General features: G+C 34.6%; 2 protein-coding genes and 2 pseudogenes across 2 annotated transcripts; 3 read left to right on the forward strand and 1 right to left on the reverse strand.

The window, feature by feature from the left end:
* The first annotated feature begins 12,080 nt into the window (after positions 1–12,080).
* On the forward strand, positions 12,081–28,660 carry LOC133196123 (uncharacterized; annotated as a pseudogene).
* Positions 28,661–30,441: 1,781 nt separating this feature from the next.
* On the forward strand, positions 30,442–37,588 carry LOC133196124 (uncharacterized; annotated as a pseudogene).
* Positions 37,589–42,432: 4,844 nt separating this feature from the next.
* On the forward strand, positions 42,433–43,202 carry LOC133196125 (von Willebrand factor C domain-containing protein 2-like). The gene is made up of 2 exons (XM_061332060.1): positions 42,433–42,727; positions 43,069–43,202. Exons 1-2 carry the CDS (start codon positions 42,433–42,435, stop codon positions 43,200–43,202), a joined length of 429 nt encoding a protein of 142 aa, XP_061188044.1.
* Positions 43,203–45,720: 2,518 nt separating this feature from the next.
* LOC133196229 (low-density lipoprotein receptor-like) lies at positions 45,721–54,284 on the reverse strand. Its single transcript, XM_061332140.1, has 5 exons — positions 54,225–54,284; positions 46,655–46,792; positions 46,412–46,540; positions 46,216–46,316; positions 45,721–46,128 (listed from the first exon to the last, which is right to left on the reverse strand). The coding sequence occupies exons 1-5, from the start codon at positions 54,274–54,276 to the stop codon at positions 45,721–45,723; spliced, it is 828 nt and encodes a 275-aa protein (XP_061188124.1). The 5' UTR covers positions 54,277–54,284.
* Positions 54,285–60,948: the final 6,664 nt, after the last annotated feature.

The raw sequence follows: 60,948 nt of genomic DNA on the forward strand, positions 1-60,948 counted from the left end.
TGATGAGTGAAGCCAATTTTTACACACAATTCATCCAAAGCTGTGCTGTGTAAATAAAAAAAAAAGAATTTGATAAAATATTAATTTATATTATGTTTTGGGGGGGGGGGGGATGTGTTTAGCAGAACTAAAACAAATATGTAAGTGAGAGTATATAGAAAAAGTAAATTCTACCTTTTTAAAACGCATTTCTTTTTTTTTTGTTTGTTTGTTTGTTTTATATTATTATTTTGGTAACAAGCCCCCACTTTCAACTTCGTGGCTATGCCTTTGTCTTATATTCAAATACCAGAATCTTACATATGGAGAAATGGCGTGCAGTTTATTCATGAGATTGTTGCCACGTGATTCAATTCTCATTAATATTTATAAGATCCTACATAAACTCAGAATTCCATTTATTTTGAATTTTTATATTAAAACCTGCAAGCCCGTTTCGTTTTTGTTTTTTTCTTCAAGCCTCCACAATAGTTATATGGGTAGAATTTTGTATGATTAACGGCTGACGACTCATGATAACGTTTTTCTGATAATAAGTAGGTCACAAAGATGCAAGAAAATTGCCGTTTACAAATTAAAAAGGCGGTCGTAACACTTCATTAAATGGTAAATCATCTGTATTTTATTAAAATAGGCTCTCTTCTGCTCCTATAAATCGGCGGAAGAACTCTGTCAACTTGCAATAAACACTTACATTTCATCATCAAAAATGATAAAAACACCAATTCTGTACTCTTTCTTTCAATAAAGCAGTATACTCTCGCTTCGAATTTTCAAATCAAAAAGGCGGTCGCAACTTTCACTTTGGTATCAACAACCTTGTCATTTCCGGTAGAAGATATTAAGAAGAATAAAATCATCGGCGGAAGAACTTTATCCGAAATAGTTAGTATATAAAAATTTGCGATTTATTGTATTTTCTCTATATAAACCTTTAAGGAATCTGCCGCCATTATATCTCTAATATGGCCGATATGCAAATGAGCAGAATGAACACCATTTCTCCATATGAAGTCCAAGTCAAGTTTTTACTTGTTATTTATACAGGCGACTGGATATTTATGTCTAAAACTTCACAATTTTGTAACATTGATTGTTTATCAAAGAAATATCTACAAAGGTCTAAGAATAAAGACCTTGCTGGTAATGGAGAGAATGAATTAAGGGCAAGTAGCCTTTCTGCTGGTTATATGGTAAGTAATGTCTAAGCCTCCTAGCTATGGGTATTTAAGTGAATTAGCAGTTTGTCTTCCATTGAAAAACTTATAACGGTCCTTATAAATTTATTCAAATTTTCATCTCTTAAAATGTCATACAAATATTATACAGGACTAAATATCTTTGAAAGGAAATTGATTTTGTCTTTTTCAGCTACATTGAAATACCATATCATCTGTAGCAGACTTGTTCCTTTGCTTTGAGAGAAGAAAAAAAAAGGGAGGGGGGGTATCCAGACTTGTGATCATCACCCTGCATACAGATGAATGCCAACAGTGTCATTTTATTGACAATAGTATACATTGTGTTTATATCTGAGAAAGCAGAAGAAAGACACTGGGATAACCCTGAGGCGATTTTATTTAAGGTTAAGATTACTACAGATATTTTGAATTGGGGAAACTAAGTTTTAGGGATTAATTTTTAAAATTTATCGATTGATTGATAATCTACCGTATCACTAGTTATACTGATTTTCTGTCACCATTGTGTTATTTTTTTAAAATTATTTTGTAGGTAGTAAAAGAAATTGAAAGTGTATGTGAATGGTAGTCATCTTCTTCGCTCAGAAAATCAGGAAATGCATTATCAATTCCATGGGAGAAATAGAGGCATTCATTGTAGCAGATTGGGCAATTCTTACCAAGAAAATACAGGGAGGGCCAAACAGATTGGTTTGAAAAGAGGGGCATAAATTGGCACATAATGCATACTAATATGATAATGTCATCTCTTAAATTATTTCATAATTGTAAATATTTGAAATAATAAATAGTCACAATAATGTAAGGCACAATTTGACTTTTCTTCTTCAGACAATAGATTCTCAACAATCATCATTTCGCAAGTTCTATGGTCGATACAATGACCTTATCAGCAAATACAATCTATCATTAGGTTAAATGCTGACTGTGTCCTGTCGACAGGAATGCTTACTCCTCAATGGCACCTGATTCCGCCTCTGATGTTTTGGAGGGTCGTGTTTGCTCTACTCCCAATTTGTATTGTTTAAATGAACTATGACATTGAATACTGTTCGCTATTTCCGTATTACACTATGTAAGGGACCAGGGACCGGGCAATATTTATCACTAGGCTGGGACCGGTACAAAATTAATTCTCAATTAAAAAAAACTCTTAGTCCCGTACCTTACAGAATGAGAAAAAGTGTATGTCCCATCCTCATTTTATATGAAAAAAGTCAATGTCCCATACAAATATAATAATCTTTCCCAATAATTAAGCTTTAGTAAATTATTGTATGCAAAACAATAATTCTTGAAGTTTATGAAGATTTATGTGATTATAATATACTAAGTATACCCTCATTTCATTATAATACATTCACATTGTTAGCTCTACTGGTCAGAGATACTAAGGTGTCCGTCGTCCGTCCATCCGTCTGTCTGTCCGTCTGTAAACAATTTTTCAAAACGCTACTCCTCCTCCAGTTTTAGTCCGATTTCAATATTACTTGGCACACAAGCAGTCTACGAAAGATGCATAATTCTGTGTATCGGTTTTAGATTTCTATGAACGGTGTTGCCATGGTTACTAAAAATAGAGATTTCTGGGAAGTATATTCAAAACGCTACTCCCCCTACAGTTTTGGTCCGATTTCAATATAACTTCGCACACAAGTAGACTACACTAAGATACATAATTCTGTGTATCGGTTTTTGATTTCAATGAACGAAGTTGCCATGGTTACTAAAAATAGAAATTTCTGTGAAAAACTTTCAAAATGCTACTCTTTCAACAGTTTTGATCTGATTTCAATATAATTTGGCACACTAGTAGACTACACTAAGATACATAATTCTATATTTTAATTTTTGATTTCGATGAACGGTGTTGCCATAGTTACTAAACATAGAAATTTCTGTGAAATACTTTCAAAACACGACTACTCCTACAGTTTTGGTCTGATTTCAGTATAACTTGGCACACAAGTAGAAGACACTAAGATACATAATTCTGTTTATCGGTTTTTGATTTCGATGAACGGTGTTGCAATGGTTACTAAAAATAGAAATTTCCTTGAAATACTTTCAAAATGTTACTCCTCCTACAGTTTTGATCTGATTTCAGTATAACTTAGATCACAAGTAGACTACACTTAGATACATAATTGTCTTTTTTTTTTCTTCTTCTTCTTTTTTTTTTTGGATATTGTTGACTGATGTTGCCATGGTTACTAAAATCAAAATTTCTGTAAAATTCTTTTAAAAGGCTATTCCTCCTACAGTTTTGATGATTGCAGTAAATCTTGCCACAAAAAGAGATCAAGTCCAAGTGCTACTTTAATCTTCCTTTGTTATAAGTACAAACCAGTAGAGCTACAGTCTCATCAGACTTTTTTTTCAACAGTTTGGTATATTGTACAATATCTTATGTCCATTTTCAAACAAGTATACAGAGACTTTGTGAACTTAAAGTAAAAGACTAAACAAGTATTAGCTTTCTTAAAAAGCTAGTGTGACGTAAGCAAATTTATTATTATACGAAAAGTCAAGAAAAATTAAATCCAGCGTAATTAACATAACTCTGAGACGAGGAATAAATTATTTTTCTAAGAAACAAGACGGATCAATCCAATGGCATTGTGATGAATGTACCCCCCCCCCCCCCTTATTGCTTTTTACTTATACAATAATGTTATATGACACAGTGTAGCTTATTGTTTCATTCATAACAGTAGTTACTAAACCATGCTGCATCAATGACTGTAATATTTTGCTATTTTTGTACGTACTTGGAGCGGGTTGATTTTTCTATCCAATAGAATCAATGACTGTAATATTTATTGTACATTATGGTGATTTGGAGCGGGTTGATGTAGTCTTCATACACCCAGTGCTTATAATTAAAATAATAAGATGTAAACAGCTTGACATGATGTAGAAGTCTAGAATACGAGTTATAGTGTATTAGTATACGTAAACAATGTCGAGGAAATTCGGACTGTGCATGAAATCGTTTTTATCTTTTGTTTCGTCTTGATTGTTGATATCAATGATATTATTTTGTTGTACCTAATGCGTTGTTACGTTTAATCTAAGTTAATTAATGTTACCTTTGCTATTTGACCTGAATGTAAAGAGAATGTGCAGACACATGTTTTTCTGTCTGCTCGTTTCCGGTTAGCTAACTGTTCATGTAGTCGATAAATTTACGCTTGAATATTGATTATTGGATGTAGTCAATAGTTGGGTTCACATTGTGTATTATTGAAATTATTGATTGAAAGTTGTTTAATATATATAGTACTCGATGATTTAATTGTTATCTTGTTTTATGTTGCATTATTTACTGAGAATTGGAAGATCTTGAATTGATAAATTTATCAGTTATTTACAATGATTTCTTGTATCACACGTTAGGTGGCGCTTGTCCAAAAGCGATTTTTTTTTTGTGTGTTATCCTATCACGTGTCACAATTTTGATCACATGATCGATTATCGATGTTGCCGCGATATTTGACTATCGTTTGGTATTTGGTATAAATACAGAGGTTTGACGTCTGGCAGTCACTTTTTTTCCATTGGTTTTAGGAGAATAGTTGGTACGTTTTGACGTTCCAATTCATTTTTTTTTTTAATTTTATTTTTATTTTATTTTATTTTTTTTTTTTTTAATTTTTTTTTTTTAATTATTTTTGTTTTTCTTTTATTTATTTGTTTAGGATTAGGTTTTTATTTATTTAAATCGCAGGGATAATGACTGATGCAGTGATTTAACTGTAAGTTATTATTTCCGTGATTATTTATTGAGTTAGGATATTTTTCGGAAATTTATTGATTTTTAATTTGATTGATATTCATTGAAATTTTATTTATTTTTGATTGAGAAATCTTTTAAAATTGATTTAGAGTAAATTTAATTATTTTAAGTAAACTTTTGATTATTTTTTTTTAGTCATATTTTTCTCTTTAGAATTTTTGACAAATAACTTAGTAATTATTAACCATACACTGTACGTATATCAAGGCAGTAAATAAACTGTGATATACACTTGTGGTTTAGCTGTTTATTTATACTTCAAGTAGGGATAACCATGTGAATGAAACAGTAATTTAACTGTAGGTTCACTTTGGTAATTATTAGAATCAGTAAATGTATTCATTAGTCACAGATAGGTAACCATAGTGAACAATTGAGTAATTTAACTCAGTTCACAAATGGTATTTATTAAATCCTGTTTACATTAAATAAAATGTTTCGTTACGGGATTATTCAACTAGAGTTATTCCCCTTGATTCAGCCCCTTTATTTTGGGAGGTTTTAAAGTAGTTCTGGCGATACATAATTTTAATTATATTTAAATTGATTCTAACTATGAATGAATGAGTTCTGTGAGAGAATATTTGATCTATTGTTGATTTTTATATATTATAATGTTATATAAATTGAATTATATATTTGAAACCTTGATTAATCTTGATTATATATTGAGTTCGTGGATTCTGCACAGGTCTGATGAAATTGACTTTGATTAAATTGCGCATCATTTTTATAGCTTACAAATTTAAAATGCTGCTGCGCTACTCAAGTGCTAATTATGTTAGCGATAAATTACTGCTATCCCTGGGCATTACATTTTTGGCATCCACGGCGGGATATCCTGTTCATTTTTATGGATATCCTGTGATACGATTTTTTCCCCTTAAAATTGTAAGATAAATTTTTAAGAAGTGTTGTGTGTAGTAACATGTGTTTACATATTTTTTTTATTAGTTCTTATTGATACTGAAGCCTACTGAAATTTGTACTAAGAAGTGTTCTACATAAACATGGGGAAAAATAGAAAGCGAGAGTGTGTTGAGGGGACCATGTCTGAAAAATCTGTTTCAAAACAGTCTTTAAGTGTAAGTCAGGATAGGACTACAACTACCCCCAGTACTTTAACTGAACATGGTAGTACACAACTCTTAAATAACAGTCAGAAGGATGGTCAATTAACCGACTTCGAAACTGTCACTTTCACTTCTAACAACAGTATGAGAAACGGTCAGATAACCGATCTTGAAACTGTAAATCTCTCTTATAACAGTAAAGGAAATAGTATGTTAACTATACTTAACACTGTCAACAGTACAACTGGTCAAATAACCGGTTTTGAAACTGTAAACAAATGTTTATCCGATAATGAAGCGGACAACTCAACTTTTCAGAGACGTAGCCCATTGAAGATAAATGGACATCAGCGACACGATAGGGGCGATGTTACTCCAGCTAGACAGAATCCCATGTTTATACAACATACAGAACCAGTATGTCACTCAGACGTAGAATATTCAGAAAGGAGATTTCCTTTACCAGCATCCCTGCCTTCCAGGAGATCTTTAAATGATTCATCCTCTCGAGACTTTATACCAGTATATGATAGCATTGCAACCCAGGTAGACAGAAATCGAAATGATATAAATGAGATGGCAAACGTCAAGGATGTTCTTCAGACCATGAGTCAAATCCTGGAATCCATGAATGATAAAATAAGCAATGGAAGCCAAGTCAAACTCAAATCTCGGAGAAAACAGAAAACTAAATCTGTAAAGAGGTTCCATAAAAGATCCAAACTTGATTAACTTAACTCTGATGATGCCTCTAGTTCTTCTGATGACAGTTCAGACAACATTTCCAATAGTAATGATGATAGCATGTCAACTAGAGTGGTGACGGACAAAAGAACAAAACGTCCTACATGCAAGTTACCTCCCTTTACAGGAGAAGGAAAAGAGAAATGGCCAGTTTGGAAAAGTCGTTTTGAGACTGTAGCAAGTAGATCTAGATGGTCAGATGGGGAAAAATTAGATGAACTCTTACCAAAATTAGACGGAGAAGCTGGTGAATTTGTTTTTGATCAATTGAAACATAAAACTAGAAGCAATTACCGGAAACTTGTTGATGAGCTTGACAGCAGATACAGAACTGTGGAAACAAAAAAATCCTTAGAGGCGAAGTTCAACAACCGAAAACAGAAGGACAATGAAAGTATAGAAATGTATGCCACCGAACTCAAGAAACTATATGCAAAGGCATATCCAGATAGAGATGATGAGATCAAACGAGAGGATCTCCTTAGAAAATTTTTCGATGGTTTAATTGATGAAAGAGTACAGTCACAAGTAGAATTTGTTAAGGACCCTGACAATATGGATGATGCAATCTTCAAAGTGGTAAATTTTCAAGATATGAACAAAAGGAACAGCAATAAACAGGAGAAAAGAATGACTAGGGCTGTAATTGAATAATCAGAGGAATAAAGAAATCGTTACACAACAGAAATCCAAGACTAACAACAAGTCGACAAGTTGCTCCTCCACAGAGAATCAGCTTGAAGAAGAGATGAATAAGCTTAGACAACAAATGTCAGAGATTCAGAAGTCTTTAGAACAACTGAACCAAAGAAACTCTCGTTTTAAGACTACAAAACAATCCTTTTTATGTTTTCATTGTGAAAAACCTGGCCATTTCAAACAAGATTGTCCCATGTTGCGTTTTCAACAGTATGCAGCTCCATCAACAAATCAATGTTACAATGGAAGTTCTAGACCCAATTGCAACTCATATTCTGCTGCTCCTTTAAACCACCAAGGATCGTAACTGATGGTCGAGGAACGGTCCACGGCTCCGAGAGGAATGATCTACAAAAGACCAAAATTGAAAATGTTATTAACCGTAATTATGAAAGAAGTCCTGGAATTTATGTTAAAGGACAAATCAATGATTCTTGTATTATATTTACTTTAGATACTGGAGCTTCTAGAACCATATTATCAAAATCAGTATTTGAAACTTTAGCGAGGAAACCTAAATTACATAAGACCACTGGAATTTTGAATGCTTGTGGCAGAGAAATAGGAGTACTTGGTGAAGGAGAATTTACATTGAAATTGGGAGATTTCCTTACTGATCAGCACATTATAGTTGCAGAAATAGATGACGATTGTCTTTTGGGAGTCGATGTTCTATATGCAGAGCAGAATATGCCTGCAGAAATATTACTGAGTATGGGGATACTTAAACTTCAGAATAAGGAAATTCCTTGTTTCCAGACAACTACAGAGAGCAGATGTCGTAGAGTAACTGCTGCAGATAATTATGAAATTCCACCGTTCAGTGAAAAGATCATACAGGCATTTATTGAGAGATCTGAAGACCCCAAAGAACAAAAGGAGTTATTAATTGAACCTTCAGAACTTTTCACTGAACGATATGAACTCCTAATGGCCAATACTCTGGTTGATATAGAAAACAACACAACTGTACCTGTCAGATTACTTAATCTTACAAATGTTGAACAATACATTCACCAAGATGTTGTTATTGGCATGGCTGATGAATTTTCTTTTTGTGTCCCATTTACTGAAGGTACTAGTACTACAAGGAAGTTCAACTATACTCCTTTGAAAGTCAGAGATGTTGCTGAAATGGATTTAAAAGCACATAGAGATTTACCTGAACATATGAAAGAACTGTATAATAATGCAGTTGACAACAATAATTTTGACGACTTATCCAAAAAGTAAATTTATGATCTACTTTCTGAATACAGCAATGCTTTTTCAAAGAATGATCTAGATCTAGGATATACTACTGTAACGGAACATGAAATAGATACTGGCGATGCCAAGCCCATAAAATTACCGCCTAGAAGAGTCCCTCTTGCTTATGCTGACACAGAATTACAGTTAATAAAAGATATGGAAAAACAGGGTATTATCCGGAAATCTAATTCCCCATGGGCATCTCCCTTGAATTTAGTTATGAAGAAAAATGGAAAGGTTAGACCATGTATTGACTACCGGAAGGTAAATGATGTTACCAAAAATGATGCTTTCCCATTGCCAAGAATCAGGATTGTCTAGATGCTATATCCGGAGCTTCCATTTTCTCGACTTTCGATTTAACGTCCGGGTATCACCAAGTACCTGTAAAAGAATAAGATATTCCGAAAACGGCATTTGTCACAAAATATGGCCTTTGGGAATTTTTAACCATGCCAATTGGATTAAAAGGAAGTGCACAGACATTTCAAAGAACTCTACAAATTATTTTAAGTGGTCTCCAGTGGCAGACTTGCTTAATTTATTTAGATGACATTATTGTGTTTGGATCCACTTTTGATGAACATTTGAAAAGAGTTAAAGAGGTTTTAGAATGCATACATCAAGCCGGACTAAAGTTAAAACCCAAAAAGTGCCAATTATTTCAACAAGAGGTTACCTTTCTAGGTCATGTTGTAAACAAAGATGGTGTAAAACCAAATCCCGAAAATATATCCAAAATTTTGGAATGGCCTGTACCGAAAAATGTCACTGAAATACGTCAAATATTAGGAATGGCTTCATACTATAGAAAATTTGTCAAGGACTTTTCTGCCATTGCTAGACCCTTAATACAACTGACGAAAAAAGATGTTCCTTTCAAATGGACTGAAGATTGCAATATAGCTTTTACAAAGATTAAAGAATGTCTTACTGGACCAGATATTATGGCCTTTCCTATGACAAATGAAGAATTTATTCTCGATACCGATGCCAGTAATTACAGCATTGGGGCTGTTCTTAGCAAAATACAAAATGGTCAAGAAAGAGTTATTTCATATGCTAGTAGAACTTTGAACAAGGCCGAGACAAATTATTGTGTCACTGACAAAGAATTATTAGCAGTAAAATACTTCATTGAATATTTTAAATAATATTTACTAGGTAAGAAATTCCGAGTTAGAACAGATCATCAAGCCTTATTCTGGCTGTTCAAAATTAAAGAACCAAAAGGACGTATTGCCCGATGGATAGAAATACTATCAGGATATATGACTTCTCCATAGAATACAGACCTGTGGCCCTTTTCACAAAAAATCTTACGACTAAGATTAAAATTTCACAACCCTTTAAGTTTTTGTTTAATTAAGATTTTTATTTTTTTCCCTAAAATATTAATTACAATATTCTCTAATGTAAAAGAAAAACAAGAGTTTTTTGTGATCTACTACAGCATAGGTACTTGTTGGAGAATGGAAAAAAAAATTCTTAGTCGTAAGATTTTTTGTGAAAAGGGCCACTGGACATAAACATGGCAATGCTGATGCATTATCTAGATGTCCTGATCCTCATAGTTGCCAATGTTCTGATGAAATCAAGTTGAAGTGTGGTCCCTGTAAAAAGTGTGTAAAAAGAAATGAAGAAACCCCTCAAAAGAAGAGATGGTGTATTACACGTATCAGTGCTGAGAATAATATTCATGCTGTTACTCGTAATCAGGAAAATACTGAATTTACCACTTGGCATGATGTTTGTAAACCTGTAAATATGACACAGTTACAGCAGAATGACCCAGATTTAAAATTACTCTATAATGCAAAGAAAGAGTCATCAACCAGAAGAAGTCTTACTGATAGATGCCAGTCCTGCTTGCAGATATTATTGTAACATGTGGGATTCCATTGTATTTAAAGACAATGTTTTATATAGAGAATACATCTCGAAAGATGGAAATTATATTTACCTTCAACTATTATTACCCCGTTCTTTGCGTGACGAAGTCTTACAGCAGATGCATGACTCTGTAGTGTCTGGGCATTTAGGGGTTAAAAAGACAACTGCAAAATTCAAGAAATTGTTCCATTGGTATGAAATGAGAACTGATGTACATGTCTGGATTGAAAAATGTCATATTTGTCAGATGAATAAAATGTCAAATAAACCTGCAAAAGCACCTATGGGTGACATGAGAGTAGGAGCACCTTTAGATCGTTTATGTATAGATACATGGACCTTTACCTAGGACTCCTCGAGGCAACAAATACATTTTAGTTACAATGGATTACTTTAGTAAATGGGTTGAAATATTACCTATCCATGACCAAACTTCAGAAACTTGTGCTGACAAAATATTTAATGAATTTATAGCAAGATATGGCTGTCAGCAAAGTATACACAGCGACCAAGGTCGAAATTTTGAAAGTGGATTATTTCAAGAATTTTGTAAGATTTTAGAAATTAAGAAGACTAGAACAACTCCTAGAAACCCAAGAGCCAATGGCCTGGTTGAACGATTTAACAGAACTTTAATTAGTATGATAAAATCATACATAAAAGGCAAACAGACAGATTGGGATAAGAATTTAGGATGTTTAGCCATGGCATACAGAAGTACACCCCAGGAATCGACAAAATTTTCTCCGAATATGATTATGATGGGAAAAGAAGTTAAACTTCCATTACAAGTCTTCTATTCCGACCCAGAATGTTCAGAAGAATGTGTTTCATATGGTGATTACCTGTATACTCTAAGAGAGAATCTGTATCAGTCACATCAGATAGTCAGGAAGAACCTAAAACAAGCAATGGAGATACAAAAGGATAAATATGACAAGAAATCTAACTTGAATCAATATCGAATTGGTGATTTAGTCTCAATATTAATGGTGAGTCCAGATACTGACCTTGAGAGTCACAAGTTACAACCAAAGTATATTGGTCCCTGTCTCGTTCTACGAAAGATCAATGATTTGTTATACAAAGTTAAAACCAGTGAACAAGCCAATGTTAAACTTATTCATCATAACAAGATGAAACCATATATAGGAGAAATGCTTCCCTGGATGAAGAAGTTTGTAAAGAAGAATTAAAATATATTATGAATCAATTGTATTATTCATAAAAATGATATGTGCTGTTATTGTTGTGGAGAAAGATATTCTGTTGTAATATAACAACATAACCAGTCGAATACATAATTAATGTATCACAGAACTTGGTCCTGGCCTGGGGTTGGAAATATAATAATTTTTTTTAAATTACAAAAAATTATACTCACCTCTTCTTCTTCCTGTTCTTGTTGTTATCAACGTAATGGATCCATCCATGTTGAAGTTGGCGAAGAGGAAAGGGGCGATATTCCAGTGCACATATGAGCAATGTAGAGAACACGGAGACAAATTATCAATAGAAAGACACGTCTTGCTTAGACATGTGGAAAAGAGACAAGTGCCGTATAGTTGTTCTGTTTGCGATTTTGTTGCCATGAAAGAGAATGATGTGAAGAAACACCATAAATGGTATGTCCCACACAAGAACAAAAAGTTGGAACAATTTGAGATCATAAGAGGAGAGGGCGAAGTTGACTTGAAATTAAAGAAGTGGGAGGGACCTGCCTCATTAAGTTATTGGATGATGAAATTACAAAAGAAAAAGAAGACCATGGACTCTTGTGATGTTGCGAAGAAGGTAGAAGATATAAAAGATCAACAGCTCGACGATATCAACAGTATGGACGTAGACCAAGATTTAGATATTGGAGAAGATCAAGATAAGGATTGGGAGAAAAGAGAATCAGATGGGGTAGCAGAAAAGGAGAAGTTATTAGACGAGAAGATGAAGAAGATCGACGAAGTGTTCAGGATGGTCTCGGAGATATACAGGAATAGGCCTACCAGGGGACTCTCTCCATTTCCATTTAGGGAACAGACACCACCCTTACGCCGAAGGAGTCCACCTAGATCAAGAAGTCCACTGAAACAAAAGCTAGTACAGGACAGAACCAACTATAGGAGACAACAAAGAGGTAAGAGAATCAAAACATGGAGGAACAAGAAATGGAGGAGAGCAACGACATTATTTCAAGATAAAGACCATCATCGACAGAGTTCACCTAAAATTAAGTCTGTAGTTAAGAAAGTTCATATTAAGTAAGTTTTTGTTTGTAGTTGAGGAGGGTTAATTAGATTTGTGGTTTAGGGGATGGATTTTACTTGTTATTATATCAGTATTCCTAAGTAACGTATGTCAGGTTCCTATTTGTGATGCTTTGTTATATATATTGAAATGTTATATTGTTGACATTGTGTATTATGAAGAGATATCCCTTTGTTTTGTATACAGAACTTGTATATGACATGTGGAACCTTCTTATCTGCAGAAAACATACATATTATGATAGTATTTAGAATTGTGAACTGTTGATTGTATTGATTTGGGTATATGTGTGTCTAATGATGGTGAATAGTCTTTAATCATACTGTTTGTATATCTGGATATTCAGGGATCCTGACTTTTTTTTTATTCTGTGTCAAAGTTTTTACTAGTTTTTCTTATGTAATAAAATTAGTGGAAAGTCGGGATCATCAGTGACGACTGACCCCGCATAGGTGTAATTAACGACGGTTAATCACCGAAAGGTTCTGGTTGTGAGATATTCTGAAATATCATTCACATTTTAACCCATGTTTAACATGTTTAGAACCTCATTATTGGATTGAATACTTCTTTTAGCAGGATTGCACGTAATTTTTCTGTTTTCTCGGGTGAGACTTCTGTTGTTGGGGGACCAAATGTTATGATTTTATTTGACTATATGTCCAGTTATTTGTATTGTCTTGTCTGTGATATTATTTTGAGAATATGTTAGTATGTCTGTTGTCATAGTATTGATTCATTATTCCTTATTTATAAAATTACTTTGAGTTGTAATGATGCATGAAAGTGATGTATGAATGTGATTAATTATTTTTAAGCATTTTGTGTGAATGGTATAATGTCTACTTTAATGTAATTGTTGTATGTGTGAATGTTTTGTATTGTCTTTATGTGTTGTAGTGTCTTTTATATGTGTGATGTAGGTATAACTGATGTAACTTAGTCAGTTAATATATACATATAATACTTTTAATGTGTGTATGTCCATGAGGACATGAACATTTTTAAAGGGAGGGCAGTGTGATGAATGTACCCCCCCCCCCTTATTGCTTTTTACTTATACAATAATGTTATATGACACAGTGTAGCTTATTGTTTCATCCATGACAGTGGTTACTAAACCATGCTTTATCAATGACTGTAATATTTTGCTATTTTTGTACGTACTTGGAGTGGGTTGATTTTTCTATCCAATAGAATCAATGACTGTGATATTTATTGTACATTATGGTGATTTGGAGCGGGTTGATGTAGTCTTCATACACCCAGTGCTTATAATTAAAATAATAAGATGTAAACAGCTTGTTTTTAAATAATATGTTTGTGTTATGACATGATGTAGAAGTCTAGAATACGAGTTATAGTGTATTAGTATACGTAAACAATGTCGAGGAAATTCGGACTGTGCATGAATTCGTTTTTATCTTTTGTTTCGTCTTGATTGTTGATATCAATGATATTATTTTGTTGTACCTAATGCGTTGTTACGTTTAATCTAAGTTAATTAATGTTACCTTTGCTATTTGACCTGAATGTAAAGAGAATGTGCAGACACATGTTTTTCTGTCTGCTCGTTTCCGGTTAGCTCACTGTTCATGTAGTCGATAAATTTACGCTTGAATATTGATTATTGGATGTAGTCAATAGTTGGGTTCACATTGTGTATTATTGAAATTATTGATTGAAAGTTGTTTAATATATATAGTACTCGATGATTTAATTGTTATCTTGTTTTATGTTGCATTATTTACTGAGAATTGGAAGATCTTGAATTGATAAATTTATCAGTTATTTACAATGATTTCTTGTATCACACGTTAGGTGGCGCTTGTCCAAAAGCGATTTTTTTTGTGTTATCCTATCACGTGTCACAATTTTGATCACATGATCGATTATCGATGTTGCCGCGATATTTGACTATCGTTTGGTATTTAGTATAAATACAGAGGTTTGACGTCTGGCAGTCACTTTTTAAGCGCTAAACGCAGCGCAAAGCGCTTTCTGTCATCTTAAATCTACTTCCGTTTGCGATCCAGCGCCACTAAGCAAGTTGGATAACTCCACTGGGTTTTCTAAAAATATGCAACTGGAAATCCCCGACGCTCTTTCGGCTATTTTAGTGTAATAATGCGTTACGTGCAGTTCTAATAATAGGAGTCAATTAGTAAGGTAAAGAGTATGCATGTACATTGTACGAAAATCCACTGTTAGTAGACAGGGGCGGTTATTATCTCTAAACATTGTAGTTCATTTAAAATCTTGTGTACCATGTAGCTAACAACTGCTGCATCTATGGCGCAAATACCTAAAAACGGTTAATTATATGTCATGTACATATAACGTAAAGATTGAATAAGTACATATTTTTAAAACTCAAATGGGAATTTAATTAGTATTTAAAACTCAAACTGGAATTAAGTTATTTAGTAGAAAATTTCGCATAAAATTGATTTACAATGTACCTACATATGTACGTTCTATATAATTTATATCCACATTAACTACTATTTCTTCTTCTAGATCCTTATTTCAGACAATGTAACTAAAAACAAGTCTTCCTAATATCACTATTATCACCCTTGCACCATGCAGAGAGCTATCAATGAAGTTGATTTTCGCATCTCGGTATCAATTAGTAACAGACTGGAATGCATTCATGAACTGTTTTTACTTGTGTTGTATTCTATACTTGTAATATGGGTAAAAATATGATGTAAATAATTCGCAAAGAAAGGCAGTTTGCGGCTGTACGTACATGTAGGGAACGTGGTGGCTGTGTTTTCAACGAATCCACTTAGACAGGAAAACTAATTTCTCGGAAATATTGATGACAAATATTGTGCTTTAAAATTGTGTGTGTGCAGTGCGCAAGATCTGGCGGAAAATGCAAAAACCTTAATTAAACGTTCTTAGCAATGGACAGGAATAGCGCTGATGAAATGTTAAGCATACTTGTGTTAGGAACCTAGAAAGAAATAGTTTAGGTAAAGATGTGCGTGTGTGTTGCCGAATTGACTGCTAAGCGACTTAATGAGGACTACATATAAACAGAATAAAACAATGTTGCATACCTTCATAAAGATTTATTCATACTTGAGATTAATATAATGTCTTTTTTTTCTTGGGCTGTTGAATTATTTATCATGGAAATAGCAGAAAATTACGGGTCAATTATTTTCAGTACTAGTATTCCTTTTTATCTAACACACCAGTGCTGTGGATATTTTTCCCCTCTCAACATGTTTTGCGTGGTAGTTAATTTCATACATAAACAAGTAAAGATTGGTGTAAAGTATCAAATATCCGTAAAAAAAAAAATACTGAAGCATTTTAAGTATTTCAACAAGAGTCCAAATTAAATTACTTTTGGGGTTTTAATGACATATTTTTATTCCGAAGAAGAAAAGAATAATTTTTTTTATTTTAAAAAAGTAAAAATTTACAAATCAGATACATATATTGTAGATCAACAGAAAAGACTTATTTTTGATGCAAATACATAAATCATGTACATGTATATGAAAATCAGATGTAAAGGATAGCTCTGAATGTGTTATCATCAAACGAAGACAAATATAATATCCTTATAATCAAAATGTATATTTACCAATTATCTCTGACAAAATGACGTAAACTCTACGGGTGCTCATTTAATAGATTTTTTTCACATGACGATGCCGATATGCTGCACAGCGCGATGAATTGAAGTGTTAAAAATGTATAATGCACTGCTGTAGCATATTCAAAACAAAATGAAATATATAGTCTAAGTTTTATTACTAATAAATACCGGACGCTCGTAGCGATTGTGTAAATATCTTACACACTCCATTAATGTATTTCTTGCAAAATCCTTTCAATAAATTCGTAAGTTTAAAAATCGCTCATGGATATGGAAAAAAAAGAGGTATACTAAAACAATTAAGTGAGAATACTGGTATTCGATATTTTTGAGATCTTTAATTCATAACTTTAATAAATATGTTATCAATAAGGAAATATTTTATCGACGCAATAAAAAAAAACATTTTTATCTTTTAGGAGCACTTTCTGAAATTAATTCACAATCACTAACAGCCAATCTTCAATTTGAAACACTCGTAAACACGGAATGAATTATTAAAAATTATCACCAGAACATTTTAGCTATCAGTGTTGCACATTAATTAGAGTAATATCAGTGACATTTTCAAGTGTTCAAAATTATTTAAGAAATAAACAACAATGTTAAAAAGTTCTCTGGGAAATGAACTTGGTTGGTCACGTGATCAAATCCTGTGAAGCCCGAAGGGCTTCTCAGAAGATTTGATCACGTACCAACCAAGTTCATTTCCCAGTGAACTTTTTAACATTGTTGTTTATTACTTTTATTTACATTTGAGACGGATATTCTGAAAAGAATAGCATTTATTACACGAACGGCCCGCCGTATTGCTATGTTGTGACGCGCAATGACCTAGAAGCTGTTTGGTCTTGAGAGTTCACCTCGCTCCAACATTTGAATAATTACATTGATGTTCAGCAGTCCAGTTCAGGAAATATCTGTTCATAATGAAAAAACAATGATCGCTACTGAGAATAATCTTACTTTTATTGTATGAGTTCTTAATATATGAAGTCAAAAGCGGTGGTATCGTCTTCAGTTTACTTACCTTCAAAGGAATTTCGGGTTAAAAAGGTAAGCGTGATTTTAGGCTAATAAAAAACATTCTTCACACCGAAGAAAGAACTAATGATCATTTTTGAACGAAAAAAACACACATATGTTTCAATAATTTTACCTTTTTCATCGCTTTAACGGCTTAGAAGTTCCGAAACCAGTGTCACCGTTACAGAAATATGTAGACAAGATATCATCTCGCTGTGTGATTCGGTCACACCATGACCTCTGACCCCCTAATTAGTTCATACAGAATTGAACATATTTTCTCTTCAATAGGTTCATCTAAGAAAAATATTTGCAAATGTAAATAATTAAAAATATACATTTTCCAGCAAATGTATAGCTACATATATAGTCAATCCCCCCCCCCCCTCCAATGAATTGCGATTTATACGCAAACCTACCTCGTCGCCCGCGTGGCGCAGTGGTTAGAGCGTCTGCTCTAGAGTCGCGGAGTAAGGAGTTGATCCTTACGTCGCGGGTTCGAATCCCATTGTGGGACGTGGAGACCGGTTCTTCGGATGAGACCTTATAAACCGAGGTCCCGTGTCGCAGTAGGTGCTGGCACGAAAAAGATCACTCACTGCTCAATGGCCGTAAGAGCCGAGTATAGGACAAAATTTGCAGCTCTCCACTGGCAAGTGGTGGCGTCTCCATATGAGTGAGAATCAGTAAATGTATTCATTAGTCACAGATAGGTAACCATAGTGAACAATTGAGTAATTTAACTCAGTTCACAAATGGTATTTATTAAATCCTGTTTACATTAAATAAAATGTTTCGTTACGGGATTATTCAACTAGAGTTATTCCCCTTGATTCAGCCCCTTTATTTTGGGAAGTTTTAAAGTAGTTCTGGCGATACATAATTTTAATTATATTTACATTGATTCTAATTATGAATGAATGAGTTGTGTGAGAGAATATTTGATCGATTGTTGATTTTTATATATTATAATGTTATTGAATTATGTATTTGAAACCTTGATTAATCTTGATTATATATTGAGTTCATGGATTCTGCATAGGTCTGATGAAATTAACTTTGATTAAATTGCGCATCATTTTTATATCTTAGAAATTTAAAATGCTGCTGCGCTACTCAAGTGCTTATTAGGTTAGCGATAAATTACTGCTATCCCTGGGCATTACAGGCATCAACATCCAATAAAACTCAGAATGAATTTATTCTATATACACTGAACTAATTGTATTTTTTTCATGGCCGTTGGAACCGGGGAGAGGATGTTAACGACTCGGGACCCCCCCCCCCCATATTTTGCCGATAAATAATATTAATATGCTACAGAAAACATCGCTACTTTTTACTTGTTCCTTAACTCATGATCATGTAAATAATAATTAAAGGATGATAACTTCTTTTTGCTTAATAAGGATTTTTTTTCTTGATAGTCAGTGCTCCCAATTGCAAATTTTAGGTTGTGCACCCCCTCCCCGTCAAATGTCTTCCATCTGGCCTGTTTCTGAATGTATAAATATAGCTGGTGCTTTTGAAAGAAAAACTTACAATACAAAGAAGTCGAAACATCATTTGGTGAACAGTTTGGATAATTATGATTTTTAGCTCTACTGGTCAGAGACCAGAAGAGCTTATGCGATAGTAAGTCGTCCGTCCGTCTGTCTGTCTGTAAACAATTTTTCAAATGCTACTCCTCCCACAGTTTTGGTCTGATTTCAGCATAACTTGGCACACAAGTAGACTACACTAAGATACATAATTTTGTGTATCGGTTTTTGATTTCGATGAACGGTGTTGCCATGGTTACTAAAAATAGAAATTTCTGTGAAATACTTTCAAAATGCTACTCTTCCTACAGTTTTGGTCTGATTTCAATATAACTTGGCACACAAGTAGACTACACTAAGATACATAATTCTTTATATCAGTTTTTGATTTCGATGAACGGTGTTGCCATGGTTACTAAAAATAGAAATTTCTGTGAAATACATTCAAAATGCTACTCCTCCTACAGTTTTGGTCTGATTTCAGTATAACTTGGCACACAAGTAGACTACACTAAGATACATAATTCTATATAACGGTTTTTGATTTCAGTGAACGGTGTTGCCATGGTTACTAAAAATAGAAATTTCTGTGAAATACTTTCAAAATGCTACTCTTCCAACAGTTTTGGTCTGATTTCAATATAACTTGGCATACAAGTAGACTACACTAAGATACATAATTCTGTGTATCGGTTTTTGATTTCGGTGAACAGTGTTGCCATGGTTTCTAAAAATAGAAATTTCTGTAAAATACATTCAAAATGCTACTCCTCCTACAGTTTTGGTCTGATTTCAATATAACTTGGCACACAAGTAGATTACACTGAGATACATAATTCTGTTTATCACTTTTTTTGATTTTGATGAAGTGTTGCCATGGTTACAAAAAAAATTGAATTTCTTTGATATACTTTCAAAATATTAATTTGCCTACAGTTTGGTCTGATTTTAATATAACATGGCATGCAAGTAGACTACACTGAGATACATAATTGTCTTAATTGTTTTTTTTTTTTTTTTTAATTTTGATGAATGATGTTTCCATGGTACCTAAAATCGAAATTTCTCTTAATTCTTTAAAAAGGATACTCCTTCTACAGTTTTAGTCTGATTGCAATTCATCTTGCCACAAAAAGGGAGTAAAACAAGGATTACTATTTATTTATTGCTTTTGCAAAGTTTCAAGTCCAAGTGTTACTTTTCTCTTCCTTAATTGTTATAAGTACAAACCAGTAGAGCTACAGTCTCGACAGAGACTTCTGGTTTAAAATAATAAACTTGTTATAAATAACAAGCTAACATCTTTGCATATTAGCAAAAACAATGTTCATTCTTTATCTTTCACTTGGATATTTTTAAACCATGAATAATTTTTTTTTATTCACATCTCTTTTACATTATTGTACATTGAAGTTTATACAATATGATGTGTTTTTTAAGAATAGATAGAGAGATAAAGGAGAGAGATACGAGAGAGACAGAGTTAAGAAAAAAGCTGCTTCCATCTGTTCCACTGGGCATCAACCTTTTCCTTTCCACCAATTTTATAAGAAATAAATTTGTGTGTTTCATAATATAGATTCATTTGTGATATTGCAGCACATAAATTCAAAGGTTTCTCAGTACATCTTGCTGTATAAATATAATACTTAAGCCAAAGGATAATAGTATTTTGAATATCAGTATAATTCTCTATATAACCTAAAATAAAGGATTTCTTCGTAATATTTATCAATAGACCAGTCTTATCTTCAAGAAACATTACAAATTCTTCTAGAAGTAATTGTGTATAATCACATTCCCATAAAAGGTGTTCTATTGTTTCTTCTTCCGAGTGACAAAAATTGCAGTACTTATAGTCATTTTTTTTTATTTTGAACAAAAATGAATTTGTTGCTAAAATTCTGTTTGTAATTCTATACTGAAACCATTGGAGTTTGCAGTTTTTTGTCAAGGTATCTTTTTACTCTATTTGCAATAGTGCCAGATGCAATTTTGTAGATGGTATTTAACAAAGTGATTGGTCTCCAATTCTTTAAGTATTGTCTTGGCTAAATTATCTCCTATTGGTAAAAATGTAATAATACCATGTCTTTGTGTGATAGCGAGACTCCCAATCTAACTACAAAAGAACCAATATATCTCCAAAACATCTTTAAAAATTCAGCAGAAAAACCATCAGACCCTGGGGATTTATTAGATTTCATTCTGTAAAGTGTATCCGAGGCTTCTTCCATAGTAATTTCACCTTTTATAGATTCTGCTTCTTTACTTGAAAGCTTTGGTATTTCTTCATTATTTAACTCATTGAATAAATCAGTATTTGGGTTGACTGCACTTTTTTTATATAGTTGTTAATAAAATAATTTTGCTTCCTTTAAGATTTATGATTGGTCATAAATAACATTACCATAATTATCCTCCAATCTAGGTATAATCTTACTAGTAAAATTTCTATATTTACTAGTAAATCTAGAAACCATGAATAAATCAAACGTCTGCAAAGTTAGGAATATGTCAGTGTAGACTTTAAAGAATTGTAAAGGTAAAGAGACTTTATATGCATTGAAAATAAACATCTACTAGTAAATCTGATAAGGATATTCGACAAGTGTTGACCTGACCAGTTTCATTCCTGCTGTTTTGCTGGAGATACACTGATGAATGACAAATGATGCATCGAAAATGACCAAGTGTTAAGTAATGTATAATGTAATGATGAAAAGGTCCAATGCTCTGGCTTGCTTGGGTGTTTAGCATGTTTCCATTAATTACCATGCTCTCCAATTGATAGTTAAGTAAGTATGAAGTTTCCAAGATAGAGTTGTCACAAGAATTCTATTGAACGACTTGAATAACAAGCCTTGCCTGAATATAGGACTGTCTGACGCCATGACGTCAGACAATCAATTATCTAAACATACAGTTAAGTAAACAAGTAATCTTGAACTCGTGCAGGCAAATGTATAGATCTTTTTGAAAACAATCTTTGTAATGGCTCAGTAAGTAACACTCCTAAATGTCAATTGAGGGTTCGACTTCATGACTGTGTGTGTTTGCCAGTCAACAATCCCAGTTTTAATCACATAAACAATATGGAGAAATCATGTACAGTTTATTTATGAGGTTGCTCCCACGTGATTTACTTCTCATTAATATTCAATAAACTCGAAATATTCCATTTTTTAAAATTTTTTATATTAAAACCTGCAAGCACAGTTTGTTTTGTTTTTTAAGCCTCCATCATAGTTATATGGGCAGAATTTTGGGTTATTAACAGTTGACAACTCATGAAACCATCTTCTTTGGTAATAAGTAGGTCACACTGATGCAAGAAATTGCCGTTTTCAAATTAAAAGGGCGGTCGTAACTCTTCATGGAATGATAAATCATCTGGGTTTTTTTTTTATATAAAAATAGGCATTCGTCTGCACCTATTAATCGGCGGAAGAACTCTGTCAACTTGCAATAAACACTTACATTTAATCACCAAAAATGATAAAGACACCAATTCTGTACTCTTTCCTTTATTAAAACATACTCTCGCTTCGGAATTTCAAATAAAAAAGGCGGTCGCAACTTTCACTTTGGCATCAACAATATTGTCATTTCCGGTAGAAGATATTAAGAAAAATCTAAACATCGGCGGAAGAACTTTATCCGAAATAGTTAGTATATAAAAATCTGCGGGTTTTTGTTCGTTCTCTATATAAACCTTTATGGAATCTGTCGCCATTATAGCTCCAATATGGTCGATATGTAAATGAGAAGAATGAACACCATTTCTCCATATTGATGTGTTTGTATCTTGCATTCACGGCATGAATTTTACATTGTGACAATAAAAAGATTTAAAGCGTCTTCAACTTTTTTAACATGCAATGGATACCTGCCATGTTTTATTTCTTGTGTAAATTTAACACTTGAAAGAGTTAATTTTAAAGGAGTTTCGACCGCGTATTCGATGTAGTGGTCAATTACATCGAAAACAGATAACTGCTGATTCATTATATTTCAACAGCGGTAAAATAAAAATAACATTTGAGTATATGATTTTTTTTTAACTGGAAAAGCACTTGTCGGTGGGCATGTACCACTTATCAAATAACCTGCCCTCCAAATAAAATTGGTTGTCCCGGGCGTCGCACAATGCCATTTGTCTAGCCCCGAGTTCATAGAATTGCAATATCTCTTTGTATAGCTTGCACTTTTTCCAATTTGTACTGGTATTTTTCTAATAAGTTGCGTTTCTCGATATACTTTTGTAGTGTGTGTGTACTGTTCTCTAGAAGATTCTTTTCAAACTTTCTACCCAGTTGTAGTCCTCAAGTTTTTTTTCTGAAATTTTTTGTCTCTTTTATTGGGCTGTAAATTGCCTTCTCTATCGTCTCTCTCTCTCTCTCCAATTTTAAGGTTTCTAAATGAGTAAGATAGTCCCTCACAACATTGCAGGCATAATGAAGCATTTTGAGAAAAGTGAAACTTCTTCACTACTGCTTGTATTTATTTCACCATCTGCAAACTTTTTTTTAGCTGAACTCGTTGCTGAAAATCATCCATGGGACTTTGAATAATATCAAAATTCTCCTCCTCCCATGTAATAAATCAAAAGGAACTTGGAGTTTGATATAGTTCTGGAGTTTCAAAGTCATGCTGGGGAAGCTTACCATTACTTTTAAAATCTTTCCAGCTTTTATGTCTCGAAACCCAACTACAAAAAAAAAAAAAAAACATAGAAGAAAATAATCTAAAAAAAATTACTAATTTACTTCACTAGTTCATTGAAGCTAAAATCATAAATATAAAACTATTCAACCACAACATAATGTTTGTTCGTTTGTTGTTTAACGTCCCTCTCGAGAATTTTTCACTCATATGGAGACGCCACCACTTTGAAAATGCATAGAAAATCAAGAACAGAGCAAAAAAGTCGCAAAAGAAAAGATGTATTCAAATTTTGAGAGAAATTGGAGGGGAACCAGCAAGTCTAGGAGAATCATTCATCCCTGCAGAGGGGATTTATCAGATCACAGATATTTCCTGCTATGATTTATTTGATAAGCCTCTTAGAAACAAAGATTTAACTTGCGTGAAATATGTTTGAAATGGGTTACTTTATAGGGAGGATGCAAATGATTTTATATCACTTCAATTTTAAATAACTTGTTCAAATGCTGTTGAAATTAAGTGTTATCAACTTTTTCATTTTAATTTTGTTCTTTCTCAATCTGAATTATGAATTTTATGTTTCAATGGATATGGTTTGTTACAAATGTGCTTTGATTTTCAATGTGTTTTCACTTTTGTAGATACTAAGTATTTTGCGATATTTTACTACTCTCCATTTTTCTAGTCCTTTTTTTTTTAACTCAATACCTATGCTTCTGATTATCTTTGTTTTATTTGTTTAGGCATTTTTTGTTGTACCTATCCAGCATTTTAATTTATTTATGTATTTACTGGATTTCTGTTATTGAAATAAAATCAGTATGATTTCATCGTCGCAAACCACAGCCAAAATGTACGATCCTCTCCCATTCTGGCCGTGGTTGAATGAGAAGAGAATATCTTAGCTCATTAAAATATTGATCAATGCGAGTAAGCATAGTCGGAAAATAAACTTTGACGCGACCTTTCAATACCCAATCGCAGTTTACTAAGTATTTTATGTATACTGTTGATGTCAATTGTTGATTTCAAATGAGATGGAAATAAATATTGTCATTGGTTGAACATGACGTCACAGCATAGAGGCGTCAATATTCAAGATTACGACAATTTATGTGATGAAGCAACCACGGGTAGGAGAGAGCTATATGCTTGAGGCGATGGTATGATTTGTTAATTTATTTAATAGTGAATTTTTTGTCACAAATTTATAGAGGAAAAAAGTGTATGTCTTATCTATGTTATTGCTGGAAAAAATGCTTGTCCCATCCTAATCAATGCCAAAAAGTAGCTGTCCCTTTGTACTTTGTACCGGTCCCACCCTGGTGATAAATTTTGCCTGGTCCCTATAGGTCATTAGCCAAGTCAAAGATGCAGAAGCTGCCCGTGTAACATTGAAAAGCATATTACCATTTCCACTTTACACAATTTCCATTTTAAAGAGAGGGGATTGCAAATTTGGAGAGCATTTGAGATTGGTCCAGGTAAAAGGTTTATATATATATAGAGAGAGAGAGAGAGGTTGGCAGATATTGTAATCCAATTATACCAAGAGATGAAAGATATTGTATTAATTGTCAAACTGTTGTTGAAGATGAACATCAATTTCTATTTGTATGTCATATTTATAAACAACTAAGAAGTGAATTTTGTACACTTTTTAACAATACATGTATATCTTATGAAATTCTTAATCCAGCAGATGTTAAATCAACAAGAAATATTTGTAACTTCATACGTGATGCATTTAATATAAGAAAATCTGTGTGACTATATATTTGTTTACTGTATGTATGACTTGCGCCACATGTGGTTTTTGTCAAATTAAAAAAATATATATATATATATATATTTATATTTGGGGGTGGGGGTTATTTTTTATGAATTATTAAGAATTTGCTCACATGAGATCTGTATAAAGATAAGCATTTTAGATTCAGGAAAGACAGTACCATGGAATAATATCAGCAATATATAAAATTCCAGTGATGCAGTTTTATGTTTCGAGTTGATTGGACATGACCGTTCACGGAAGCTCAGTCGGTAGAGCGCTAGCTCCGTGATCGGGAGGTCGTGAGTTCGAATCTCGGCCGCGACAGACCTTTAAGTCGATAAAAAATGGGTAGCAACTGTTCCTTCGCCATGCGCTCGGCACTTTGAAGTGAAAGTTGCGGGTCCTTCGGATGAGACCTTAAAAACTGAGGCCCCGTGTCACGGCAGGCGTTGGCACGATAAAGATCCCTAACTGCTCAATGGGCCTGAGTGCCGAGTATAAGTCAAAATTTGAAGCCCTTCACCGGTGTGTGTGACGTCTCTATGAGTGACAAATTCTCGAATGGAACGTTAAACAACATACAATCAATCAATCGATTGGACATGCACTGAATTCACTCCAGCTGAATCTTAAGTTGGTGAAAGAGGTTAATTTGTTAAAATCGACATTATTTTGAAGTTGCTTTTTAATTTTTATACCCTTTATACCCATTGATGCTTCTCACCCTTTCTGTCAGAAAAAATATTTGCAAGGTCACAATATATCGACTCCCACAAAAATCTTTGATAAGCAAAAACAGGTCATCAAACATTTTTTCATAGTATATACTGGGCAACAAATTGACTTGTTCTTTTACAATCATTTTATTATGAATTGATGTACAGTACTAGATTCCTTTCAGTCGCCCGCGTGGCGCAGTGGTTAGAGCGTTCGCTCTAGAGTCGCGAAGTAAGGAGTTGATCCTTACGTCGCGGGTTCGAATCCCACTGTGGAACGTGGAGACCGGTCCTTCGGATGAGACCGTATAAACCGAGGTCCCGTGTCGAAGTAGGTGCTGGCACGAAAAAGACCCCTCTCTGCCCAATGGCGCCGAGTATAGGTCAAAATTTGCAGCTTTCCACTGGCAAGTGGTGGCGTCTCCACATAGCAAAAAATTGTCGAGAGGGACTTTAAACAATAAACAAACAAATAAAAACTAGATTACTTTCATCATACATTTACAGCATAAGGGATATGATAATAAACTGATATATATAAAAATGTTTCAACATGCACAACTTATTCCAGTTGTTTGCATAGACACACAATACAGTGAAAACTAGTATACAAAACAAAGAAACCTTAAGCTTGAACTACGGTAGAACGGTATTCAATATGGTCTGTATCTAAAGTTGTAAACTTGAAGACATAACGTTACAAGATACTACTGTGATATATGTAAAAAAAAAATCCCACTGCCGCAAAGATGTTGCAAAACAACACTTCTGTTACGTCATCATACCAAGGGAATCACGTGAGATACCATTGCGTCTGCGTAATAGGGTCAGTGAGTTGCTTCTGCTTGAAGTGATAGGGCGCAAAAAATTTAAGAGCTCATTACCATTGTGAACGGTGAATTATACAAAAAAGTTCGTTTTTTTTTTCTTTCACCAAATTTGTCGTAGACAAATAACTTCTGGTGAAGTATCTTTATCTGTCGAAGACGGATTCCATTGTGAACATTTTTTGGATAATCATCATACACGGTGTAATCATGGCATCCGCCATGTTGAAAAAATCGGCAGATCGGGGGAAAAGTACAGATCGTGAGTCAATATCAGTGCAATAAAAACCCCTGAATAACATTTCAAATGAGAATGTTTTTGACAGTATACGTGCGGCAACTGTTACAAAAAATCCTGCCTGTGCACAGGAAAAACAGGACACGCCACGTGCTAGTAGTAGTACAGTTACGAATATCACTGTTTAGTAATTTGAATGAAAACATACCTGTTGAAAATAGAAATTCTACGCAAAGCGTTGATAATTTAGCCAAGTGTTTTGATATGTTAACAAACACTATAACAGCAGGATTTCGAGGTCTAAGATCAGACATAGTTGAACTGATTTCTGATCAAAACAATCCATGTAACGATTATGAATCAGAGGGCTACTCGGATTATGATTCTGAGATTGACAATAATGTCTTAAACTCACAAGTAACAGATAAACTCACAAGTAACAGATACGACTAAGAGTGTGAATGACTTATTATAAAAAAAAAACAAACAATATTGGGTTCGATATCCGGAAAAGCACAAGATTCCGGGAAAAATGAAAACAAAAGTGGGTCACAGTCGCAATTTTTGAAAGTTGCTGCTGAACAAATTACCTCACAAGATGTTACAACTGATCCAATACACAAAGACTTGGCGAAGCTTCTTGATGACATGATGTTCAAAATTAAAGTTGACAAAAAGTTAGCAGATCAAGTTAAAGAGTCTGCTGAAAAAATCAAAAGACCAGAAAATTGTGAGAGTTTGGTATGTACTAAAGTTGACGAATAAATCTGAAACAGATCTAGACTACTAATAGCTACCAAATCGTTGGATAGCAGAATTCAACATGGTCAGTTATTTTTGGTTAAAAGTGTTACGGTTACGGTGAGCATTTTGGAAAAAATTGTGTCAAACAAAGAGCTATAAAAAGAAGACTTGGTCAAAGAATTGATGAAGTCAATCGAAATGCTAAGTTTTTCGAACTATGAACTTAATATGAGGAGAAGAGAATGCTTTAAAGGTGACATAGACAATGTTAATTACTTGTCTCTCTTCTCTTCGGGAGTACCGATAAACCAATATTTGTTTGGTGGAGAACTGGGCAAGAGACTGGATGAAATAGAAAAGACCAACGAAGCAGTAAACAAAGCCATGACTAGCAAAGCTGCAAAGCAAAGAGGAAGAAGTTACCAGGGAAACAGAGGTCGTCGTTTTCAACCGTATTCCCGACAAGGGTTTCAAGGCAATTACAGAGGTAGAAATGCGCCTTTTTTTTAGGCCAGGCTCCCAAAAAAGGAGAATACAACAGGAAGTTTTCAAAAGGAAAAAAGAACTTCAAACAAGAGTGAATACTGACAAGTTCAATGAGGTAACTACTACAGTCAAATTTCAAACTGAATAAAATATGTTTTATTACCAGAAAATTTCAGAGCTGGTAGACTGAAACAATTTTTAAAGGAATGAAAAGAAATTACTTCAGATAAATTCATATTAGAATCTGTAGAAGGATGTCATATTGAAATGATAGATAAAGCTAATTTAAATCAACTAAGGCCATCATATCCCTTGAAATTTAATGACAAAGAAGTTAAAATTGTTTCTACTGAAGTAGAGAAATTATTGAACAAAAATGTTATAGAGAAATGCAATCACTGCTCAGATGAAATCATATCAAATATATTCATCAGACAGAAAAAGATAATTCTTGTAGAGTCATATTAAATTTGAAAAAAAAAAAATAACTTTGTAGAATACAATCATTTTAAAATAGAAAGTTTGCAGTCAGCTGTAAATTTAATGAAACAGGGATGTTTTATGGCTTCTGTTGATTTAAAAGATACATATTATTCAGTACCTTTTGCAGAAGAACAAAGAAAGTACATGGGATTTATTTGGGAAGGAGAATTGTTTCAGTACACTTGCCTTGTAATGGGACTAGCATGTAGTCCAAGAAAATTTACCAAGTTATGACACCTGTATACTCAGACTTCGAAAACTAGGTTTTTCTACTGTCCCTTACATAGATGATGTATATTTACAAGGAAGTAGTCAGTATGATTGTTGGAAAAATGTTGAGGCTACAGTAAATAAATTGCAGAACTTGGGATTTATACTGAACATTGATAAATCAGTTTTTATTCCCAAACAAAAATTAGTATTTTTAGGTTTCATTCTAAATTCAGTGAACATGAATGTGAGATTAACAGAAAATAAAATTAACAACATATACCAGTGTTGTAAAAAAATTTGAACATGAGGTTGAAATTTTACAGGTTTCACAATTACTTGGGTTTATGGTAGCTAGTTTTTAAGGGGTTGGATATGGTCCTTTGTTTTATCGCACTTTAGAGAATAACAAAATTGATGCATTGAGAATTTCTCGTGGAGATTACAAAGGAAAAATGAAAATTACATGTGAAGCAAAAAAGGATGTACAATGATGGATAAAAAATATACAAAATTCGGAACGGAAAATTTCACACGGTGAACCTAGTTTTGTGTTGGGGACTGATGCTTCCAGCATGGGCTGGGGAGCTGAATTTAATGATACAACCACTGGTGGTAGGTGGAATGAGCATGAATTTCTTTTACATATTAATGAACAAGAATTGTTAGCAGTGTTATTTACACTTGATCACTTTGTAAAGAGATAATTCAAGCTCATATCCAAATACTATCTGACAACACAACAACAGTTTGCTATGTTAAGGCTATGGGAGGTAGCAAATCAAGATCATGCAATAAGATAGCAAGAGAAATTTGGTTGTTGTGCATAGAGAGAGAAATTTGGTTGTCAGCAACTCATATTCCTGGTTCAAAAAATACAGTAGCGGACAAATGTTCAAGAATTTTTAATGATCGCACAGAATGAATGCTTAATCCAAAAAATATTTAATAAAATAAATGCATTATGGGGACCATTTGATATTGACGTGTTTGCATCTAGACTTAATAAACAATTGTCAAGATATATTGCATGGAAACCTGACCCCCAGGCAGAGTTCATTGATGCTTTTTCAGTAAACTTTAAAGAATTTTATTTCTATGCTTTTCCTCCTTTTATTATCTTAAGTCGAGTACTTCAGAAGATTCAAGAGGAAAAGGCGGAGGGGGTAATAGTGGTCCCAGTATGGCCTACACAAACATGGTACACGAGTCTCATGACCTTCTAGTGGATGTTCCCCAGATAATTCGGAAAGCTCCCAATTGGTTAAAGTTGCCACATTCGCAAAAGGCACATTCGTTGAAGAAGACATTGATGGCATCTCGAGTGTGTGGATCAAATTTCAGGAACAAGGATTTTCTAGAGAAGTATTACAGATCATCAAAGAATCATGGAGAGGATCCACTAGAAGTCAATATGCAGGATTCATTAAGAAATGGACAAGCTTCTGTAGTGAAAGGCATTCAGTCTATTCATAATATATGTTTGTCAAATATGTTGATGATTAAAAAAAAAAAATTGATTAGGGAAGATAAAGCAATCTAGACCAAATTGTAAATCACTTTATATGAATTTGAAAAAGTTTCCAAGTGAAGAAAAACTATGTATTTTTCAATGTCTGACAGAATATTTGAAACGCACAGAACTTATTAGGAGTGAGTGTGACCAAGTTTTTATTTGTTATTTAAAACCTCATAAACAAGTGAGCAAAAGCACCATTGCAAGATGGATCAAAACATTTCTGGGATTAGCTGGAATTAACATAAAGAAATTCTTCTCAGCACATAGTACCAGGGCTGCTTCTTCTGCGGCAAAGCTGAGTTGTGTACCCATTAGAGAGATTCTTAACCAAGCTGGACGGAGTTCTGAAAAAAAAAACAACTTTTCTTAGGTTTTATAATCTACTGTGGAATCATTTAAATTCGTGGGGGTCAATGTTCGTGGGCAAGCAAAATTTTATTGGTTCGTGGGGATGTAATTTCGTGGGCAGCTCGTTTTTTGGTAGATCTAATTAATCAGTATGTTGACAAAATAGTTGTTCGTGGGGATGTAAATTTGTGGGTAAGGGTTACCCACGAAATCCACGAACATTAATCCCCCACGAACAATGATGATTCCACAGTAGATATTGTGAAAAATAACCAGTAAATTTCTTGAATTGCCAAAGATGTGTTCATACAATTGCTGATTGTGAAAAAATATTATTGCTGAAGTTTTATGTAATAAATGAATTACATTTGAATACTGGTTTTCATATTTTAATGTTATGTAAATGCTGTAAGAGGAAGTTTGATAGGTTCTGGTTTATTGACATTAAGTCAACTTGACACATCAAGGCTTCAAAATCTCACGTGATTCCCTTGGTATGATGACGTAACAGAATTAAAAAATTAAACGAGACTTACCTGTAAGTTGAAGTTTGATTGAGATTCTGTTGCGTCATCAGGATACCAGGTTTGGGGCTGTGGGTGTAGTTCTTGATGAGTCAAGTTGTATCTTTTAAAGACTGACCCTATTACGCAGACGCAATGCTCATTATTAAGGACCACCCAGAAATGGAATTCGAAGAAACTTTAATATTCACTTGCACTAATCCAAGAAAAATAGTAGAAACATGCAAAAATACCATTGATTTATTGTAGGTTGTTTTACGTCCCATTGGAGAATTTTTCACTCGTATAGAGAAGTCACCATATATTGGTGAAGGGCTTCAAATTTTGACCTTTTCTCGGCACTCAGGGCCATTGAGCAGTGAGGGATATTTATCGTGTCAACGCCTGCCGTGACATGGGGCCTCGGTTTTCAAGGTCTCATCCGAAGGACCCGCAACTTGCACTTAGAAGTGCCGAGCGCATGACGAAGGAATATTTTCGACTTAGGTCAGTCGAGGTCGAGATTCGAACTCACGACCTCCCGATCATGGAGCTAGCGCTCTACCGACTGAGCTGGTCCCACCATTTGGAGGCCGTTCCAAGTCAAAAGACAGGGATTTATCAGTACCTTCTCAGGGGCCGAAATTCGGCACCATTTTCAATTGAAAATGAGTTCAGATTTTCCCAATTTGGCAGTATTTTTTCCCCAGTTGGTGAAGAATGCTTTCATATTTAATTATCTTGGAAAAACACAGAGTAAAATTGTCAGATTATCTGTAATTTTCATCTTTTTAACTCGTTTAGCAAAGCTACAGTCATAACACGTGTTTAAAAAACTGTAAAAACATCTCCAACTTTTAATCCGAATTTCCTCTGTTTTTCTGAAAATGGTGATATTGTGTAATGTATAGATTTATTAAGTTATTTCCACCTACTTAATTGATCTATGAGTGAATGGTAAGGACTGTAGGCATTATTTCAGATAGAAAAATATATTTTCAGTGTTTTAATACATATTAAGAGAGAACTTTGAGAAAATGTGTACTCAATAGTATAATTTTTTGCAGGAGGTTTATAATCTCCAGAAAGAGGTTCTAAAATGACCTAAATACTTAGTGTCGCGATTACCTCATACCTTACCTATCTTAATGCCGCTCTTTTGCGGCGAAGTCGAGGAAACTCTAAATCTCGCAAGATTTTCGGGGCATGAAGTACTTATGCTAGTGACAATCGAATGATTCGAACAATTAGTATGCCGAAAGTACAATGTATTGCAAAGGGTTGAACTTCAAATAGCAGGTTGTCTAATTGGAATGTTTAGAGTTTTATTTTATCAGCTTCCAAAGTAACTATTATCAGAAAGAAATGGCTGAATTTAATTAGAAGAGTCTGTTTAATTAAAAAGTATCAATAAATATGTAACACATTTGGACTAGGATCTCTTGAAATTTATTAGCGTGGTTCAGCGAACGTCCCGCAAGATATTTCACCGGGACTTCTTTCATATCTGCCCTTTAAAAATCCACAATGCTCGATCTCGTGTTGTATGCAACAGCACATTGCCCCCAGCTGATAGACGTTTCCTACCTTCACCGCGAAAGAGTTCCATTAAGTTAAGTAATCGCGATATCAAGTATTGGAATCTCATACACACATGTACTACCCTAATTTGTATTAGTAAATAGTTTATACTCACTGAAGTCAATTTTACTTTTATTAGTATATTATTAATAATTGATCTTGTATGATGAAGTTGGATCATATTAAATTGTCTGTTTGGTTGTCCAAATTAGAGTTCATGCTGAAATGTTAATTGAATTACACATGAATACATGATTTAAGCAACATTTAATTTTTTCCCAATTTCATCAAATAGCCGATAATTTTTTCCCAATTCCCGAAAAATGGCGTTTCCCAAAATAGGCTGATAAATCCCTGAAAGAAATCCAATTTTCAGAATTATTTCTGCAAACAACTGCAAAGGGGAAATGTTCCAATAAAGTCCACATCTAACGAACCAAAAGATACCATTTGCCAAGATAGCTACCAGAAGCACTACAAATTAGAAATATAACGATTCATGGAAATTGTGGCGTATTTAATTAATCAACTACGCCATTTTTTTTAACATGAACCTTAGTAATATGATATTGAACGTTAAAAAATCTAATTATACGATGTTAGATCGTCAATATTTTTAATGTTTACATTACAACGTCGTGTATAGTTCTGATGACGACTTCACTGGTCGAAACCATTCAACAAAATAAATCTACTGCTGCATTCTCACGAAGTGTTCATCTGCATAAAGTCTTTAAGATATTTCTAGTTTAATGCAGATTTGAGTAAATTTAATCGAATCTTTAGCATTAAAAGATGTTATATAATTACTTTTTAGATGATGACAGTGAGGATGACGACAGTGCAGATGATGAACGTAAAGATGAAAATGAGGAAGGCTCAATCATTGAGCCAGCTTAAAAATTTAAAGAGAAGAGCCATAATTAAAAATTTGAGTTGCCCTGGAGAAAGATGTAGCAGAAAATTTAAGAATTCAAAATTTCTGGATAAGCATATTATGACAGGAAACTGTAATATCAAAGAAAGAAAATATTGTATTCAGAAAAATTAGGTGAAGGAAGAATATATGTTCCATTCACAAAGTAGACAACCAAAACGATCAACACTGAACAGTATACTCAAAAAATGATGGGCCTTGAAAGTTCATAAACCAAAAACTATTTTACAGAAGACCAAAGTGTTACCTGCAAGAAAAATTTAACTATGGTAAAACAACTGGTAGAAAAGAAAATCCAACAAAAATAGCTGAAGAAATGAAATGTGTGAAGGAAAATGGTGAAAATAGGTTCCCTTGATCTCAATTTCTGACTTTTCAGCATGTGGCCAGCTCCAGTCTCCAAACTTGCACAGAAAGATAAAAGATTAGAAAAAGGCTTGCAGATTTGATGATTTCATGCCGTATACATTACACAAGCAAACGGAAATATATAGTGTGTAAAAAAACAGATAACAGATTCAATCCGGATTGATTAATAAGGGGGACAACTCAATGTGTTTGTGTAACAATACATTAGTTGTTGCTGAAGGTACTCAACTACATAGTTTTTCTTCAAAATTCAAGATCATCGCAATTTCACATACAATGTATTCCAGTACCTGGACTCTCAAAGGAAACTCTGTTATAGGAAATTGACAGTCAATTAATTGGTTTAAATACCGGTCCATTTTATGCACAAAGTAAACCTAGCTCTTTGCTAAACTGAAACAAATTTACCCTGTAATTATTATACGTTTACAATGGGACACTGTGCATTGTATTTGCATTCTGATATTAAGCTATTATCTTTTTAGGTCCCAGAGTCTCTAAAGTGACTTTTTGTCCTTTGTCATATATTGTCCATTGCTTTTGGGGGTTCAGGCTCCAGGTTTACAGGGGGCTGTTAGTTATGATTTGAAAATGCATCATATCTTTTATCTCCTTTCTGGTCATACTCCATATGAGTGAAAATTTCTCGAGAGGGACGTTAAACAACAAACTTTCTAGTCATACTGATAAACATCTAGAACAGGCAAATTGTATGATAATAATGTGTACTCAGTGTAATCAATATATGTTACATTTTTGAAGATCATCTTCTGTACAAAGATCAATCAATCAATCTTGCAAGAGAAGACGTCATTTTGTTCATACATGTACTCTTTCAAGAGTCTGTATATAAATACGATATCCATGCTGAAGCGGAACCTGTGAATATGTCAAGCACATTACTAATTAGCTTAACCAGTATGATTGATTGTGTGTTGTTTTACGTCCCGTTCGAGAATTTTTCACTCGTATAGAGACGTCACCATATACCGGTGAAGGGCTTCAAATTTAGACCTTTATTCGGCACTCGGGACCATTTAACGGTGAGGGTTCTTATCGTGCCAACGACTACCGTGACACGGGGCCTCGGATTTTAAGGTCTCATCCGAAGGACCCGGAATTTCACTTAAAAGTACCGAGCGCTTGGCGAAGGAACAGTTGCTACCTATTTTTCTCGACTTAGGTCAGTCGCAGCCGTGATTCGAACACACGTCCTTCCGATCACGGAGCGAGCGCTCTACCGACTGAGCTACCGTGACGGCTAACCCAGTATATAGATCACTGGCTATTTTGATAGTTTACTTAGGCCAGGCAATAAAATTATTGGCTTAACAAAAAATTGGTAGCCCTTATATTTTTTTCAAAGTCTTAATCATGTGTGTAGTAATTCTTAACACAATTTGTAGGGATAAAAATATACAGAGTATGCTTTAAGAATTGTCATTTAATAAGTTAAGCCAAGTAATATTTAACACAATTTATAGGGATAAAGATGTACAGAGTATACTTTAAAAATTGTCATTTAATAAGAGAAGCCAATGGTTAACATGATTAACTCAAATAATTTCAAAACGTGACTGAAATATCAATTCATTTAAAAAATAATAATGTAATCAGACAATTTTTGAAAAAGATATTTGTAATAAAATAAAAAAAGGGACCTTTTTTTATATTTTAGATTCCCTAAGAAAAAAAAATTACAAATAAATTAAGGACAGGAAGAAGAGGCTAATTTAGTTTCTCGTTTGAAAGAAATGGCATCACTGGGGAATGGCTACACAATGCAAAATGTGACCAACAGAGCATCTGACAATGCCATATAACTTGGTAAGAGAACAAAACAGCAGAATTCCCTCACTCTAAATGGTGCAAAGGACTGGTGAAGCGGTGGCCAGATTTGAAGGTTGTTTAACCAAGAGCCTTGGAGTATCGACGAGCCAAGTCAGCGAACCCAATAAATGTGAAAAGATACTTTGAGGAACTTTCATCTATACTCACTGAATACAGCTTATTGGATAAACCACATAGAATTTTTAACATAGATGAGAAAGGGAGCACCCTCAGTTATGTGCTTCCTTATGTGGTATCTGGCACTTGGCAGACTCCACGGGCAGTTACAACAGGAAAGTCCTCTACAGTTACTATACTGGGATGCGGTAGGGCCTCGGGAGTTGCCATTCCGCCCTACTTTGTATTTCCTGGAATACCATCGAGGTCAGAGTTGATGGAGGGTTCAACACCTGGAGCAGCTGGTGATGTAACAGAGGGGTTGATTTAAATCTGTCATTTTCCTTCAGTATATGAAGAATCACTTTATGCATTATATTCCCGGTGGAATCCGTGAACCAGTTCTGCTCCTCCTAGATGGACATAAATCTCATGTTTCAGTCGCCACAGTGGAATGGGCAAAACAACACAACATAATACTTAATATATTTTCAGCTTACACAAGTCATATCCTTCAACCTATGGTTGTTGGTTGCTATCGTCCTCTGCAGAAACTTTATATCAATTTATGCCATAAGCAGATGAGGGCCATATCAACAGTAATACATGTAACCAAGCAGGATATATGCTCACTGGCTTGTCAGGCATACACCAAAGCACTTTCAGCAGAAAACTTGCAGTCTCCATTCCGCAAGTGTGGAATATATATATATATAACCATTAAATGCCGATAAAGATCTAGCAGCAGCCTTGATACCTTCATCGATCCTAACAGTCAAACACATAGATTATGATTGATTGATTGATATTGTTTAACGCCGAGTCGGCAATATATATTTCAGCCCTTTATCGGCGGTGAAAATTTATGTTCAGATATTTGGGTTTCTCTGGCGGATTGTGAAGTGAATGAATCAGACAATGACAACAGTGAGTTGGATGAAAACAATTGTTTAGATTTTTTGTAGACAGAACCAAGGAACGTGTTCATGTGAAGTCTGAGGGATCAAGAGGCAAAAAACCATGGAATACTCTAAGCAAAATCACATCAGGCAAATCTATTACTGAGCCAGAGTCAAGGAGCATGTCTCTTCATCAGCTGGACCTTAACAGGAAAAAAAAATTTTGAAAATCAAAAGTCAAATCCTCCCCTCCTAAGAAATTAAATACAGGAAAAAGCCAAAAGATTGGTATAAAGAAGATGAAAGCTTCTCATTAGATATCTGATAACACTCAGGAACCTGGACCACCAAAAAAGACACTATCCGAAGACTCTGAGGACATTCAATTTCTGAGATAAATTATGCTGTGTGTGCAGGAAGTTCACTCCTGACGTAGTACGACAAAGTACATCACTGATTTTTGTGAAGTGGGTGCAGTGCGATAATTGCAGACACTGGGCACATTTAAATTTCTGCACTGACATCAGAGTTGTAAGAATTGGTGATCAGTACAAATGTTCTCATTGTAGGTAGAACTTTATTTGTTAGAATGGAAATGTTTAATTCTGTTCGTTATTGAATATGAATCTTTTGAATTAAAAACATATTTATGATAATATTAATTATCTGACAAGTTGGTATGAAATAAACATAATACAATTTATATAAAAATTCATCCATGTAAATATGATGAATGCTTAATAATTTTTTGTTCCATTATATATCTGCATACGGGGTTTATATCACTCAGTTGATTTAATACGCCAGAGCATGCTCTACGTATGAACAATTTCTAAAACAAGGTAAGTTATTAACAAACAAGTTGATGAAACAAGAATATCTACAATCTCGTTTAAAGTCATCATTTCGTAAGTTCTATGGTCGACACTATGATCTTGTCGGCAAATACAATCTATCAGTAAGTGAAATGCTGACTGACGTTTTTCATACTAATTGTTAGGCCATTATTTTCGACAGATTTTTCTGTTATTTCCCGATCATGACGAGGAGTACAAGGCGGGTGTCACCGGTCGCCAGGGGATGCTCACTCCTAAATGGCACCTGATCCCACTTCTGATGTTTTAGAGGTCCGTGTTTGCTCTGCTCTAAAATTTGTATTGTTAATGGACTTTTGAGCTTGAATACTGTTCGTTATTTCCATACATTTCATCTATATTCTTATGTTCTGTTTATCTTATTATTTATATTTTCAATGTATCAATGTACATGCATCAAACAAATGTGATATTTGAGTAGCAAAATGAAAAAGATGAACAAAAAATTTGTTTTCCTTAGCCTCATATTTGCTGATACATCCTGGTGCACGACCACTGGCCCAAAACAAATATGGCCGACATTGAACCTCACTTACTTCGGGCCTCGATAATGAATTAATAAGAGTGCTGTCATGTATTTTGAATTAAACAGAAAATAAGAATATAACAAGGTAAGATAAAACATCAGGTGAAATAATTGCAGATTTCATTTAAATGCCCATTAGCACTGATACTCTCTTGAGCGCACGACTACTGGACAATCAAGGGTACTTTTTTTTTTTTTCAAATGTAATTTTTTTTTTTTATAGAAAATTCAAATGTAAAATTAAAGAGGAATAACGTAGATTTCATACAAATACAGTGTTTTTCATTCTTTTGTCTATTAAAAGGTGTACTTTATACAGTAAAACTATCAAAATCAGGTTCCTTGGTCATATTTCACGAGGCATATGGTCGCCCGCGTGGCACAGTGGTAGAACGTTTGCTTTAGAGTCGCGGGTTTGAATCCCACTGTGGGACGTGGAGACCGGTCCTGCGTATAAACCGAGGTCCCGTGTCACAGTAGGTGCTGGCACGAAAAGATCCCTCACTGCTCAATGGCCCTAAGTGCCATGGTAACAGCAAATACATTTTCCTCGCATATGCCTCGTTTTTGGTTTGCTTGTTGTTTAACGTCCCTCTCGAGAATTTTCATTCATATAGAGACGCCACCACTTGCCGGTGGAGAGCTGCAAATTTTGACCTATGCTCGAAACTCAGGGCCATTCAACTTCAGTAATGAGAAAATACTTGCTGCCTTCGACATTTAGATATATCGACGACGTGTTGTCAATTAACAATGGTTATTTCTATTCTTATGTCGACACGATATATCCCGGTGAGCTTGAGATAAAAGATACCACAGAGTCTGACACATCTGTTTCATATTTGGATATTTTATTAGAAAAAGACGTTAATGGTAATCTAACAACAACGCTTTATGATAAACGTGATGACTTTAACTTTTGAATCGTCAACTTCCCTTACTTATGCAGCAATATACCCTTATCACCTGCATAGGGGGTTTATATCTTTCAGTTGATGCGATACGCCAGAGCATGCTCTACGTAAGAACAATTTCTAAAATGAGGTAAGTTATTGACAAACAAGTTGATGAAACAAGAATATCAGCAGTCTCGTTTAAAGTCATCATTTCGTAAGTTCTATGCTCGATACAATCACCTTGTCAGCAAATACAATCTGTCATTGAGTCAAATGCTGACTGACCTTTTTCATACTGATTGTTAGGCCATTATTTGCACACTGAATTTTCGACTGATTTTTCTGTTATTTCCCGATCATAACAAGGAGCACAAGGGGGTGTGACCGGTCGACAGGGGATGCTCACTCCTCCATGGCACCTGATCCCACCTCTGATGTCTCAGAGGTCCGTGTTTGCTCTACTCCTACTTTGTAATGTTTAATGGACTTTTGATTTTGAATACTGTTCGTTCTCTCCACATATTTCATTTGTATAAGAAACAAAAACTAGAAATTGTTAATAACATTTAATTATTAAGGTTTGTTGCTTAAGCACGATGGAAAAGTTAATATCAATCAAAGGCATGATGCTGATTTAAGGTCGGAAAGGGCTGCAATTAACACTAGAATGAACACCTATTACCTGAATATTGAAACTAAATGTGCAGTTTTTGATACATGTATATGTAAAAAGTGTTTTTCTTCATAGGAGATGAAATATGGGATTTTCACATGGCCAACGATTGGAAAAATACAAACCTTTGCAAAAAAAGCCCAAGGTATGAAATCATGTACCCTGAATAATATGGTATATCATGAGTAAGGTAGAATGTCTCTGTATCTTTAAAGGAAACTATACATTCTGATTTATTAGCTTTAGCTTAAAAATACAAATAACTGTCTAATTCTTAGTGCATGTTATGAAGACAGAATAAGGAATAATGACAAATGGTTTACTGAAATTAAAATGATTTTAATAAGCTTGCTTCAAGTTGCCTTTTGATCCAAATCTCTGGTACTCCTAGGGATTGTGTCGTATATATCGTTAAACAAAAATATTTCATGTGTATAGCCAAGAAGTCTTTAACTGTTAAGTCATCAACTAAGGGAAATTTTATCAATAAACATGTATTGCAGGCCAAAAAGGAAGGTATGTTAATGAAAACCGGGGGGGGGGGGGTTGCTTTAACGATGTAGAAGATGGACCTCATTTTGTCTTACAATGCCTACATGTCAGATTCTCAGAAAACTATATATAAAACATATTTTGTTTAAAAAAAAAAAGCAAGTGTTTATTTTAAATTACTACAATTGCTAAGTGCTCAGTATGTCAGAGAGAAGTCTAAATTGAGAACATTTTTATTCAGTGCCTCACAAAGAGGATTAAATCTACTTAACAGTTTGTAGTAAATATTCTGTATGTTCATGTATACATTTTATATATGAAACAAAGAAATGTAATCTACCAAGGCTTCTGTCCATTTTGTACATGCTACTTATTAGAAAATAAATGGACGATTGAATTGAATGACGTCATTCAATCGAGGAGATAATTACGGCTACATATATACATGTACATGTGTCACTATGGAACATTTATTACTAACATGTTGTATTTGAACTTTACCCAGTCTAAGATGAACAACGATTAAGTCCTTTTTTAATACACATTGAAACAAGTACATGATGAATTTTTAACTTTATTTTCAAACTTAGTATTAAACAATGCTGTTTCTAGGTGTGCTTCGGTCGAATATGTATATACTATTGTTCATATTGATTGCAATTATTGTAGTAATCTGAAACTTTCATCTCACTTTTTTCAGACTAGTGAACTACAGAACTGCAGCATTAGTGACTCTAAGTGAAAATCATTATAATGAATAGATATATAATTAATTTATTATTATGCAAAATAGTATATCAGCAAATTCTATTAAAAAAATAAATTCTCAATAATGTCAGATTTGAGTACAGTTGTCATAATTCGATCTAACTCAGTCCAGATTTATATATACATGTATATACAAATCCAATAAATGTAATTTACAAGTTCCTTTTGTTACAAATAGTGAAGCTTCAATATAGGAATTATATAATTATGTGAAATGATTTTCACAGTTCTTCCTTCCTCACAAGTGGGCGGAATACGAACACTAGCTTTTTGTAGTAGAACATTTCGTGGCTTAAAAAACATACATGAATCTGTGCATCAGCCTTTCTAGTATTAAAATCATTAAATGTTTAAACTTATACTATCAAATGTCCATGTCCTTTATGTATCGTTGTGTTACGAGATATCAATTTTCCTACATCGGATCGTAATGTCCTGTTCTTTTCTTTCACAAAATACACACGCAATGTTATTTGTTAAGCATAATAATTATGCTTAAGAAATAACATTGCGTGTATATTTTAAAGAAAAAGATATTATCTCTTGCTCGCATCTTATAAATAATCGAAATTGCTATTTCAATACAACAATTATTGCATCTTGCATAAATTGTTGAGAAAATTCACAAAAAAAATGTTTGGTATCCTATATTTTGTATTGCTGTATTCGTGTTGAGGTGCACCAAAAGAATGGAAAAGATGTGACGCATTTATACACAAAGACATTCATTTGTTGCAACATTGAATTGATTGACTTTCGTCATGTGGGTAAGCACATATACATTTGGGTTTAACATTCAGCAAGCATTTTAGATTAAATCGGATTGAATTCGAATCGCAAAATGGACTATACTTTATTCCTTATTTTGTTTCTGTTACATCCCACAGTACCAACTGTTCCCCCTTTTGAACCCAGTACTGCACGAGACCAGTCAGTCGTTGGACAAGGGCAAAACCAGAAGATATGCTTTTACGAAGGTACTCCTTATCCTCTAGGATCCTTCAAACCGGCTCCATGTAAAGACTGTGTTTGTTCCGAGTCTGGTCATGTGGAATGTGCAGACGTAGACTGTTTTGACTATCAGTGTGTGGACAAAGTCCAAGGACCAGAGGACTGCTGTCCTGTATGTCCTAACGGTAAGGCTTATCACTTGTTTGCCTCTTATCATGGTTAACGTGAACAAATTATAAAAGTCTGGAGTTTGTTTAGCTCATTGTTTTGAGAAGCAGCAATAATGACTTATAAATAATTGAGAAAATACAATTATTTAGATTTGCTATTAAATGTAATATGAAATCTAAGCAATTGCCTTCGGTAGATCCAGAAATTAAAAAAAAACAATACAAAACAGGAGTAGCATTATTCCACTTAGAACCATTTAACTAGCCCCCCCCCCCCCAAAAAAAAAACCTCTTTAAAGATTTTAAACTTCACTTTTAGAGGGTTATAAATTGATAATCACAAATTTCAATTACAGGTCAAAATTGTAAAGCCCCAGACAACTCTTTAATTGGGTATGGAGAGGAGTATAATTTGTCTGAAAACATTGTCTGCAGATGTGACAAAGAGGAGTGGGGAGAGCTGAAAGCTTCATGTGATTCTAAGAAATAACGATATCAGATAGTAATACACTAACATCACAGTGACATTAAACTAAATACTGCTTGTCTGTCAGAAGAAGGTGGGTTATTAAATGCGTTGTCATAGAGTTATTTGTTATTTATCATGTTAAATGATCCGTTATTTTGCAAAAGTCTGACGTTGTAATGCTAGTATTTGAACAAATTCTGGGTGTATTTCTTGGCAAGTATTATCTGGTTTCCGTTAAAAACAAGACTATAATTCCATAAAAGAATCATCCAAGAGGAAAAGAATACAAACTTGATCTGTAACTCATCTGATCTCGGTGGAGATTCGGCTGGGCTAGATATTTGATCTGACACCCACCGAATCTCGGGACAGTCCTACATAATTCATGTCTGGAAATTCAGCCCCAACTTCTATATCAAGAATTATTCACCTAGGCGACACTGTCGTTCGCTTCAATTAAGTCATTTAGATGTTTAATTAACTCTCTGTCACTATTATTTTCACATTGCTTACCGTCTAGGCATGTAAATCCCACCACAAAAACATTCACTAAAAGCTCCGTTCAAAATATGGCTCCCCTGACGTAATTGTTTATCTCCTCGCACTAAAGAGTTCCCGGCTTTATGGTCTCTTTTCATTTCTATGAAAAATACTTAAAAGCCACAATAGATGTTCAGTATCTCATAAAAGAAAACAGATCGTAGAAAGTCTTTAGTGCGAGGAGATAAACAATTACGTCAGGAGAGCCATATTTTGAACGGAGATTTTAGTGAATTTTTTATGGTGGGACATGAATTATGAAGGACTGTCCCGAGATTCGGTGGGCGTCCGACCAAATATCTAGCCAAGCCGAATCTCCACCGAGATTATAACTCATCAAGTTAGACTCGAGTATATTTTCAAATATGTTGAATTGATTGATTGTTACATGTATACGCCGAGTCGGCAATATTTCAGCCAGATTTCGGCGGTAAAATTTACGTTACGTGGCCGGTTTTGAAAATTTTTGGAATTGTTATGGCAGCTCCCTGTGAGCTTGCTCTTTTTCGAAAACCAGAGAAATGATCTTTTGCGTGCCAAGGGGGTTGTAATTCTTGACATGGTGCATTAAGTTCCATTCACCGGACTTGAGATTTAAAATACGAAAGCAGTTAAATTTTTCGTTTCAAACAAATGCTTATTAAAGTATATACATCTAAATCTTACTGTAAAAATTAAAATCAGTTTCTTGGAAGTATTGTAAAATTGTACTCGGGTCAATGTTTGTAAAAAAAAAATCATGCATTGTTTGCATTTTATTAAAAAAAATTACATGTACTTCGTATAGGCGAAAAATCAGTAAATTCTAAGAGAATATAGTGTAAGGTTTTCTGCGAAGTTTCAAGATATACCTGTACATTCAGGTTGATGCTTCACGATTAGTAGGAAAGGGTAGACCTTGAAAACCTTGATAATAGTGACTATTCTGACGTTTCAGGCAAGAATTAGATGTGTAGGCGCAGTGGTTCGAGCGTTAGCTCTAGAGTCGTATAGTAAGGAGTTGATCCTTACGTCGTGGGATCAAATCCACTGTGCGATGTGGAGACCGGCCCTTTGGATGAGACCGTATAAAGCAAGGTCCCGTGTCGCAGTAGGTGCTGGCACTAAAAGGATCCCTTACTGCTCAAAGGCTGCACGTGCCGAGTACAGGTCTAAATTTGTAGCACTTCACCGGTATTATGAGTGAAAATTTCTCAAAGGGACGTTAAACGGCCAAACAAACAAACGAGCATGCAAGAAAAAAAATTGCGGAAAACAAGTCTGACAGATAGACAGACACACAGGTGAAGCGGAAATCTATAGTCTACTTCGGTTTTACCGGTAGAAGACAGAAAATAAGGTTTCGATGTACGCAAAAAATTACTGGTCATAAGAAAAATACAAATTCTCTGATAAATTTTGACGAGTTTCAGTTACTTCGCATTAAACAATCGTGCTTGTAAAAATGACTTTTGCAAAAACCTCGAATGAAAACAAATGAAATTATGCAGAGGAAAAAGAGAGACAAGCTGGATGACATCGCCCAGCATTTATATCTATAAATCCCACTAAACATGCGTAAACATGCTCCGAGTTGGATTTGATCCTAGAGATGTAAGTCACCAAATGCATTTTTATTAAATTTCCTCCATTTAAAAGTTAAATTTTACAATTTTTAGAATTACCCTTACTTTTGTTATCAAGGAAAATACCTATGCCAAGGTCTTTTCTCTATTGAAATATATAAAAAATTTTAGACGCGTCACCGTTCTTTAAAGAGTGATAAAATATTGAATTCTAGAATGGTGATGAGTAATGCGATATTGGTCTCTTTAATGAGTGAAACAATTTTTTACACGGCTTACAAGGACAAGAATTAATAAAGCATAATATGGGTTTACTCCATAATCATGAATTCTAAATCAGTACTGGTTGTTTTTAAACCTATGAAATACTGTTTTTTTAATTTCAACACAACAGAACATCTAAGACCTCAATTTACTCTTACAGTTCCGTTTATTTAGCCAATCAAAACCGGAGCTTCATCACAAACGCTGCATGTTCTTTTACACAAAAACTTGGCTTTTACCGTATCGCTGCAAATATTTACTGTTTTAACGAGATGAGCACAATTATTTTCAGCATCTTCGCAACCAGACACAATTGCTTCGTCTGTAGGTGGAGCTGTGTATGGAGCATGCGTACTTCCAGTTGTAGAAGATGGCGCAGCTGTTGGAAAACCTGGGTTCATATGACTAGTATGAGGGATATGACTGTTTGTCACATGTTGTGTGCCAGGTGAACCGCTGCACATATGGCAAGTCGAAGCACATAAAAGTTGCGCAGAAACCGGCATCGAACATATATCAATGTCGGCAACTAAAACCTGACAATTTAATTGCTCGTCTTGGCAACTCGGATCTGGTCTCTTGGGAAACAAAAGTGTTAAAAGTTTTTTTTTAATGTAAAATGCAAAATGATATTAATAATGTCAGAAAACTACATTTTGGCATACCATTGTGGTTGGGCTTGGTGGGGTTTTCTCTGTGGAACTTGATGTCGTCATAATAGATGTCATCATTGACTGAGTCGTAGACTGGGTGGTCGTTGTTGATACTGAAAAAAAATGAATGTAAGAAAATGATTTAAAATTGCCGCTTCAACCAGCAAACTTCCAAATTTGATGGAGAATGAGGTATTGAATCAGATACCTGAAGATGTACAGTTCTGCTCATCTGACCCGTCATTACAGTCCATCTCCCCATCGCAGCGCCATCTGTGTGGAACACATGCACCACTGCTGCATCGAAAGGAACCACCGCTGCATGTTGTTTTGTTATCTGTTAAATTTTGTTTTTCATAATTCTATTAAGTCTTGTAACAAAGATTTGAAAATTTACGAAGATTTGCTGTTTAACTGTGGTAAACGCGCTCAAAAGTTTTGCTATATTTACGACATCCTTCTTCGTCTATTCCACTTTTACAGTCTATTTCATTATCACAGCGCCAATTAATAGGGATACACGACCCATCTTGGCAGTTAAACTTGTCATGAACGCAGGTGTGATTGGTGACGAGAAATCCAGATGTTCCTATAGAAAAGAAAATCAAATAATGCAATATTGCAGACACGTGGATCGTGCTTTTCAGGAAAGAAATATGTAATGCTTAATGATATAAAGATGTCCAAACTTAATTTTTAATTCTCATTTGTGTTTATTACTTATTCATTTAACATTCTAGTAATCAGTGAGTTTTATTTATCGTACCTATACTGGATCCCAAAGCTTCATAAAAATGGTTAAAAAGATACATTGCAAGGTTTGCTAACCTCACAAAAACATAATCTGCTTTGAAGGAGAAATTTTCAGACGTAGTGCGAAACAGCATATTCAATAAGTGGTGTAATTTAAAATCCAAAGAATATTTCGAAAATTTTAAATTGGAAACTAATTTCAAATATCAATTTTTATCAAGATAAATGCCGTTTTAACACTTTCTACAACCAAATTTTGTTTGTATGTTGTTTAACGTCCCTCTCGAGAATTTTTCACTCATATGGAGACGCCACCACTTGCCGGTGGAGAGCTGCAAATTTTGTCCTATGCTCGGCACTTACGGCCATTGAGCAGTGAGGGATCTTTTTCGTGCCAGCACCTACTGCGACACGGGACCTCGGTTTATACGGTTTCATCCGAAGGACCGGTCTCCACGTCCCACAGTGGGATTCGAACCCGCGACGTAAGGATCAACTCCTTACTTCGCGACTCTAGAGCAGACGCTCTAACCACTGCGCCACGCGGGCAACACCAAAGGATCATTCTCTATAAGGCCGTTTTGCGGCCTACAATGACTTCAAATTTTCAAATAGTATTTTTTCCCTTAAAAACTGCATGAATTAGTAGGCTAATGTTCCAATTTAATGATAAATGTTGATTGGTTAATGATACAAAAGTATTTGTTATGATATAGGGTCACAAAGTAAGGTACTATCGGTCCGTATTAGCATTAGGGTAATGGGAAAACTCAAGAGGGTTGGTGTGTTAGGTAACTCCTACACATGTCATAACCACCTTTAACCAACACCAAAATTTGCATGTAAACTTCTTATGAACATAAAAAGTGACTACCAAATTATCAACTTGGTTAAAGGTGGTTATGACATGTAAATAAAAACTTTTCGCTTCATTTTTACGACATTTGCAGGAAAAGCTAACTACTCACAATGAAGGATATCAGCTTATGTAGATTATTTCTTATTATAAACTTTCACTTAGAGTACGTGTTTCTATTGATTTACTAAGAATTAATATAAGCCATGCATGTTTACTCAAAAAAGGTAAACTTTTTACTTAAAAAATCTAAAATCAAAGGACTGAAATGACTGGTTGTTATGAAATTACGTGAAGACAAGTTTCATTGAACTATCTGCTAGAAATAAAGAAATTTTTTATAAACTATAAGGCATGAATATAAGTTACTTATTATAATTATTATTATTTATAAGGATAGTTTAGTTTATCTATGCTACTTCTTTGTATTTGTATTTCCTTAGGAGTACTGCATATTTGTTATTAGTTCTAGAAATGATAAAAGCTATTTTTGTTGTAGCGGGAAGATGCATTTGCTATTTGTGTTATAAACTTAATTTTTCTATGGGTACACATGTAACTTTTATAGATAGAGAATTACTGATGGGATGGTTTCATAATGGAAATTCTCGCCTCGACCTTTTAGAAGGACACTTTTCCGTATGAGTGACATAGGATCCATGTATTTTGTTAACTGGGTGTTGAGAGGACTCAATCTATTCATCACACTTCTTTGGTAGCATCAATATAAGTTATGAGAACAGTAGTTCTGTCTTAGAAAATAAAACGCCAAGGAGGAAAGGGGTTCCTAAATGTCACGTGATTGATAATTGAATGTTGCTTTACGTCATTTTAGAATTTTTTACCCAGATAAAGAGATCATCCACTTAAGGTAAAGTGTCACAATTTTGATTTATGCATGGTTTCAGTATTGACCAACACCTACCTTGGGACAGGACCTCCTTCTTTAAGATAATATCCAAAAGACCCATGACTTTTACTTTCAATGATGAGGACTTAGCAAAGGAACTGTCACTACCCGTGTTAAACACCTTAGTTCTTGACGCAGCACGGAAAGAGAATTTAATCCTCAGGTTTCAAGAGTGCGAAAGGAGTGTCATCTCTTACGGTCCATTTTGTACCTGGGATGTTGTAGAACTCTGTTACGGTAGTCCATGGATATACTAAAACTTCTGATATGCGTAGTGGAAGGAACTGTTGAAAATCTACTCCATTTTATGGAGTGCCGTGGGGGGGGGGGGGGGCTCGACTTTTATACCTACATTTGTGTATTATAGTTTAGATAGCATTTTAAATTAAATATATTGTTTTAGATGCGTAATTAAATTGCATCAAAGCAACTCTTACGATGTTATTTCATTTTACGTCGATATATATAATTTTAACACAACCGTTCTGAGTTTTATGTACTGACTATAAACATGTACTTGCATTTATATTTTCATCCTGTAAATTAATGAATTCTTTATTTCTTTATTTTTTTTTGCAAATGTAGACTATATTTTATAAATTACAACTTGATTTTGATTTAATCACAAACAAAATTCATTCAATGCTTTAACCATTTGATACACAACTTTTATAGTTTAATAGAAACTTAGAAATCTCACTTCTTGCATGGGCATTTTATGTGTAAAATAGGTAACACATCTATAGAAACAATACACAATTACAATATAACCATATATGAAATAATACTTTGAATTAAATGCTAATTAAACATTTTTCAACATCATACGAGGTGCATTTTGTAAAGAGTTCCATTCAAAATATGCAAAATGTGAATGCATCAAAATTCTTGCCATAAAAAATATCTTTAGCCTTAAATTAAACAATCTTTGCACTTATTACTTAAGTCTGATATATTTCCGACATAAATAAACAATTTTTGATCATTTACATCTAGAAACATGCATAGAAACTTGATGTAAATAGACCTACCCTCAATTTTTCTTTACTTGACGGCCGTTTGTGATCTTTAAATCACGCGACTTAGGTGATCGATGTTGAAAAACAAACATCAAAATCATGAAATACAATGATTAAAGTTACATAAAATCACATTTTTAAGTGATTTTATCGTAGGCCGGAAAATGGCCTTATAGAGAATCATCCTTTGAAAGTAAAGATTAAAATTAAAGATCAGACTTTATGACGAAATGGACAATTGCTTCATCAAGAAATATGGAACCCAGAAATGTTTATATCTTGCAAAAAGCCAAAATTCTACAATATTTGTTAAACAAGAGGCCCAAGGGCCACATTGTTCACCTGAGTAACTTAAGCCCTGATTTCCAAAAAGATTTCTATATTACCATGAAAAATTGTGACCCAGTATTATAGCTCCATTCTAACCGTAAAGGTGACTGTATTCTCACAACATGGGGATGGTTCACCATCATTATGACTAACATGGCTATGCAATTATGGAAAAGCAAATTATTTTCCTGTATACATGCATTATGTGAAATTTGCTCCTTATTTAGTGACCCTTACCCAGGTACCAGTACTTAATTTGAAAAAAAATAAATCCAGTCAACTTTGGAGTGCATATGAATGGTACGATTTAAGTTCTTAAGATTTTCAAAATTTATTTCCTATATCGTCCCATGTAAAACTTTGATCCCCTACTGTGACGACACCCAAGCCCTGGGGGCATGACTTTAAAAATCTACAATTTAAAATCTAAACTACCTCAGAAGCTTTTACACAAGTTTTACCTCTTCTGGTCCAGAGGTTCTTGAGAAGAAGATTTTTATCCTATATATTTCAATGTAAAACTTTTGATTAACTATTGTGGCCTCACTCAACCCCCGGGGGCCATGACTTAAACAATTTAGAATCTACACACTTCAGGAAGCTTTCATCTCTTCGGGACCAGTGGTTCTTAAGAATATTTCAAATACAAATTTCCTGTATATATCAAAGAAAAACTTTAATCCCCAATTGTGGCACCACCCAAGCCCTGGGGGCATGATTTAAACAATTTCGAATCTACACTAAATCATGAAGCCTTAACACAAACTTCACCTCTTCTGGCCCAGTGGTTCTTGAGAAGATTTTAAAGAATTTTTATGCCCCTGGATCGGAAGCTCCCGGGGGTATATTGTTTTTGTCCTGTCTGTCTGTTTGTCTGTCTGTTGTCAACTTTAACCTTGCCCATAACCTTTGATTGGTTGGAGCTATGACTTTCATATTTCACATGTGTATTCCTTGTGACAAAACCTTTCTTTGGGTACCATCATTTTTGACCTTGGCCTTAAAGTTTGACTTACTTTTGCCAAATTTTATGAGACTTTAACCTTGGCCATAACTTCTGAACAGTTGGTGCTTGGGGTTTCAAACTTCACATGTGTATTCTTTGTGACAAGGCCTTCCTTGGATACCAACAACTTTGACCTTTTTACCTTTACCTTGGAGTTTGACCTACTTTTGAAAAACTTTAACCTTGGCCATAACTTTTGAACAGTTGGTGCTTGGGGTTTCAAACTTCACATGTGTATTCCTTGTGACAAGACCTTCCTCTGGATATCAACCTCTTTGACCCTTTGACCTTGACCTAGGAGTTTGACCTACTTTTGAAAAACTTTAACCTTGGCCATAACTTTTGAATGGTTGGAGCTAGGGCTTTCATACTTCACATATGTAATCCTTGTGAGAAGACCTTCCTTTGGATACCAACCACCTTGACCTTGACGTTTTACTTACTTTTAAAAAACTTTAACCTTCGCCATAACTTTTGAACAGTTGCAGCAAGGGCTTTCAAATTTCACAGGTATATTCCTCGAGACAAGACCTTTCTTTGGATACCAACATTTTTTATCTTTTGGCCTGGATTTTGACTTGCATTTGAGAAACTTTAACCTTCGTCATAAGCTGCCATACGGGGGCATCAGTGTTTCACAAACATATCTTGTTCCTATATATATCAATGTAAAACTTTGATCCCCTATTGTGGCCCCACCACCATCCCCAGGGGAAATAATTATACCCCCGCTCCGGAGGAGAGGGGGGTATACTGCTTTACCCTTGTGTGTCCGTCTGTCTGTCCGTAAAAAATTTTCGTCGCAGTTTTCTCAGCTACTACCCATCACAGATGACTGAAATTTTAGCACACTCTTTATTTAGGCATGCCATATGGTGGGATTCATTTTTGTGCGAATCCGATGTCAACTTCCTGTTTATCAGTGCGTCTGTCTGTACCATACATAGCAAATTTTCGTCGCAGTTTTCTCAGCAACTATTCATCGCAGATTCTAGAAATTTTAGCACACTCTTTGTTAAGGCATGCCATATGGTGGGATTCATTTTTGTATGAATCTGATGTCAACTTCCTGTTTATCCGTGCGTTTGTCCGTACCATATATAACAAATTTTGGTCGCAGGTTTCTCAGCATCTACTTATCACAGATGCTTGAGAGTTTAGCACACTCTTCGTTTAGGCATTTCATATGGCGGAATTTATTTTTGTACGAATCTGATGTCAACTTGCTGTTTATCCCTGTGTCTGTCCATAAATGAACTTGTGTATTTACATCATTAGTGAGCTTTGACTCACAGATTTCCTGTTTGAACAATTTATAATCTACACTACCCCAGGAAGCTTTTACACAAGTTTCGTCTCTTCTGGCCCAGTGATACTTGAGAAGATTTGTAAAGAATTTCTCAGTGTTTTCATATTTCAGTGTTTAACCGTAATCCCCTATTTTACTTGGTACAAAAATGGAAGTGTCTTGATCATATTTCAAGGTCATTCCGGTAGGTTTTAAGATAACTGGCAGAAAAAAGGTATGAAAATCACGTTCGGGCCATAACTTTGTAATGGAGAAACGTTGGACGGCAATACTTGACACAGAGATTGCTGACCCAAATATGTGTCATGACCGGGAGCCAATGTCATTTAATCAAATTCATTATCACTTAGAAAAATGTTAAATTTCTGTTCTTACTGTGCATATCTAATATAGTATTGATTTATCCGTGCAATTGGAACTCTTGTAAGTGTTTTGAGTTATTGGTCATTTGATGTTTTCAAGGTTCATAATTTTAAGATTTTGTTTTAACGATCATGATTTTCTCTAAGAAATTTAATTCATAATTGAAATGTAAAAATATCAGCATACCTTTCGGGACAAAATTTGAAATTTGAAAGAAACGACCTTTTAACTTGATAATATAATGAAACAAAGGAATAATGGACATTCAGCTTAGTTAATGTTATCTCTCATATCAGATGCTAAGAACCTTTATTTATGTGTATAGACAGTGTATAATTTGATTGAATAAAATGTTTCAGTAATATAGAGAGATCCTCATTTACCGTTGAAGAGCTTCAAATTTAGACCGATACTTGGCTTTTCTGGTCGTTGAATAGTGAGAGCATTATCATGCTAACGCATACCGTGAAAAGGGGCCTCGGTTTTTAAGGTCTCATCCGTAAGACCCGTGACTTTCATTTTTATTGCCGGGCGCTTCGCGAAGGAATGGTCACTAACGTATGTTTACTTTTAGATTTGACGTTGAGCAGCAAACGAGAATCGGACCCTGGCCTCCCGATCACGAAACAATGCCCTCTCACTAGGCTACCGTGACCTGTATAGTTTGATAATTTCACCCTTTCATCTTTAACTTTGCTGCAGTATATTGACTTAAAACACGTGTATACTCTGATTTGTAGACAAGTGTCACATGAATACAAGGGTTAACTATAAAGAACTAAGTTCACTTAAATTATCCATATATAAAATGACCCTGCACATATGACCAAGACCTAATGTACCATTTCAAACATCAATATAAAGAAGAGATTTAGCGCTAATTCATTTCCTTTTTAAAAAATTCCTCTGAGGGTCCAGTTATGAAAAAACAGGCTTTGTGAAATTGAAATTTTGCAGAAAACGGATGTATTTGAGTACCTTCAGCAAAGAATTAAAATATTAGCCCACCTCTCTATCCAAAAATTAAAATATGGATCAAAATCTTCTTAAACAGCTCTTTCATTATGTAACTGAACATTTTGGATCAGAGTTTGGGTTGTATGCAAAATATTGAAACAGCTTAAAAATATTGACCATTTTTGAAGAAATTTTCAGGATTTGCGGATACATGGATAATGGCGCAAGTCCGTATTATTACATGGACTAGCACGAAAATTACATTTTTAGTAGATATATAGTCAACAAAGGTTCAAGTGAATTTTCAACTAAGACAGCAGTTTTGATTTTTCAGAAATTCACAACGCCAAAAAGGCTCTAAATGGCCCCTGCTCTCATTGTTCTAGGTCGCACATCTATTTATTAATAATTCTAATCCCGGTAAATATGTAATTTTTCTTTTTATAAAAAAAAACAAAGCATCTAATCGTGGTACATTTAAGTCATTCTTATAGAAACTAATAAGTATTAAAACTAACCTGTTAGAAGAGAAACTAAGGCTAGATATTTCACCACCATGATTCTTATCATTGTCGATTCTACAAGATAATGGTATGTTGAAGTAAATTTTGTGACTAGTTATTCACCTCTCGAAATCTTTGAACAATTACAATAAAATGTTTACGTATTCTCTCTAAAGAGAGAGTCTGAAATTAACTTTGACAGTATTTTAATAAAACATGTCGGATAAAACTGAAAAAAAGGAAGCGGTGACATTGCGCTCTCTCCTTCTCTCTATATGTAGTATCTATATATATATATATATATATATGACAAGGTTCCTGTTAAAAAATGTCGTTTTAAATAAAGATCTGGTGAATTAATCAAGCTTTGTTTTATAATGAAATCTAAAATAATGAAAGACACCATATTGTAATTATCCACAGAAAGGTTGAAAGATAGAAGTATTTTTTCCGCTCAAGACTTTGTCAACACCTTTTTGTGGATTATCTACTTTAGCGTTTTGCAACGTCCCTCGCCTGCTGCATACATATACTGACACGCAAAAGAAACGCAACAATCAGTAAACTACTAAATATCTGATTTTTTTAAAATCTAATAATTATCTTTTAACGTTAGAAATGAAATACGGAGACAACGAACAGTATTCAAGCTCAAAGTCCATTAAAACAATACAAATCGGGAGCAGAGCAAACACTGACCTCCAAAAACAGAGGTGGGATCAGGTGCCATGGAGGAGTGGGCATCTCCTGCCGACCGGTCACACCCGCCGTGTGCTCCTTGTCATGATCGGTAAATAACAGAAAAATCCGTCGACAATTCAGTGTGTAAATAATGGCCTAACAATTAGTATGGAAAACGTCAGTCAGCATATGACTTAATGATATATTGTATTTGCTGACAAGGTCATTGTATAGACCATAGAACTTACGAAATGATGACTTTAAATGAGACTGTTGATATTCTTGTTTCATCAACTTGTTTGCTAATAACTTACCTCGTTTTAGAAATTGTTCATACGTAGAGCATGCCCTTGCGTATAGAATCAACTGAGATATAAACCCAATATGCAGGTGATAAGGGTATATTGCTGCATAAGTAAGGAAAGTTGACGATTGAAAAGTTAAGGTCATCACGTTTATCATAAAGCTTTGTTGTTAGATTATCATTAACGTCTTTTTCTAATAAAATATCCAGATATGAAACAGATGTGTCAGACTCTGTGGTATCCTTTATTTCAAGCTCATTGGGATATATCGTGTCGACATATGAATGGAAATAACTATTGTTAATTGATAATTCGTCGTCGATACATCTAAATGTCGAGTTGAAGGCCACAGCAAGAGATTTCTTTTTCTCATGTATAAGATTTTGAATAAATTCTGCTTCATATAAATACAAAAATAGGTCTGCTAACAACGGGGCCAATTGGTACCCATGAGAATTCCAACAGATTGTTGGAAGACCTGGTCTCCAAAAACCACATAGCTATTGTCAATCAGGAACTCAAGCATTTTTTTTTAAAATATCAACTTCAGAGTACTTGTGTGTACAATCAGAATGTTTTTAACAAAATAATTTTGCAATGACTAATGACAAAGTAAGTAAATTTACGGGTTCCATTTTATTTAAAAAGCAGGGCTGGGATTCATAAAACTTCCAAGTATATTCTTAAGTTTAAAAAATCACTAAAGTTATATATTTTTTTCTTAAGTTCCTTAAGTATTACTTAAATTTGTTAGAAATACTTAAGTGTAATTCATAAACATATACAGTCAAAACTGCCGAAGCGGTCACCCCTATTAAGCAGTCACCTCTCGTATGCAGTCATTTTATTTCCTCCCGATGAAAGTTCCTATATAATTACCCTCTATTAAACGGTCACCTGTCTAACGCGGTCAGCAGTCATCGTTTTTGATCCAAATTGTAACTTCCGACATGCATTAGCGGCCATTTTGTTTGGTCACATGATTTACATCCGGGGTTTTCAAACACGGATTTCCAGGTAACCAATGTACACAATAATTATACGCTCGAGGTGAGAGAAGGTAAATCGATCAATTAAATTAAGAGTTCAGATACGGATGGGTAAACAAATAAATTGTTGAAATGTATTTACAGTGTTTGTTTTATGTATATAACTCAATGAAAATAGGTGATGTTATTCTTGCGAAAAAATGTCAGCGACGAGGAATTTAGGTCTTAACTCGAAACGAAGGGCATGAAGCTATTAAATTAATGGACTCGGGACTGAGTGCCCGTGCCGTTGCAAATAAGTTCAATGTTGGGAAGACACAGGTTACAAATATACTTAAAAGAAAAGCTGAGATTATTAAAGATATTGAAAATAATGCCCCCGGTGACATGAAAAGAAAGCGACAGAAGACCGGCAACGAGGAAATAAACATCCTATGTTGGAAATGGTTTCAGAATGCGGTGGGGAGACGGATAAACGTGACTGGCCCACTGCTGAAATTGAAAGCTCTGAAATTCGCCAGATTTAAGAAATGAAAACTTCAAAGCATCTAATGGCTGGTTGGCCTCAAAGATCAAAGGAAAGGATCACCGTAGCCCTCTGTGCCAGTATGACAGGTGAAAAGCTGCCCCCTCTAGTTATAGGGAAATGCCAAAAGCCAAGGTGCTTTAACAGAGTTGACCCAAATACTCTACCAGTTGTTTATAAATTTAACAAAAAGGCATGGATGACATCCTACATCATGGAAGAATGGTTGAAGTCACTTAACAGAAAAATGGTCCGCCAGAAAAGAGGTGGTTCATTTGCCTCTACATATAAACTATCTTTAGGAGAAGTTCTAAAAGCCCCCAAGCACAATCTAAGACCTTGATGGTGGATTGCGTCAAGAGCTTTTATATAGGAAGTCCTAGCTGTTCCATACACAATACACCCATAGTCTAATTTCGATCTTACTAGAGAGCGATAGAGTTTAAGTAGAGTACTTTTATCAGCTCCCTATTTTGTGTTTGCTATTACTTTATAATATCTAGTGCCTTTAAACATTTTTCTTTCAGCATCTTTATGTGTGGAATAAAAGAGAGTTTATTATCAAAAATGACACCTAAAAACTTTATTCGTTTAACTACATTTATTGGATTTCCATATTTAATTGCAAATTCGGGTCATCATGGCTTTTCCGCTTTAAACAAAAATGCACACACGCGGTTTTATTCATTGAAAATTAAAAACCATTAATATCGGCCCAATTTTGAATTTTGTTTAGACATGATTGTAACCGCCGCTCAAAAAAATTCATATTTTTGGACTTATAACACAGAACAAAGTCATCAACATAAAAACTATTATGCACATCATTCTTAAGTACTTCAGCCAAACTATTTATTTTAATGCTGAATAATGTGACTGAAAGGATACTTCCTTGTGGTACACCTATTTCTTGTTCAAAATTGTCTGAAACTGTAGTTCCTAATCGCACTTTAAAAGTTCTATCATTTAAAAAATTCTTAATAAAATTAGGTAAATTTCCTTTGAGACCAACATTGATTGATTGATTGTATGTTGTTTTACGTCCCATTCGAGAATTTTTCACTCATATAGAGACGTCACCATATACCGGCGAAGGGCTTCAAATTTTGACCTTTACTCGGCGCTCAGGGCCATTGAGCAGTGAGGGATCTTTATCGTGCCAACGCCTACCGTGACACGGGGCCTCGGTTTTTAAGGTCTCATCCGAAAGACCCGCAACTTTCACTTCAAAGTGCCGAGCGCATGGCGAAGGAACAGTTGCTACCCATTTTATCGACTCGGGTCTGTCGCGGCCGAGATTCGAACTCACGACCTCCCGATCACGGAGCGAGCGCTCTACCGACTGAGCTACCGTGAACGGTGAGACCAACATTGTAAAGATCTTTTAAAATACCATATTTCCATGTAGTATCGTACGCTTTTTCTAAGTAAATTTTTGAATAGGATCAGGATGGTTTTTCAAATTTTTCATCCAAAATATTTTGTAAGCATAAGTATTCAAATTTATTCCAATCAGCCTTGTTTAATTTCCAGTTTTGAACATTGTTATTTTCAGAGGGTTTGGGTACTTTAAGTATGATTGGGAAATGATCACTCCCGCATAAATCATCATGCACTGACCAGCTTAAATCTAGGAGTAAAGAAGGATCTACTAAACTGGTATCTATTGAAGAATAAGAACCATTACCCGGATGCAAGTAGGTGTTTGAGCCGTCATTAAGTATACAAAGGTTATGATGCGATATTGCATCTTCAACTTTTTCCCCTTTATCTGTGATTTTGTCGCCACCCCAAAGCGGATTATGGGCATTAAAGTCACCAACAATCAGAAATGGAACAAGGAGTTGTTCTATTAATTTTATGAGTTCTAAAGATTGTAATTGATAATGTGGGGGTACATACGCAGAACACAGGGTAATTGTCTTATCGAGAGAAACGCGTACAGCTACGCCTGAAGATTAGTTTTTAAACTTAATTGGCTGTGAATGTATTTATTATTGATTGCTATAGAAGTACCGCCAGATGCTCTATCAGTTTGAGCATAATGGTTATACATACTATAGTTTTTAATATTGATCTTGTTTCTTTTAAATGTGTTTCTTGTAAACATAAAGCTACCGGGCAATGGTCCTGAATAAGTAAAGATAATTCGTTAAAGTTCACTCTAAAACCTCGACAATTCCATTGTATAAATGTAAGATGATTCATATTTATTTCTTGTTACAGGAAATGGGGGATATCCTTCCTTTATTTTTATTGGGTGACACACTTCCGACCTGCGAGGAAGAATGACAAGATGTAACGTCCATTTCCTCTAGGACCCCAAATTTATTGTGGAGAGCGACGAGGTCGTCTGCCCCTTTCGGCAACCGATATATATATCAACATGGAAACGTCGGCGTATTGGAAATTGCAAAATGAATCAGATAATATTACAAAAAATGCAAAACATCAATACTATGGCATGCAGATATTGTCAGCTCGGCGTGACCAGCCGATTGATCAAGTCGGGCCAAACTTGACCTCCCGTCTAGATGAAAATGGGGCCAAAGTCGAGTGTTGGTCATGTCAGGTGCATTGCATCCAGCACCCGCAGACCTCAGCCACCAGGATCCCCTTCTCCACCAACACGGGTTGCAAACCCACGGCCAACGGGTTGCCCAATTTAGTCGCCTTTTACGACATGCAAGGGGGTACCAGGGACCTATTCTTGTCACCCCGGGTCCCCACGGAGGAAAAAGTTTGGAAGCAATAGTCGATGTATATTTATAGGAAATAGAGGGTGAAGTCTTCAATTGAAAATATGGTGGAATATACGACTGGACCCTTTTTTTGATTAAGAATATTACTTATATTAACCGCGTCAATTCCTTTGTTGGCATATTGAAGTTTAAGGAAAAAACGGATAGATTTAGATGATTTTAGATTAGTTGATTTAGAGAGTAACACATAACTGTTTAACACTCTCCCCCTTCCCCCGGCCATTCAATTACAGCGTGCAAGTCTGCCATGCACATTTGCAGCTCGATTTCTACTTTGCTTTAGGTTTATTAGTCTCTTGATCTGAGCAAAAGAAATATTCTTTGGCATTATTAAGTGCCTGTGTTTAGGTGCTGAGGTCGAATTTTCTCGAACCTAGCGCAGTGTAGTAACCTTTGGACTTTTGGTCCACGGACTGTCATTCATACTAATGATACGTATGAGCCTGAGGCCTGTTCAAGACCGCGAGCGCTCGCGAACATTTCTATTGGAGGTATAAGGAATTTTGGCGAGCGCTCGCGAACGTTCGCTCTGTTGAACAGGCCTCTGATGAGGCGTGATGTAGTGCATATTTGCATCTGTAGCTCTCCTTTGCGTTTATTTTGAGAATTTCCAGCTAGAGCAGTGGAAATGCATTCTTAGGTCATTTTGAGGAAGCCTTGGCATCACGACAGTAAAAGAAAAGAAATTTTTTATCGGAATATTGCTGCATGACTTGAAAACCCAGGTTATATATTGCCAAATGTTTTGTTAAACATGCAATTGTTGATTTTTGTTAAGCGGGCTCAAACTTAACTTCCGGTAAATGTATGAAAATCATTCAACCATTATACCGATTTTGCAAAGTTGAAGATGTCCTCACATTTTAAGTAAAAAAATGTATACCCTATATATTTCCATCTTCAAATAGGATGTAACGTTACTTTATATAGGTGTCGAATTGCAACGTTTAAAATGCATTGTTTTCTGTTCAGTTCATTCGGAAATTGTAATAATACAGAAAATAGAATCAAGTATCACCTATACAGTAATTGAAGCTCATTTTCTTAGACTCTGTACTAAATTATGAGATAGTTGCAAGTCATCATTGGTCATTGGCAGTTAAAATACCGTATATATAAAATAAAGTAGCACGTATCGTCTCCCATTCAATCATTAGCCTCAGTTATATTTTACTTGATTTTTTCACCGGGAAAATTAGAAGTCAACCGTAGTTCATTCGGTAATATTTAAATTTCCATCAAATTTCACCTATGATTCTTTACAAAATAGAAAACAGTTCATTTTCTCATGAACTACCATGAGCGAGCATGAATATCTCAATTGTTACGTCATAATACCGTACTTGACGTCAAAACTATAGTGCAAACTGTTTTGCTTTAAATTAAAAATGACAGTTGAATGGCATAATGTGTGGCAACGGAGCAGAAAAATAATGTAAATATAAGAAATGAATTTAATTTTTGAAGATTCATGAG

The sequence above is a fragment of the Saccostrea echinata genome, unplaced genomic scaffold, assembly GCF_033153115.1.
Source record: "Saccostrea echinata isolate AGI-Se365-2 ecotype Australia unplaced genomic scaffold, CSIRO_AGI_Sech_v1 ptg000030l, whole genome shotgun sequence".
NCBI classification, from domain to species: domain Eukaryota; kingdom Metazoa; phylum Mollusca; class Bivalvia; order Ostreida; family Ostreidae; genus Saccostrea; species Saccostrea echinata.

Bases quoted from the DNA above. Each gene is read 5' to 3' on its own strand.
- LOC133196125 (XM_061332060.1), top strand. From the start codon at position 42,433: ATGGACTATACTTTATTCCTTATTTTGTTTCTGTTACATCCCACAGTA. The intron at 42,728-43,068 runs GTAAGGCTTATC...TTTCAATTACAG, and splicing joins CTGTCCTGTATGTCCTAACG to GTCAAAATTGTAAAGCCCCA.
- LOC133196229 (XM_061332140.1), bottom strand. From the start codon at position 54,276: ATGATAAGAATCATGGTGGTGAAATATCTAGCCTTAGTTTCTCTTCTA. The intron at 46,541-46,654 runs GTAAATATAGCA...AAAATTTAACAG, and splicing joins AATAGACGAAGAAGGATGTC to ATAACAAAACAACATGCAGC. The intron at 46,317-46,411 runs GTATCTGATTCA...ATTTTTTTTCAG, and splicing joins GCAGAACTGTACATCTTCAG to TATCAACAACGACCACCCAG.